The following is a 72,089-nucleotide window of genomic DNA, read 5'->3' on the forward strand; positions in this document are numbered from 1 at the left end:
AATTCGCACCATAAATATGTCGTATTAGAAATGAGATTGGTTGATCGAATTGCAAGGATGTATTTTTGTATATTTGTTAATATTGTTACATCAATATATTTTTGTATTTGTTGTGTATTATAAGCGTACTGGGAAATTAATTTTCTATTTGAAAAGAATGTATACAAAAATAATTGTAGATATGAATGTTATTTTCTTGAACATAAATTATTATTATTTTTAAAAAAGAAGAAGCCAAAGATAACAGTGGGCAATTATAGGAGTTTAGTTTTTTGTGGAGCATACATAACACTTTTACTAAAGAGATGTTATATTATTTGCCTATAAAGACATAATACCTATTTCAAAGAGATGTTATCTTTGCCTACACATGTAGTTAACAGTTGTAAGAGATAAGTGTTATCTTTGCTATATCAAAGATAACACCATCAACAGATGTTATATTTACTTTACATTACACTCACTTGGAAAACGCCTCAAAAGTGTTATGTAAAGCATTAATTAACAGTTATCTTTGTCCTTTCTTGTAGTAGTGCTTGTAAGTTTTAAGAAATGATTTCCAAAATAGGGATGAGAAATGAGAAATGAGAATGTAAAAGGAAAGTATGGGAAATGAAAATGAGAAATGAGCAATGAGGAAAGTGGAAATGGGAAACGAATAGAAACGGATATGATTATGGTTATATTGGCGATATGGGCCTAACTATATGCATATGCATATGTGTACTAGATTGGATCGGATCGTGCAAGCAGACCAAACTCCATAATTGGATTTAGGAGAGACTAGACCTTGAACTTACGGGTGAGCAAGTAGGCTACACTTTAAGGGAGACTGGACAATAAGGGAGACTAGACTCTTAACTTAAGGTACTAGCACCTAGACTTTGAACTTACGGGTGAGCAAGCAGGCTAGACAATTCGGAACATACATTAGACTAAGCGGACTAGATTTAAAATTGCTTATGGACTTATGGAATGCTAGACTTTGAACTTACGGGTGCGCAAGTAGGCTAGACATTAAGGAAGGCTGGACAATAACGGAGACCAAACTCTTAACTTAAGGCAAGCAGGCTAAGCAACTAGACTTTGAACTTACGGGTGAGCAAGCAGGCTAGACAACTAGACTTCGAAACTTACATTAAACTAAGCAGGCTAGACTCAAAAATTTCCTATGGGCTTAAGAAATGCTAGACCTTGAACACAAAAATTGCCTATGGTCTTAAGGAATGCTAGACTTTGAACTTACGGGTGAGCAAGCAGACTAGACACAACAATTGCCTATAGACTTAAGGAATGCTAGACTTTGAACTTACAGGTGAGCAAGTAGGCTAGACTTTAAGGGATGAACTTTTATAGTCCTAAGACTCGATTTTTATAGTCCGAAGACTGACTAGGGCTTACATGGAGATGCAAACTAGACCTTGGATATGAATTAACATATAGGTTTGACTTGAAGTAGGATTTGACTTAGAATGGAATAGACTGGGATTAGACTTGTGGGCATATAGACTAGAGATCATATAGATATGCAAATGGGTCTAGCTTTGACTTGAACTAGACTTATATGAGCCTAAGATCGACTCTAATGATAGTGAATGTATGGACCCAAATTAGACAGACCTAATATTAATGCAAAATGGACTCTAATGCATATGGGCCTAAAATGAACAAGTGAATTGGAGTGATTGGATTGAAATGTATTGGATTGAACGTGTTTAGACTGGGATCAGAATTTTCAAAATTAATTTTTGAAAGGAACCCTTTGTTTTATCTTTTGTTAGGAAAAGATGATGGATGAATTTCGAATTTTTTTTTTTTTGAATGTTGTGGTATGATGATTATTAGTAAATATTTTCGAAAAAGGTAGAATATAAGAAGGTGTAGGATTGATTTTGAAAGATGTATGTTTTTGGAATTGATGTATATGGTAAGGTTAGATTGACAGGGATAGAAGGGATGAAACGGGAAGAGGTAGACATGCATGAAACTCCTAACTCTACCATGACCACCTTTCCAGATGCACTTTTTAGGCCAAACTCGACCTTGCATGAAAGGACTATTTTTTCTTGAATTAGGTGAAACTCCTAAAATGACCACTTTTTTTAGCAAATGCAGACAGGCGAACATAGTATTGTACGTGGGATCGTCCATTACGACGACTAAATCGACGAAAAGAGTGTGACGCACAGACTATGTGTCGCGCAGCATTGCTGCGTGGCGCATAGCCGTGCGTGTTGCGCCTGGCGCACTACTCTGCGACACGTTATTCGAGAATTTAGGCGACGTATTGGGCAATTAACGATTTTGTTATTGTTCGTTAGACGCGATTTCAGGAACGACGCATAGTAATGACAATTTGACAATATAATAACAGGCAAAAATTGCAATTACAAGCAAATGTTATATAACATGGATGTAAAAGTTCCAGCCTAAAGTCTTCAATGTTCACCTATTGGTCAGGTTTAGGTTAAGGCTGAAAGGGTCCATGACTAAGAGATTGATCCCACGCTTCATACCCCTACTTAAAGAGATGGCATTGTGTAAGAGGCACTCTAGTCTCAAGTCAGGAACAAGAGATGCCATGGTTAGGTAGGTCTGCATATGATTAAGATCCAACACTATCGCTCAATAAGCTTTTTGGAAGGACAAAGCGCAAACCCCCCGGGGTGACCTCAAACATAGAACATGTGCTAATGAGGCAAGGTAGATTGTCCTTATGAATCGTTTTCTTCAAGTTTCACCCACACATTTAATTTTTTTTTTAAAAAAACCGCACCAATGAAGTCGCCAAATTGTAGGCGTGTTTTTATTTCGCCTACGCGGTGTGACCGCGTATTTGACTTGACTACCCTACTCCACTGTAAAAGTTTTATAGAAGATATGTTTTTGAAAGAAGGCACCAACAATTCTTTTAAGGAAGAATCATAAACGTAATTGGATATTGGAAAATAGTAGGGACAAATTAGGGACTTATCCAATGTAGATTTTCCCGTCATGACTCCATAGATGGTCAAAGTAAACCAAAGATTGAGTTCGGGAGTGAGGGTACAAATATGATCATAATGAACCACATTACCCACTGCTGGCCTCTACTAAATATTGATTCATTACAAATTTTATGCCAAATAATAATCCTATAATATTTTATACACCCTAAAAATATTTAGTCTAGGTTGGTTCAGGAAACACTTACAAAGACTATTTTTTAGTGATATGTTATTATGCAATCAATTTACGAGGAACCTATCAGGTTGTCCAAATCAATGTGATTAATGTGATAATAGTTCTTTAGGTCTGTATTAGCAAAAATAACAAGTGGGAAAAGCAATAACGCATGACAATTATATACTATGAATAAAATGATCAAGCAAGCATGATAATATAAAAAATAAATAGAAAGCAAGAAAAAGGTTTAGAATATACAGTAGAACAATTCAATATTAAAGATCAACATCAGGAAAGAAAACAGTTAGTAACTTCAATATAACAATAAAGAATTTATTTAAGGGCCCTCAGGATTGTACCGTGGCTTAGGTCTGCAAGATTCATAACATTCGGGACGAGCAATCATGAAACCTGAAAAAAAAAGGTCTGAATGTATGTAGATTGAATGTGTTTGTGTTTGAAAGTATTAGTTTTCTAGGGAGGTTTCGCAATTCGTAGAAAGGTATTCGTAAAATATTCATCGAGTGTTATGTGAAAAAAATTATCCTTAATTTGTACGGAAATCGATCCTATTTATAGGGAAAGCATTGTTGCACCTCACCGCGCCAGCTGCATCTGACACAGGATGACATGTCAGTGCATGACGCGGCATGCCCAAAAAAAGCGTACACGTGGTACCCGTTTTGAAAAAGATAAAAAAGAAAATTCGCATCTCACGCAGATTACTGCGCTCGATGCAGATCATTGCGCCAGACGCATGGCATAGTGTGTGGCACAGTGCCACATGTTAGGAAAGCTGCACCTGGCGCAAGGTTGTGTGCCAAGCACACAGTACTGCGCCAGGTGCACTAGCCTGGTTTTTGACACGCCTTTGCCAGCTTGTTTAGAATGTGTTTTAAAAGATTTTTCTTTATCCTTTAATTCCGGGAGAAAATCTGATTTCAACTATAAAAAAAATATATATTGAAAATATTTATTTATTAAAATAAATTAATTAATTATTGGTAAATAGTTAATTGGGATTTTCAAAGAATGGGGCCCAAAATAAAAAGAATTATCATGAATAATTAATTAGGCTTTAAAATAAGACTTTAACACTTTTCAAAATGGTTTTGAATGGCTTTTCAGACTGCTCTACCTTGGGTCGGACCAATTAAGACCACAGTATGTTTCATCATCGGATCCTTCAATGGGAAGACACGATTATGTGTCTACAATGAGGTAGGGGAAAGCCGTCTTTAGTTTTGCTTTATTGAGGTCTCTATAGTCAACACACGTCCTAACTCTACCATCCTTTTTAGGTACATCACAACATTAGCAATCCAGTCTGGATAATTAGCTACTTTTATAAAACTTACATTAAGTTGCTTAATGACTTCTTCTTTAATATTAAGATCTACATCTGGCTTCATTTTGCGTAACTTTTGTTTGACAGGTTTCATCCCTTTGATCAAGGGAAATTTATGTTGTGCGATTTCACGATCAATGCCTGGTATGTCCTGCTAGGACCATGCATATACGTCAATATATTCAACTAACCTTTTTGATTAATTGAGCACACTCGCATTCGCTTAAATTTAATGCAATTCTTACCTCCTTTGGTTCATTATCATCTGAAATATTATATTTTTCTGTTTCTTCGATGATTGGAATCTTATTTTCATGTTCTTCCACTACTTTAATTATTTCTTTTTCAGATCAATTATTGCAATCGGAAGGAGAAGGAGGAGAGGAAATAGAGATAGTGTACAAGTCATAAGCAAATGAGTTCATATAATTAAAATCAGAAATCATAGAATTGAAATGACTCGGTAGAAATTAAAGACTCTACTTGGACACTAGGACCAATAGACTTAGACATAGTCCCAACTGGGACACTAGACTCAACACACTCGGACTCAGACTCTGACTCAGATGACTCAGACTCTTCGAACAGCGGCCCTTCCTCGGTGGTGGAGATCATCTTCTTTCCTTCTTACGCGGCCAGCTTAATAATCTTCCTCCATCCTTGTATGGTGCCACTTGCGGGAGTGATTAACATAACAAGGTCGAAGGCCTCATTTTGTAGCATGACCTGGAGGTGAGCAGTGTCATTTGGGCATTCGACTCGTTCTTGAACGAATAGAAGTCCCAATGCCTTGTAGTCTAAATAGTATTAAGTGAACTGTTTGATTTTGGGATCATGAATCCCTTCTTCCAGAATATGACATTACGGAAATATTTCAAATCTGAGGTAGAAACTGCTGGTTCAGAGTGGGTTGATAGGGAGAAAAAGTGATACTATCCTTGTCCTTAGTATTGCGATATGCCATCCGTTGTGCAATAAGTTCTTTGAGCTCCTTCCTCGTGGGCTTGTATCCTAAGCCAAACAAATTTCCACTGATTTAGAATCAGAGACAGGGGGTGCTTTAGACCTTGTACTATCCAGTGACATGCCTGGGAAGTGTCGTTTCTTGCGCATGATGTAGTTGACTGCTAGATTGGAGAAGCAGTCTAAAGCAAATGGCGCTAATTCCTTTTCAATGAGGGTTACGTCTTCGGGAACGAATCGAAGATTTTCATCCTCTTCATCATGGTCTATGTCAATGAGAGGTTTATCGATTACTTGTACTTCTATTGTAGCTGCATCGAGCGTTATGGGAATGTCGTATGTAATCATCTTTACCTTTTAATGCAAGGAAGATGGAACTGCACCAAGCTCATGCAGCCATGGTCGTCCTAACAGCAAGTTGAATGAGGCCTTGATATCGATGACCAGGAAGATCGTACGCTTTTCTATAACCCCTGCAGAGATGTTTAGGGCTATAGTTCCCAAGGATTAATGACGAGAATTGTCGTATGCTCGGATGCCTTGATGAGAAGGACTGAAATCCTCATCTTTGAAGACTAGGTAATGCGCAGTTCGCAATGGACACACATTAATTGCGGATCCATAGCAATGTGTAACACCCCCAAAATCCATACACGTCTAATGCTACGTCGCATCGACTTTGGGAGTTTTACCGCCGCGATGGAACGCAAGGCATAAATAGAAATACGGTAACTCAAATTCATTGTCTCAAAACCAAATTGCAGCGGAATAGAAAATGTAAATACAACTCGGGAATCATAGATGACCCCTTTTTATTCAAACTCAAACCTTTTAACAACGTTCTATAAAATTCAGTGACACTCAATCCAAATGTTTAACTTCAAAACTACAGACTAGCCCCCGTATGCTTGATATCATGCAGCAGCACCAGCTCACCTAGTCTGCTCCCCATTGAAGCGTCAATGGTTCATCACAGGTCAACAAACACATAATAACACACAGAATCAGCTATGTTGAGTACGTAATGAACCATTGAAATTATATGAACACAAATGATGCACACATTACAAACTGATATATGAAACTACATTATCTCACATCCTTTAGTCTTTCTTTATTTGGCATCGAACGGGCACCGTCATCTTCCTAGAATCATACGAGCTACTGAATCCTTAATAGACAACTTAGTCTATTAGATGAAATGCAAATACGGTTTTGTTCCGTCTCACTCCCATCACCTTAGTATGCATACCCCCAAGATCGAACGGAACCTTCCGCCTACTTGAATTATCAAAATATAAGGACAATACTGTCGTCACAGTAGGCCTGCGTAGGAGTGTAGGACAAGTCCCACACTCCCCCCATTGTTCTATACTTTAGGGAATCCAACTACAAGTTATTGCCATAATCTTCTTTTACTACTAACTATTCTTTTTATAGCCTCAAAGAGTCATTTACATGCTCTCTTAATTACAAAACTCAATTTTATCTCTGGTAACACTCTCGTTACTCTATAGATCAGATTAATAATGCTGATGTTACACTACGATAGAACTTCGCATCTCAATGCAACATGTTTCAATGCAACATACTGATTTCACGTTATAAACGTCTAACCAAACAATCACAATCAAATGTTCCCTATCATGGTACTAGGTTCCAATAAAATGAACTGCAACCTAATCATGATACTAAAACTTGAAAGTAAACTGGTACGCGTACGTACCTTGTAGCCGAGAATTTTCGCTGACTTAATTGAACGAGCCGCTTATGAAGTTGGGACCTAAACCGTTAATACAAAGCTTTAGTGCTACGTCCTTGATAACACTAACAACTACTACGTACTAAGACCATAACGATCCAATGATCCGAATTAAACGATAGTTAAAATCTTATTCCAGAACTTTCGTTACACTTCTAATCTAGTGGATTTAACGTCTTTTCGAAGTCAAAGTTAGTGAGTAACTAAACTTAGTTAGTGTTATTAGTCCACTATTTTACCAATCCAAATGGGTCATAAGTCCAACATGTCTTATGTCCACAAGTTAAGTCATATGTCCAAAAAGGTAAGTCATATGTCCAAAAAGTAAGTTCCATGTGTCCCAAAAGTCAGGTTCCAAGAAACAGGTCACGCGTAATACGATAATAACTTTAAATAATAATAATAACACACTTTTCCTACTTTCATCTTATTCCAATTACAAACCTAACCAGAATTTTAACTTAAAAACAGAATAAAAACTTAACTAGTTAAACAATCTAATAATTTAATACACCACTTTACTTACTAATTACTAATTACTAAAATACAACTTATGTAATTACGAAAAACAGTAAATATAAAAATAACTAATAAACTGACATACTAAGTTAAGTACATAAATTATACCGCTGAAACTCGCCGGCGAAAGAATTCCGGCAACCGAAAACCACACCACACACGCGCACAACACAGAGACGTCACACCACAACCGTCCGGTTTCCGTCGCCCCAAACACGCTCGCGCGACTCAGAATCGTCGCGCCACCACACTTCGCACGACGCGGAACCACCCTCGCACAACTCCCTCGACGGAACCCGTACCTTTCTCGAACACCGCACAACACTCGCACAGAATCTCGACGGAACTCGCGCCAAAACTTCTCGAATAAACCTCCGAACCACTCTTTCGCAACCGACTCGCACCGAATCTCGACCCTCCTCGCCTGCGCACCCTCCGCGCACTCGAACCACGAACACCCTTCGCACCAACACGGCGAGGGAGACGAAGAACACAAGGAGAGAAATCCCGAAAGAGGGAGAACAGCGAGAGAGAAAGAGATCCGAGAGAGAGAGAAAGAAAACTCTGAGAGAGAGGGAGAGAGAGAAATCGGCTGAGGAGAGAGTGAGGAGAGAGAAAAGTCGGCTGGGAGAGGGAGAGAGATCAGAAGGGTTTAGGGTTTTTTTGATTTTTCCTCTCCTTTTCCTTTTTATACTCCCCTTCAACCCTAGGTTAAGTAAAAAATCGGTTTAACCTTTTTTTAAAACTCCGAAAATTTCCCAAACCTACTCGTATTATCAATAATTTATCCTATATATTTTGTAAATAAACTAAAATACCTTTTTATTAATTTCTTTATATTTTCTAAATAATACGAAAATAACTCCCAAAAAATACGGAGTATTACAGGCTTCCCCCCTTAAAAGAAGTTTCGTCCCGAAACTTTGAGGTAGCCCGTCTTAACGACGATATTTTGCACTTCTAAGTCCCAAATTTCACAAGCGTTTTCTAACGTTCACACAACAGATAAGCAGAATAAGCAGATAAGCAGTAATTACACATAACTAACATAATTAACATACTTTAGGGTGAAAGCGCGAAATTCTATCGCATTTTTCCCCCCTTAAAAGAAAAGTTACGTCCCCATAACTCACGTACCTCTTGGAAAAGCTCAGGGTACTTCAGACGCATTGCATCTTCGGCTTCCCATGTGGCTTCCTCGGTAGTTTGATTTCTCCACAACACTTTGACAATTCTGACGTCCTTATTCCTCGTACTCCGCACTTTCGGTCTAGGATCTGGACAGGTTTCTCCTCATAGGACAAAGTTTCGTCTATCTCGACGTTTTAGGTTCAAGGACATGTGACGCATCAGGTACGTATCTCCGGAGTTGGATACGTGAAACACGTTATGGACCCTTTCTAAGTCGTTGGGCAAATCCAGGCGATAAGCAACTTTCGTACCCTCGCCAGTATCTCATAGGGTCCTATGAACTTAGGGCTTAGCTTCCCCTTTTTCCCTAATCGCATCACTCCTTTCATTGGCGACACCTTAAGCAATACTTTTTCCCCAACTTCGTAATGTTCATCCCTTCGCTTCTGGTCCGCATAGGATTTTGCCTGTCCTGTGCAGCCTTAATCTTTTCTTGAATGACTCGCACTTGATCCACTGTCTCCTGAATCATCTCAGGTCCTAACACCACAGTCTCACTGATGTCGTTCCAACACAAAGGGCTACGACACTTTCTCCCATACAATGCTTCAAATGGTGCCATCTTAATACTAGCATGGTAGCTGTTGTTGTATGAGAATTCTATGAGGTCCAAATGGTCTTCCCATGATCCCTGGGTATTCTAAGGCACATGCTCGCAACATGTCCTCTAAGGTCTGAATAGTTCTTTCGGTTTGACCATCGGTAGCTGGGTGAAAGGCTGTACTCACAATAGCTCACTACCAAATGCTTCCTGGACCTTTTTCCAGAAATTCGAAGGAATCGAGAGTCTCATCTGATACTATACTTGTGGGTACTCCATGCAATCGAATGACATTTTTCACATAAGCCTTGGCTAAGGCTTCCATACTCCACGTATCTTCATAGGTATGAACCTTGCTGTCTTGGTTAGTCTCCACTATCACCCAATGGTATTATTGCCTCCCCGACTCCTAGGTAAGGCGACAACGAAGTCCATGGATATCGATCCCATTTCCATGTCGGAATGTCTAAGGGTTGAATCTTTCCTTGAGGTCTCTTGTGTTCACTTTTGACTTTCTGGCAGTTAGCTTTGGAAACAAACTCAGCTACTGCTCTCTTCATACCAGGCCACCAAAACATCTTCTTGAGGTCCTTATACAACTTATCTCCCCCTGGGTGGACGGAAATACGTCGTTATGACCCTCGCTCATTATCTTTGTTTCACTCTTCACACTTTTGTGGCACGCACCACCTACCCTTATATCGTATGCTTCCATCCTCATGGATTGCAAACCCCTCTGCTTTGCCCTCCTTAAGCTTTGCTTGACTCGCTCAAGCTTCACATCCCCAGGTTGACTCGCTCTTATCTCGTCTAGGAAGTTAGGTTCGATGGTTAGGGCACTCAGCAATCTTTCTACCTCCCCTTCATGAACAACTTCTATCTGAAGTCTAGAGAATTCCTCACAAAGTTTGTCGGCAACGACTAATGTATTCAGGCTATGGCTAGACTTGCGACTTAACGCATCAGCAACGACGTTGGCTTTACCCTCATGGTATGGATGTCTAAGTCATAGTCCTTGATGAGCTCTAACCATCTGCGTGTCTCATGTTAGGTCTTTCTGGGTGAAGATTATTTAAGGCTTTTGTGATCGTGAAGATCGGCAGGTTACCCCATAGAGGTAGTGTCTCCAGATTTTGAGTGCAAATACTATGGCGGCCAATTCTAGGTCATGTGTTGGGTAATTGACTTCATATGGCTTCAACTGTCGGGACGCATAAGCTATCACCTTCCCGTTTTGCATCAGGACACAACCCAATCCATTTTTGGACGCATCACTATACACATCATATCCTCGTTCCCGTTAGGCAAGGTTAGGACAGGGGCTGATGTTAACCTCTCTTTGAGCGTTTGAAAGGCCTTCTCACTGTCTTCATTCCAGGTAAACCTACAATCCTTCTTCATCAGGTTGGTCATAGGCTTTGCTATTTTGGAGAAGTCTTTCACAAATCTCCTATAGTAACCGGCTAAACCCAAGAAACTTCTTATATCCGTGACATTCTTTGGGTAGGCCATTCACTCACGGCTTTGATCTTCGCAGGATCTACTGATACACCCTCCTTGAGAAAAATGACCCAAAAATGACACTCTTTCCAACCAAAATTCACATTTCGAAAACTTCGCATAAGTTGGTTGTCCCTAAGTGCTGAAAATGACTCTCAAATGACCCTCATGTTCCTCCTTGTTCTTAGAATAGATCAGGATATCGTCTATGAATACCACGACGAATTTGTCGAGGTAGGGTCGAAAGATTCTATTCATAAGGTCCATGAAAACTGCAGGTGCATTGGTTAACCCAAAAGGCATTACCGTAAACTCATAGTGGCCATATCTGGTCCGAAAGGCAGTCTTAGGTATATCATGATCAACAATCCTCAACTGATGGTAACCAGACCTTAAGTCTATTTTGGAGAACATCCCCGCACCCTGAAGTTGGTCGAACAAGTCATCGATCCTAGGTAATGGGTACTTATTTTTCACAGTGACATTGTTCAACTCCCGGTAGTCTATACATAACCTCAAACTACCATCCTTCTTTTTCACAAATAAGACGGGTGCTCCCCATGGCGACATGCTAGGTCTAATATACCCTTTGTCTAGTAGTTCCTCTAACTGGTTCTTCAACTCATTCATTTCTGCCGGAGCCATTCGATATGGGGCTTTCGAAATGGGTCCAGTCCCAGGTACTAGGTCAACGGTGAACTCTACATCTCTCCTTGGAGGCATACCAGGTATTTCCTCAGGAAAGACATCCTGGAACTCTCGGACTATGGGCACATCTTCAGGCCTTAACGAATCATCCTCAACTCTTCTCACCGAACACATAAATAGGGGCCAACCCTTGTCTACATAGTTCTAAAGTTGTAAGCATTGATCACTTTAATCCGGTTCTCGAGGTATTCTCCTATATGACACTCTTTTCCCGAAGGGTCCTTAGTTCCACTTTCTGCGCATCGCAATCTATCTTAGCCATGTACTTCCCAAGCCAATCCATCCCCAGAATAATGTCTAAGTTCGATAAGTTAAACTCTATCAGATCAGAAGGAAAGTAACCCTCACCTATCTTTAATGGCACTTTTAGAAATCTTTTAGAACAGTTAACAGTCTCCCTAGATGGAATGACTATAGGCATAGAAATCGACTCAGACTCGACCAATGCTAAAGTTCTAACAGTTGATGGGCAATAAATGACAATGATGCTCCAGAATCAAATAATACTTTAACAGGAGTGGAGTTGATAGAAAATGTACCCGGACAACATCTCTACGAGCCTCTTCTTCTCTAGCCGTCATCATGTACAACTTCCCTTTGCCCTTATCTTGGGAATTAGTTGCATTGTTCCCATTAGAGACTTGGTTGCTGGTGTTGGTCGCGGGCTTGGAATATTAGAATTCCCATTGTAATTACTTCCCCCATTTCCATTCCCGTTTCCCTTCCCATTTCGGGACTTGTCCCCATAATTCCCCTTCTTTTGGCCATTGGGGTTCAGTTTGTTCTTCGAATAGCATTCATAGGCTCTATGTCTCATTTTCCCGCATTCTCGACATTCAACCTTGTTACCCTCACAGTCTTAACCCGGATGGTTGTTAGGGCACTTTCTACACCTATATACACGCTCAGGTCTACGGTTATTGGTGTTGTTATTGCGGTTGTTGTTGTTGGGATTAGAGTTGTTTTATTGGGTCCCTTACCAAAATTCCTTTGAGGGTTTTGATTGTTCTGGTTCCCATTATGCTTTTTCTCGAACTTCTGGCCCTTAGGGTTTGGGTTATCATTGCGTTTTTCACCAAGCTTACCCCCTTCCTCCCTCTTCCTAATAGCATAAAGGTGGGCAGCTTTGCCAAACACGTGATCTAGAGAGGTGAACGTATCTCCCCCCAGTCTACCCTGCAGGTCAAGGGTAAGTCCTAACTCGAAACGTGAGGCTTTAGCCTCCTCAGTAGGGGCAATCTCCGGGGCAAACCTCATTAGTTCAATGAATTTTCGGTAATACTCCTCCACAGACATGGTCCCTTGCTTAGCATCATAAACTCCTGGCTTTTGTTTCTTAAGATATGGAGGGTAGTATTGTCTCTTAGGGCCTTTTTGAAAGTCTCCCACCCGAAACCAGGTTGACTCAGAAGGTTGTCCTTAGCTTGGGTCCACCAGAAATGGGCATCCCCCTGCAGATAGTAGCTAGCTAAGGGCACGGTTTTCTCATCAGGCAGGATAGGGTGAAGAAAAGTTTGTCGAATTCCCCAACCCAGTTCTCTAACTCTTCAGGTCCCCCTTTTCCATTAGTACAGGTGGGTTTCTACGGGCCACTTTTTAGATAGATCCCATCCGGTTGTGACCTTAGGGTAAGTTGGCAGTGACTTGTACCAGGTCACGTATCGATTGCTCGATATTGAGAGAGGTTTCAGGGGTGCCTCCCGATCGAACCATTCTGCGCTGAAATTAACATAGTAGCTATTTCAGTGACTTACACATAATTTTTTTGTTTTAACTCATTCAACGAATACACATTTCACATATAAACATATATTGCGAACACTTTTAAGTCTATACTGACTTGCATTACAATCATCCAAAATAAGATGCCACAATTAACAATAAAAGATAACACTATGTACTATTATTGAAAATGGTAATGTAATGTTTGTAAAGAAATACCATATATATATATATATATATATATATATATATATATATATATATATATATATATATATATATATATATATTATAATAAATCAAGTAATGCTACTCCCTAATCGGCATGCAAGCCTTATTAACACTAAAATAAACAAATGAATAAAAACGACCAAAATAAAACAAAAGTCCTAATCCTACATATATGACCAAAAGAACTATGGACTAAGGCGGCGAGCTTCATCCTCTGATTCAGAATCCTCTATCCCCTCATTAATATCAATCTCTTCTGCATCAGGCTCGTCGTCCTCAATGAGTATATCCTCCAGTAGGGGTCCTTGGTCTTCCTCGGGGTCTTCTTCCTCGATGGGACCCTCTTCCTCAATGGGATCCTCTTCCTCAATGGGATCCTCCTCCTCAATGGGATCCTCCTCCTCAATGGGATCCTCTTCCTGAACAGGATTCTCTTCCTCAACAGGGTCTTCATTCTCAGCAGGGTCTTCTTCCTCAACTGGTATCTCCTCTAGTGGGGGTGGCTCGTCATCATCATCCCCCCCATCTAACCCTGGTGCAGGCTGAACCCCGTCCAACACTATAATAAAGGTCCTATTGTTTCTCTCATCATCCGAGACATAAGTGACGGTCCTAAGATTTTGAAAGTCATCGGCTATTAACTCGTCCTCAAATGGTTGGAATCTTGGCCTCTTTGCCACAGGTACTGATGGTGGTACAGGTATGACCCCTGGGTTCTCAGAACTCCCATCTACGGTCCTATTGCCCGAACTTTCCCCTTCAGATGAAGTAGAAGGGTTTTGACCTCTCGTTTCACGAACCCTCCACTCATTCTCGTAGTATTTGAGGTCAGTGAGGAAGTGTTTTTCAGAAGGAAGGTTTTGGTATCCGTAGGTATGCTTATTCCTATTGAAATACCCCTCTGTAGTCCACATATCTCCATACCTACGATGAACGAATCTATATGGCTCTATGTCTGGAACATATCGAAGCATGAAGTGTATCCTAGAGCCCTCAGATCGGTAACCACTGCTCCCCTTGCATAATTCTATAATCCATGGAAGACTTCATCTTAAAAAACCAAACATACCAGTCCTCCCCTACTTGTTTCATCAAATAGTTTGTACATCAATTTAGACCTATCCTTGTACACTCTCTTAATCTAGTCACATTTGAAGATTTCGAGAATCTTTCACAATTTCAATTACACAAAGAGCACATACAAGTTCAAGATACGAACAGAATTGCAATGAAACCATTCCTATGACTTAATGCACATGACATGATCTATATGCTCCTATCCCATACTACCCGTTTTGAAATCGTTTTTAAAACGTCTTTGAAAATAGGAGCTTCTGGCTCTGAATCCAGTTCTGTAACACCCCCAAAATCCATACACGTCTAATGCTACGTCGCATTGACTTTGGGAGTGTTACCGCCGCGATGGAACGCAAGGCATAAATAGAAATACGGTAACTCAAATTCATTGTCTCAAAACCAAATTGCAGTGGAATAGAAAATGTAAATACAACTCGGGAATCATAGATGACCCCTTTTTATTCAAACTCAAACCTTTTAACAACGTTCTATAAAATTCAGTGACACTCAATCCAAATGTTTAACTTCAAAACTACAGACTAGCCCCCGTATGCTTGATATCATGCAGCAGCACCAGCTCACCTAGTCTGCTCCCCATTGAAGCGTCAATGGTTCATCACAGGTCAACAAACACATAATAACACACAGAATCAGCTATGCTGAGTACGTAATGAACCATTGAAATTATATGAACACAAATGATGCACACATTACAAACTGATATATGAAACTACATTATCTCACATCCTTTAGTCTTTCTTTATTTGGCATCGAACGGGCACCGTCATCTTACTAGAATCATACGGGCTACTGAATCCTTAATAGACAACTTGGTCTATTAGATGAAATGCAAATACGGTTTTGTTCCGTCTCACACCCATCACCTTAGTATGCATACCCCCAAGATCGAACGGAACCTTCCGCCTACTTGAGTTATCAAAATATAAGGACAATACTGTCGTCACAGTAGGCCTGCGTAGGAGTGTAGGAAAAGTCCCACACTCCCCCCATTGTTCTATACTTGCAGGGAATCCAACTACAAGTTATTGCCATAATCTTCTTTTACTACTAACTATTCTTTTTATAGCCTCAAAGAGTCATTTACATGCTCTCTTAATTACAAAACTCAATCTTATCCTTGGTAACACTCTCGTTACTCTATAGATCAGATTAATAATGTTGATGTTACACTACGATAGAACTTCGCATCTCAATGCAACATGTTTCAATGCAACATACTGATTTCACTTTATAAACGTCTAACCAAACAATCACAATCAAATGTTCCCTATCATGGTACTAGGTTCCAATAAAATGAACTGCAACCTAATCATGATACTAAAACTTGAAAGTAAACTGGTATGCGTACGTACCTTGTAGCGGAGAATTTTCGCTGACTTAATTGAACGAGCCGCTTATGAAATTGGGACCTAAACCGTTAATACAAAGCTTTAGTGCTACGTCCTTGATAACACTAACAACTACTACGTACTAAGACCATAACGATCCAATGATCCGAATTAAATGATAGTTAAAATCTTATTCCAGAACTTTCGTTACACTTCTAATCTAGTGGATTTAACGTCTTTTCGAAGTCAAAGTTAGTGAGTAACTAAACTTAGTTAGTGTTATTAGTCCACTATTTTACCAATCCAAATGGGTCATAAGTCCAACATGTCTTATGTCCAGAAGTTAAGTCATATGTCCAAAAAGGTAAGTCATATGTCCAAAAAGTAAGTTTCATGTGTCCCAAAAGTCAGGTTCCAAGAAACAGGTCACGCGTAATACGATAATAACTTTAACTAATAATAATAACACACTTTTCCTACTTTCATCTTATTCCAATTACAAATCTAACCAGAATTTTAACTTAAAAACAGAATAAAACTTAACTATTTAAACAATCTAATAATTTAATACACCACTTTACTTACTAATTACTAATTACTAAAATACAACTTACGTAATTACGAAAAACAGTAAATATAAACATAACTAATAAACTGACATACTAAGTTAAGTACATAAATTATACCGCTGAAACTCGCCGGCGAAAGCATTCCGGCGACCGAAAACCACACCACACACGCGCACAACACCGAGACGTCACACCACAACCGTCCGGTTTCCGTCACCCCAAGCACGCTCGCGCGACTCAGAATCGTCGCGCCACCACACTTCGCACGACGCGGAACCACGCTCGCACAACTCCCTCGACGGAACCCGCACCTTTCTCGAACACCGCACAACACTCGCACAGAATCTCGATGGAACTCGCGCCAAAACTTCTCGAATAAACCTCCGAACCACGCTCGCACCGAATCTCGACCCTCCTCGCCTGCGCACCCTCCGCGCACTTGAACCACGAACACCCTTCGCACCAACACGGCGAGGGAGACGAAGAACACAAGGAGAGAAATCCCGAAAGAGGGAGAACAGCGAGAGTGAAAGAGATCCGAGAGAGAGAGAGAAAGAAAAATCTGAGAGAGAGGGAGAGAGAGAAATCGGCTAAGGATATAGTGAGGAGAGAGAAAAGTCGGCTGGGAGAGGGAGAGAGAAGGGTTTAGGGTTTTTCTGATTTTTCCTCTCCTTTTCCTTTTTATACTCCCCTTCAACCCTAGGTTAAGTAAAAAAATCAGTTTAACCTTTTTTTTAAAAACTCCGAAAATTTCCTAAACCTACTCGTATTATCAATAATTTACTCCTATTATTTTGTAAATAAACTAAAATACCTTTTTATTAATTTCTTTATATTTTCTTAATTAATACGATAATAACTCCCAAAAAATACGGAGTATTACACAATGTCATTGGGACATTCATACTCATGCATGCTACAGTAAGATGTAGAGGCTTGTTGTGCTAATTTCCTTCAAAAGGAAGGTCATTGTCAGTAAAGGAAATAATATTTACTTGGATTGGCTTATTAGCAGTCGAAAATTGATCAATCCTTCAAGGGGGGTGTCAGATCACACATTCATCTTTGTAAAAGAATTTCGTAATGTCTTACGATGCTCATGAGAAGAGGTTATCAATTGCCAAATGTTAATTTCGGCTTTTGTCTTCATGAGTTGTTTAATGAGAGTGTTCCCTTTGCGAAGAAGCTCTTCAGGAGATGCATACGATTAGGGAGGGTTGTCCTGGACTGGCGGATTTAGCCTTCCAGTTTGGGTAAGCACCCGTACTTCTTCCTCCTCATAGCTTTTATACTAATCCATCCCTAAGGTAATGTGATCAGTTTGAAGATTAACGATTTCATCATCGTCGTATAAGCCTAGGGGTGGAGGAACGCATGTTCCTCGAATCCAATTACTCTCTTCGGTGACATACTCGTCTTCATAGTCACTATTCCAGATACCACTGAAATCTGGTGATATTTCAGCAATAACGATAGTGGGGAAAGGACCCCCTATTGGTAAGATAAAGAATGATGGATCAGGATAATATTGATCCTCGGAGATTGTCAGAACTTTGGTTAACGGCCTACCTTGATTGTTTGGATTCTTCCTAGAAGGAGTATGTAACACCCCGATAATTCTCTCATTCCAAAAATACCTTTTCAATATAAAACATAGAGAATTACCTAAGCATTATCGCACGTGTTATAACGTATCGGCTTATTCAGAATTTTGCAGCAGATTACATGTATAACTAAACTTCATACTTTAGATATGATAAATAAACAAAGTACTTAAAAACCAAATACACTCTTAATGTCAACTTCAAACCAAACTTAATGATATGTTTCTACTAACAATAGATAAAACAATCTGTTACATAAGCTCTCCATTCCCAGATCCCCATGATGCAACATCTGCAAACTTGTAGATGTCAATGCTCTAAAGAATCTGCTCAGTAAAATAGGTCATCACAGGATCAATAAGGCAAAGCCATGATCAACATACACAAACAAAGCACGTAATCAGCATGCCTTTACTGAACTAAACTTTAACCATCTTTTTTATTACTTTAATGGAATAGTTATTGGACCGAGTTGTCTAACCAAAACATGCCTTTACCTACGAAGACGAAATACGGGTGCAACTCCGTATTTCAGAATGACCTGCAATATTGAGGAATCTTTGAAAATTAGGAACGGTGATCAATCCATTTTCAAGAAAAAGCCATGGCACGCTCACCATAAACCCCAACTCTTGATTATCCAACTTCATACGTGCACCATTCTAAAGTTTATTACTATCCAAATTAAACTTTGCGTGATTTACAATTTATTACTTGTTATGACACACAAGCAACACAGATATATATAATGAAATGTTCACAACTGAACTCCTTTTTATCTTAGGATTAAATAAGTGATCACACAACTTACAATCCAAGATTAATTCCTTTCTATTCCAACCTTTCTTATTTTTTGAACCTAGCCAACAACCAACTTACCTTCCAAAGGCATTACTTATCAACTTACCAAATAAGGCTCACAATCCTCATAAAGTAGTGAAAATAATAATATAAGGGAACACATGATTCAACATGATCCAACTCAAAAAAATATTAATTCCCCCATGTGAATTAATAAATAAAGTTCTCAACCAACATGTTTGCATCAATATTCTATACAAACATGATATTCAACTCATAATCAACATGTTTGCACACAGGCATAAAACACACTGGTCGAATAAATGCTATTTGTTGCGGTTAAAAAGTGCCTATTGCTGCGGTTTTGGGCGCGCAGCAATTAAGGGGGCAGCAATAGGTATTAAATATATTGCTGAGGTTTTAAACCGCAACAATATCTACAAATATTGCTGCGGTTTTTAGGCCAAACCGCAACAATATTATAATTTTTTATCTGGTTAACACGTAATATTGCTGCGGTTTGCCCAAAAACCGCAGCAATATTATTAATTAAAAATAATAAAAGTAATATTATTTCGGTTCTGGGCCAGAAACCGCAGCAATATTACTTTTTTGTTTTTTAATTAACAATATTGTTGCGGTTTTGGGCCAGAAACCGCATCAATATTGTTAATTAAAAAACAAAAAAAGCAATATTGCTGCGATTTCTGGCCCAGAACCGCAACAATATTACTTTTTTGTTTTTTTTTTAATTTCTTTTTTGTTACATAATAGTGATTGGGAAGCTATATATGCAACCTTGATGAAGCTATGCAGCAATATGCTATTAAATTTTCTGCATAAATTTCGGCAGAGCTCTGTTTGTAAATTGGATAAACCTATAATAGGGAATTAACCTGTACAACAAACAATAACATCTCCGAGATCCACCATCCAAGCAAATCCAAAATTCCATCAAACAACCACCATTATCTCCAACATCGATCATCCAATATTCAAGCCAACAACCAACATCATATTCAACCCAACAACCAACATCATATTCAACCCAACAACCAACATCATAAATACAGTTCCATAATAATCCAACAAAAATATTTAGCGAATCCAACGTATATATATATATATATATATATATATATATATATATATATATATATATATATATATATATATATATATCATGAAATCCAAATCACTACAATGTTGGTTGGTACAAGTTGCAATAATGTATATGTTCGTCTAAAGTTAGAAAAACATAGAAAATTAATATATAACTAACCTACGCAATGCACTCATCAATAAAGTATCTTGCCCACTTATTCTTCACCTCATTGATTTGATCCTCCGTATAAGGATCTTTGGTAAAGGTTTGATCAAACTGAAAATAATTTACCAAAGTTAGCATCAAATAGTTAAATATATTAAATATGAAATGAATAATTATATGAACTTACTTTGTCCATATCCCCCGAACCAAAATATGAAGCGAGTACGTCAAAGATGTATCGCATCACAAAATAACCGCACTCCGTGCCTCCTTGTTGTTGCGAGCACTTTATCAAAAGTTTTAAGAAAATGAGAAAATTTACCATATAATGAGAATAAAGTAAGATTTAAATTGAATCAAGCAATTCTATTATGTATACCTCAACATTTTTCCACAAAAGCTAGCTTTTCCCGACGAACTTTATGGCCGCTCATCTGAAACCTCCTAAAAGCACTAGATAATACAACATCAAATGATTTAGTCTTTAATTGTTGTATGTTAACATCTCAATTCATTTAAAGTATATCAAACGTATATCAACTTTCGCTATCATAGGCGTTCTAAGCTTTAACTTCCTCGGTTTGTGAAAGCTGGCAGAATCAAAGGTATAAATCATCTCGAGCAAGGGACATATGATAAGGAGCATCCAATGTTGGCTATTGCAAGATTGAACAACAATAATTACTTAAAAAATCACATATCATGCAACAATCAACATTTGTAGATATTAAGATAGAATATTACTCTTGAAAGATTGGCGCGAACATGATACTAGCATCTACATCGACGCGTCCAATCATAGCCTGCACAATGTACTGCATTACCTCCTCGGATGATGAATGCACCTCCGTAACGGTGCTTTGGGGACACATCCAACAAACACGTCCAATAGCATCCCCAAATCCATCCAAGTCCGACTGCGTAGCCCTAAAAATTGGCAAAAGTAAACTATATGTGAAAAATACAACTACTATATAATTAAATGTAAAAAAAATCATAACTTTGATTATTGTTACCTCATGTACACTTGGATAATAGAAATACTAATCATTTCTCCTCTCAAAAACTGACCAATATCCTCCTTGGTCAGAAAAGCGGTGCCATCATCTTTCGAATAATGGAACAAGGATCTCGGCAAGGTAACACCAACAGCATCATTGTCTGCAACGGCAAGGGCGAGCATATCTGCTAACTCCCTGCAGTCTTTAGTGAGGGAGTCCAAGAACGATCGATCGTCGATAACTGGAATAAACTGAGAAGCCGAACGATCGATCATCGATAATTAAACTGAGATGTACATGTAAAATCCATTCATAATAGAAATCACATATGAACTTACAAATTTCCTATACATGATACTACAACTTTTCCTTCCCAAAATCATGATACTACATCACATAACACATAGGTATGTACGTACCTTGTGTAAACAAATTGGTAGGCCACCTTTAATCACCTTAAAAATTGTCTACTGAGTAATCTCCGCCTAAAACAACCAATATAATTCAAAATCAATACTCCAAATAACTTCCAGCAACTTTAAAATACTTTAAATCCCCTTTAAAAATATATGAAAGTTTTTTTTACCATTAAAACTTCAATTACTTATTTTACCTAGCATAGTACTACGATACCAGTCACTAAAATCCATAAAACTTCATTATTAACAACCTTTCTAAAATTCCAGCAACTTATAAATTATTAAACCTCTCTTTAAACATACTTAAACATGCTTAATTCATAAGTAAAATCAATATCATAGTTTATAATATGCTACTATGATTTTCCAATCTTTACACCCTAAAAAATCATGATTTGCTGATTAAAAACTTAATCTAAATATAATAATCAAATCTGAAATTTTATCCTTTCAATACATAATTTATATAATCAAAGATTCATCATTAAAACAGTAGATTAAAGTTCTTAATCATAGTATTAAAACAAAACATAAAAACATAATCTTTAGTCAAAACTTGAGGAGGAAGAACAGAATTAAACCAACGAAACGAAGGAAACAATGGAGGAAAGGAAACGCCGACCCTAGGCGGCAGCAGCAGCAGCAGCGAATAGGCAGTGGTGGGGGTAGATTTTTGGTGTTTGTGACGTTTCTTGGTGGAGCAGAATGTGTTTCTTGAAGGAGAAGAATGTAAATTAGAAGAACACAAGAAAAACATGAATGGAGAAGAGAGAGAAAGAGGCATCGGTTGTGTGCAAGGGATGAGAGAGAAAATATTGTGTGGTAAAATAATTGGGTTTAAGGTATTTATAAGTAGGCTTTTCCTTTTGGGCTTAGAAAAAGGAAATTGGGTTAGAATAGAGTTTTATAATGAATAGGATTGATGGTGTAATACTCCTAAAATCAATAGAAATCATTTTCCTAATCCACTAAGAAATTGGGTTCTTCAAGCCCAATTAAACTTCTTTTCCAAATCCAAATAGTATTTCAAATATTTTTCAAAGCATGCCTAAACAAAAATATTTTAACTTCCTTAAATCCTTAAAATAATTTCTTTGACTTTCAAAATGGTCAACCTTCTTTAAATAAATAAATCATTTCAAACTAATTTATGTCTAGGTCATACTTAATCAACTCGAACCATCTTTTTTGCCTCATATTCAGGTCTTTTTGGGTGAAAATGTACTTCAAGCTCTTATGGTCGATAAATGTCTTACAAGTTGCTCCATAGAGGTAATGTATCCAAATTTTCAATGCAAACACTATGGCAACTAACTCTAGATCGTGGGTAGGGTAATTAGCCTCATAACGTTTCAACTGATGCGACGCATACACAATTACCTTCCCATTCTGTTGTAACACACATCTCAAACCATTCTTCTAAGCATCACTATACACCTCAAATCGCTCATTCCCATCAGGCAGGGTCTAAACAGGTCCGGAGGTTAAACGTTCCTTCAAAATCTGAAAGGCTTCTTCATACTTTTCACTCCACTGAAATTTGGATTCTTTCTTCATTAAGTTGGTCATGGGCCTCGCTATCTTTGAGAAATCTCTCACAAATCTCCTATAATAGCTAGCTAGACCTAGGAAACTTCTTATATCTGACACAGTCTTTGGAGTTGGCCACTCACTCACAACTTGAATCTTAGCAGGATCAACAAAGACTCCTTCCTTAGACACATAGTGGCCCAAAAATGCTACTTTCTCCAAATGGAACTCATACTTAGAGAACTTGGCATACAATTGGTTCTTCCTAAACGTCTCCAAAATAATCCTCAAGTGCTCATCATGCTCTACCTCATTCCTCGAATATATCAGTATGTCATCAATGAAAATCACCACAAACTTATCTACAAACTCATGGAAAATCCTATTCATTAAGTCCGTAAATATAGCAGGAGCATTGGTTAACCCAAATGGCATTACAGTGAGCTCATAGTGACCATAACGCGTTCTAAAGGCAGTCTTAGGTACATCCTTATCAGCTACCCTTAATTGGTGATACCCTGAACGCAAATCAATCTTCGAGAACACACTCGATCCATTCAACTGATCGAATAAGGGTGCGTTCTCTTCAATTTATTGGCCTTGAACTTATCTGAACTAAACTTATTAAACCTGAACTAAATTGATTAAAACTTATTAAACCTGATTGGACCTGATTCAACTTATTGGACCTGATTGGAACTTATTGGACCTGATTGAAACTTATTAGACCTTATTGGCCCTGATTGAAACTTATTAGACCTTATTGGACCTGATTGAAACTTATTAGACCTTATTGGACCTGATTGAAACTTATTTGACCTTATTAGACAAAAAACTTGACGAGTAATAACATACATATTACCCCTAACGTCAATACTACCCCTCAAAATTTATTATGAAGTAATGATTATTATAATCCGTCCTTTAAAAAATTAATTATTATTAATTATCTCTTATGATAAATAATTTAACAAAAAAAAAATTTACTGTTTATATATTTGCCTATACATAACTTTCACCACTAATATATCTAATAGTCTTGTTTTGATTTCATAAAGCACTAGTAGAAATCAAAAGTTGATTAACATTTATTGCTAACAAGTGAGAAATTGGCACATATGAAAAATTTATGACTAAAATAGTAGAACTCATTAATTTTTACTCCACTTTCATTTACTTGAAGGTAGTAGAATGCATTAACTCCTTATCTCTCACTCTACTTTCATCTCTCACTTGTCACTTGTATTAACTGCCCCTTCACACATTATGTATTATTATAAAGAAGGGAGAAAAAAAAAGAAAGAGAAAAAAAATCTCAAAGTTCCCCGTAGCCAAAAGAAAGCCTTCCTTCATTCATTATTTTCCTTTCTTCTCCTTTCTTACTTCTGTTCTTTTTTTTAGCTTTTCTCTAACACTCCATTAGAGCCACACACAGGAAATCACCAATCATAATCACCAATCGATTTTCACCCATCCACCTTCAACACCTCTCTGTTCTTTTTTGTGAATTTTTCGAAGAGAAAAATAGTGTTCTTGGGGGTTGTGGTTTCGTGTCGAGAACGATTCAAGGAGCGATTTTTTTTTGGGGTCCTTAATTGAGTAATATTACTCTATTACCTTCCCTAAGCAAGTAAGTTATAATCCTAAGGTTTAATTTCGTATTTTGATGATTTTTCAGAATTTGGAGTTTTGTTAAATTATGGTTCTTGAATAAATTAAATTGGGGGAAATCTATGATGTGCTAATTTTACATGAGTGGTTCTTATTTGATGCTTAACTTGATTTATCTAGCATATTTTTAAGTTTAATTCATAGAATTATTAGTTTTGAGATTTATTCAAAAATCCTTGTTATGTTGGATTGTTGTTAATTGCCTAGTTCGAATTATAGGCCCATTATTATAGTTATTGAGCAGAAATATTTGGCAGGAATCAGTGTGAAATTTATCGTAGTATAGTGAACTAGTTATGATAGTCAATTGTAGTGGTTTTATAGAAATGTTAATGTTGTTTTGATGGGTTGTTATGGTTGTGGGATGAACTGGAGTTGGATTAGTTGTAAATCATAATGATACTTTAACTTTTAATTAATGAATGAATAAGTTATGTTCTACTGTACTAGTAATGTGTTGTTGTTGTGGTGTGTTGTTGTTTTGGTGTGGTTGTGTGTTCTGTTGTTGTAGTGTGATGTTGTTGTGGTGTGGTTGTGTGTTTTGTTGTTGTTGTGGTGTGGTTGTTACAACGATAAATGGTTGGACCACAACATAGTATGATTTAAAGTCTAATTGCTTGATGTAATTGTTAGATTTTAACACTCAATATCAACTATTTGTAACTATAATAGAAGGGTATTGCAAGCCTTAGTTGCATTGTCAAAAGATATCATTCGGCCATATCAAAGTTTAAATGAAGTGTCAACAAAAATTGCCAACAATGATAAGTATTTGACTTTCTTTAAGGTAATAATCACTTCCCTTAACTTTTTCAATATTGTTATGAAGATGATCGTCATTGCTTTATGATTAGTGTCTCTACGTAGGATTGTATTAATGCTCTAGATGGCACCCACATAGATGCAATAGTGGGAGACAAAGCTGTACAACCATTCAGAGGTCGTAAAGGAAACAAAACGTTGAATGTGTTAGCTTCTTGTTCTTTTGATATGCTTTTCATGTACGTTTGTGTTAGATTCAAAGAAAGTGCACATGACACACCGATTTTGAGGCATTGTTTAAGCGATCCTAATATGGGATTCCACCACCCACCTCCAGGTATCATATTCTTGTTTTTAACTATTTGAAACATTATTTAACTATGATTATAAATTATCTTTTTTGCACTAACAAGAAAATATTATTTGGTTGACTCTGGATATCCAAATTCTACCGGGTATATGAGTCCTTATCAAGAGAAAGATTTGAGAGTTCATACTCCTGAATTTAAAATTGGTCCTCCACCAAGGGGAAAAGTTAGAGCATTTTAATTATCGACAATCTTCATTACGTGGTACTGTTGAAAGAATTTTTGGTGTACTAAAAAATAGATGGAAGATTCTAAGAATGATGTCGAAGATGGATGATGCGTACAAGTTGGCTATCATCTTGGCAACATGCATGCTACATAATTTTATTCGTTTACATGATATAGGGATTCCAGTTTTCCAAATAGTTGGAATCATGGAACCAAGAGCTGATTTAAATTTGACTGACAAGACGAGAACAAAGAATATGGAGATTACTCGGGCAAAAATTGCAGATGAAATATGGTTGGATGTTGGTGAAGAAAACGTATCGATTGAAGAGGATGATGTAGAAGATGAAGAAAGATACTCTGGTGATGATAATGAAGCAATCAATTGATAACATTTATATCTTTCATTGTTATTTGTAACAAAAATATGTTATCTCTGGTTATTTAAAGACGAATCGCAAAATATTATAATTATAATGATTATTATTGTTAACCTTATTTGACCATGATTATAATATTTTTTAATAATAATATAATCAGCTGATAGTAATATGAATAATTAAATAATAGATAATAATACAAGTATAATACTATACATTGTGGTACTTTAATAAAAATTTCTAATAATAACATAATCAGCTAATAGTAATATAAATAATAAAATCATAAACAATAATACAAATATTTAATAAAGTAATAGACAATAATACAAGTATATACTATATAATCATTGTGGTACTTTAATTAAAATTCTAATAATAACATAATCAACTAATAGTGATATGAATAATAAAATAATGGACAATAATACAAATTTTTATTGAACATTGACTATTTGGACCTTATTGGACCTGATTAGACCTGGTTGAAACTTACTGCACCTAATTAGAACTTATTAGACCTTATTAGACCTGATTGGAACTGATTGCACCTAATTGGAACTTATTGGACCTTATTAGACCTAATAGGAACTTATTGCCCTGATTGGACATGATTGCAACTTATCTGAACTTATTGGACCTGAAACTAATTTTTTAAGTTGAAGAGAACGCACCCTAAGTCATCTATTCTAGGCAAAGGATACTTATTCTTGAAATTTACATTTTTTAGTTCCCTATAGTCAATACACAGCCTCATGCTTCCATTCCTTTTTCTTCGCAAACAACACAGGAGCTCCCAAAGGTGATGCACTAGGCCTACTATAACCCTTATCCAGTAATTCTAGGTAGCTTTTGATTAGCATCACTTTCTCATAGTGTGAGAAATAGTTTTTGCTTTCCTGTTTTGATTCAATCACTCTTTCTTATTGATGGTAAAACGACCCCCTCCCGAATCCAATCATAGTGTTCTATGGGGTTTTGATTGCAAATCTTCGATGATTACTAAGGAGAATTGTGCTTTACGATGTCTGTAACCACGGTGTTATGAACTCGTTTATGAGAGTGATCCGATAAGGGTAATTTTTTATTACTGCTAGCAATAAATCACTCAGTGATCTGGTTTTAAAATTTCAAGTTGTGTATTAATTTTGCAGCTGGAAGAAGGAGAGAAGGACCTAATCATACATTAAGAATAAAAGTATTGTATGTATATGTAATTGACCCACCAAAAATTACTAGTAATCTTTTGATATTCAAAGTTACCAATACTATTAATTGTTAAAAACACAATTCATATGCCTCCTACGACTTTGTATGATTGCCTGTCAAGACTTACATGTGATGAAAGGATTTGAATTTTTTTTAGGATGTTAACAAATACAAAGTTTTCAAACCAATTATCTATGGTTCCTTACTGATATTGTGAGGCTCGACTTGCAAACCCCAGTTGCATGTATATTCTTTGACCATATATTTGGTTCTTTACCTATTGTACACTTCATATATGTTATATACCATCTAGACTCACAACCTTACGATATTTAGTGTGCAAAATTTCCTCTTGAGATTTTTGTCGCTACCATCTCATGCTAGTCATATGTTTGGTATCTTATTGTTGGTTTTTTTAACCTCAACGCTTTTACTGTAGCTCCCTTGAGGATTGGAGATCGAAGACTGATGCTTTTAGTGCATCACTCTTATGCTAATGGATGAAGTATACCTTAAGCTAGTTCTAATCTTAAAAATTGCTTTTCCTATAGTCGTGTTAAGTTCGAACATCTGAGTCTGATGCTTTTTACTAGATAAGACATGTTAATTGTTCTATGACGGTAAAACCAAGAATAAAATTATTATTGAAACTTGAATTTTCAACTATTTTTTGTGTTGAGGAATAATAAGTTGGTAATTTTTCAAGACTAACCGTGGAGCCTTTTTCTATTTCCCTTATGGGATATGCTATGCTATGCTCATTCTTTTATATTTCAAAAGACAAAAAAAGCTTTTGGAATAAGAAGTAAAAAAGTAAAAGTGAGACAAAAGTGCAATTACACTCTCAAGTGAGGGTGCAAACAACCAAACATGCATGTACAAAGATATTTAGTGTATGAAAGCTTATAATATCTCAACTGGTACACAAACATTCATATATCTGCATATTGTATTTGTCCAGATATGATTTCTTCAAAAAACCTTGAATAAACCTATTGAAGCAGGTAGTAAGATTACATAGTTTAGTAGGATTTTGGTGGTGGTGTTCCTTTTTAAAAAAAAAAATAATATTCTATAGAACTAATACGATCTTCCGAAATCAACTCTTAACTCTAACATACTTTAGGACATAACAATATCTTCCACTTTTGTGTTTCAACTATAATAACCTCTTTAATGCAATATGTATAACGTAGCTAACTCCTTTCATAAATTCCTAACGAGTTTCTTAGTAAACCATTCCCATATGCGGCACATGAATTTCATAAATTGGGTGAGTAAAACAACACTTCAAAAATAATGTTTGAAATAACCTTCCACGATACCACTTGTATATTCAAATACATATTTCATAAATCATAATGGGGAAGAGAACACGAATAGAGTTACCATCCTGGCGAATTCTCTGAACTTTTACAAGGGACATCTCCCTCTTCTGTTATGTACTACTTGTAAGACAGTTTAGGACATGTCCCCAGAATACTGAATTATAACAAGAGGTCACTCCTGACCAGCTTACAGAGGATTAATGCCCAACGAAATTAAAGAATCTGGTGGAGCTAACCAACTACTACCATCATATTTACTGAACTATATCAGAGAATGTGGAAACCAAAATCCCGACTCCATTTAAATTGAATAAACTATTACAACAACGTTCTGATTCTCAAACTCTATCCTATTAAATTCCTGTGGAAAACCCGATAGAGTTATCTTTGAAAATAGAACAACTCTAAAGCGAGAAATCATTTAACTTGTTCATAATTACACTAATTAATAATTTCATAATCGATATACTAATCAGAATTCTAAACTCTAAAGGGGCGTTTGGTTCATATAGTGGTATGGGTTTGGAATCAGGAATGAAATCATAGTGGTATAGGTTTGAAACTTGAATTGATACCTAATACCATGTATTTGGTTTTATTTGGGAATGAAATTTTTTCTTCTATTTAATACCTAGAGGTATTGGTATGAGCCAAACCCACCTCGCCCTTGGGTTTCTAAACCCCATACCTTAGGGGGTGTTTGGTTCACTAGTTTTAGGTATGAGGTATGGGTTTGAAATGAACAAAACCCATACCTAGTGTTTGTTTAACTTATTTCTAAATTTTAAACCCATACCTCAAATCCATAAGGTATGAGGTTTAGAAACCCATGGGGGAAGGTGGGTATGGCTCATACCTTACCTCTAGGTATCAAATAAAAAAAAAATTCATTCCTAAATGAAACCAAACACAAGGTATTAAGTATCAAGTTCCAAACCCATACCACCTTGGTTTCATTCCTGATTCCAAACCCATACCATAATATGAACCAAACGCCCCCTTATGGGTTTGAGGTATGGGTTTTAAATCTATCAAATTATTAAACAAACACTAGGTATGGGTTTTGCTCATTTTATACTCATACCTCATACCAAAATCATATAAACCAAACACTCCCTAAATAGTACAAAACTCAATTTAAAATGGAGATATGAGGAGTTAGTACTAAGAAGACAATACTGAAGGAAAGAGAAGCACGATCAGTAACTGAGTAGAGGTGGTTGCACCACCAACAACACTATCAGCGGCCACAATGACGGCGAGAGTAGCAACGAAGGAGAGAAAGACGCGGACAAGGGAAGGAATTTGGGGCAACAACACCATACAACTCAACCACGAACAGAGGGGGATAGAAAGAGAGTGGGATGCGTAGCTCCAACGAGCAGAAGTCGACGGTGAGGCAATGCGGCACGGTGCAAAACACAACACAGAGGACGAGAGAGAGAAATTAGGGCTTTTAGGGATTTTTCGTGGGTTTCCTTTTCAATTGAAGGAGCAATTCGAAATGAAATAGAAAATGACTTGATTTGAGGAAGACACGAAGAAGGAAGATGAACCCTGTCGCTAGGAGATGGAGACACGAAGACAAGGAGAAGATGAAGCAGGAGCTTTGGCTCCATAAGAAGGACGCACGAGGAGAGAGAAAATAAGTAAAGGAGTTTCTCTTCTTTCTTTCTTTTTTCTTTGGACTATAACACTAGATTCAAATAGACTTATTTCATCTAAACATAAGCGCAAAGTAAACTACCACTATAACTTAAGAGAGAAATTCACTTAGTAAATAACTCTCAAATATCATAATAGTTTTAATAACTATATGAGAACTCCAATTTGTTCAAACTCATTTCAGAAATATAATAGTATAATAAAACCATCAAAATAATTAGCTTGCTGTGCTTAAGCGCACATAGAAATATTATACGTATAATAAATATAATACAGCATTAATAAAAGAATAGAAGATCGTTAGTAAATATAATATTCATTCTTCAACTTAAATAAAATAAGAGTATTTAATATATATTTTGGCTAAAAATTATAATTAATAATAAATAAGACAGTTAGAAATTAGGGCTATTACATGAATATATAAAATACATAAGGTTTTTCATCACTATTATGGTAGTTTCTTTCCCTCACAAAAGCATAATCAAAATACATAACTCATAATTCAATATTTTCTAAAACTCTTCTTCCCCTCACAAAAGTATAATCAAAATACATAACTCATAATTCATATTTGCTGAAACTCTTCCTATTTCCCTCACAAAACATAATAATCAAAATACATAACTCATAATTCAATATTTTTTGAGCTCAAATTCATAGTTCTCGAGTCAAATATATCAAAACCTCATAACATAATCGCATTTGGTATTCCATATACAAACTCAAATTGTGCAACGAACATAGTATACTCGAGTTTCCAATAACTTAGTGTAAATGATCTTCGATAAAATCCATTTGATAAAAATTATGCAAATACGAATTTTAAAGAAAACGTAATCCAATTATATAAGCTTGTTGAAACCAAAACTCACCAAAACTCAACAAAACATAGCTTACTAAAAGACACAAGCCACGTGAAAAAAATTTATTTTATTTCGAACACTTGTGTTTGCTTTTAGCTAAAATTTCTATCCACGTGATTCAGATGGATTTTTTTTCTGATAGAATAATTGAGATAGAATTGTATGACTGCATCAGTTATTCATGTTCAAGAAGTAATATCTCTCATAATTTTTTTTATTATTGCCTTTGTTAAAATTTTTAAAGATTTGTTTCTTTTTTTAGGTGTTTTCTAGTTTATCAAACATGTAAACTTTGGTTTTCTAGTGGTCTTAAATTCCACGACTACCATTTTTATTCATAGTCATTATCATTTTATCCTATATTAAACATTAATGAAATATGTTTAGTAAATTTAAAATTATTGAATCCATTCGCGAGCTTTCGAGTCGAGCTTAAGGTAACTCACGCTTGGCTTGTTAGAGTTTTGAGCTGATGTCGGATTCGAATCGAGCGCTCTCGAGCCGAGCTTTGACTGCACCGAGCTCGAATAGTTTGTGAGCCACCCTGACTCATTCACACTTCTAAGGCTCCAACGAATGGTGAGAAAAAACTTGTTAAAGTTGATTGATTAATAATGATCTATACCTATATATTAAAAGCCGTGCGAAAACAAGAAACTGTGTCACGTGGCGCTCTCCCTAGGGAGTTTTAGTTCATGTAATCCATGTACAATAAAAAAATAAGAATTTGCATAGTATAGGGTTTGATACCGAGACCTCAAGTACATATATTAAAGTTTTAACCACTAGGCTAAGTTGTATTTAGTGTTATTATCATAAAGTATTATATTAATAAATGAAATTGTTTCTTACCCGGGGAATAGCCCGGGCCTAATAACTAGTCAATGTTAAATGGTGCAACTAGGGTGTTAATGAGCCGAACCGAGACCGAACCTGACTAGGCTTGGCTCGGCTCGGCTCGAAAACATTTTATTAGGCTCGGCTCGAGCTCGAAGCTCGTCGAGCCTAAAATATTGGGCTCGGCTCGAGCTCGAATCCAAAAATTATAGCTCGACTCGAGCTCGAGCTCGACAAGCTCGAAAAGCTCGAAATTCACTTTCAACCAAAGTTAGTATCATAAGCCCAAACATTTGATAATTCAAGGGCCCATTTTCTAAACAGTTGTTGTTAGCAAAGGCCAAACAAACAACTGCTGTAGGAAAATACTAGCTGAAGGATTTGCTTTTTAGAGCGTGAAAGCATTTTCCTCACGTTGAGCGATCTATGTGGGATGCATATTGCATCTGCCACATATTCTTCTTTTACAATGAAGTTGAACCTTTGCTACTTGCCTACTTCCTTTTCTATTTCTTATGCAGTTTACTCTTTCTTTTTCTATTTTTTTTTTCTTTTTCTATTTTCATTTCTAATATTTCTTTCCTTTTTCTTTTTTTCTGATTTTTATCCATTTTTTTTAAAAAAACTTAAAAGACTACATATTCATTTATTTTTATGTGCTCTAAATATTTAACAAGTGATTTTTTAATCATACATTTCTAACAATTAATTTATTTGCTCTCAAATAAATCCGATTACTCGACTACATTCACTTTTTATATACTAAATTTGACTAAGTACAAAAATTATTACGAGTATTTAAACTACTTGTTATTCTCTTTGTATACTATCTAATTATCAACTCCTTATACTTTTTTAGTTAATACTCCCTCCGTTTCCTAAAGATCTTCCCACTTTCCGTTTAAGGGTGTTTCCAAAAGATCTTCCCACTTTTGCTTTATTCCTTATTTGGCAAAACAAATTTCCCTATTTACCCTCTCATGTCACTATCATATGGTCCACCATTACATTATTAATTCAATTTTACTCCCTTTCTCTCTCCTAGTTTAACCCTTTTTTATTTGTTTATTTACCTTAACCCCTTTCTCTCTCCTACTTTACTCACACCATGCCCCACACAACTTGATTTTCCTTGGTATCTGTAGGAACAGTAAGTGGGAAGATCTTTAGGAAACGGAGGGAGTAAATAAGTAATTAAGAAATTAATAGGCAAAGTTGTGTGTTTGAGGTATTATAGTTAACTTTCCCCATTTTTTGAATAAAGTAAAAGTGCTACATATGTAAAAAAAGATAGATGGTGTGTGATGAAAAAATAATATAATGAAATCTAATAGCTGGCATGAACAATATAAACTTTGAGCTTAACTTGGTTCTCATTATTGATATGTGCGTTATCAAATTATTGTTTGATATCTAATTATACTTAATATGTTCTTATTAGATGGTTTGTTCAAGACCCTCAAACTTAAAATATTGGATCCACCTCAACCCCTAGTTGTCCCAAACCATGAAGCGAAAAAGTATACAAGTGGGAATTTAGCGTGCTATATCAACTTTGTTATTCAAATCAAAAATCACAACTTTGAAAATATTATGACTACTAACATGACAACTTTTAACCATGATTATTAAATAATATTTTTTCTTATATTAAACATTAATAAAATATTTTAGTAATGAAAAAATTATCAAGCCTTTCGCGAGCTTTCAAGCCGAGCTTAAGGTAGCTCAGGCTCGACTTGTTAAGTTCTCGAGCCGATCCCGAACTCGAGTCGAGCCCTCTCAAGCCAAGCTTTAACCGAGCCGAGCTCGAACAGTTTGCGAGCCACCCTGGCTCATTAACACCCCTAGGTGCAACTATTCTAAATTGGAGAAGTATAAAATTTAGGGATGGCAGTGGGGCGGGTCAAGTAGGAGACCCGCCCCATCCCGGCCCAAGTGGGGCAGGGATGTGTCTAGATTTGGTGGAGATGGGGCGGGGATGGGGATTAAAATCCTACTCGCAATGGTGTGGATTTTATGCTATCCCCGCCCGTCCCGCTCCACCACCGCCCGCCTCACATATATATCATGAAAATTCTACTTATATACTTATATTATTAATAATTTTATCTTGCAAAATATAAATATGTGGGATTGTGGGTATGACGCAGGTATGAAGTGGGTGCGGATACCTATGAGGGTGGTGGGGATGAAGTGGGTACAATGCGGGTATGAAGCGGGTGTGAGTACTCATGCGGGTGGTGTGGTGGGGATATGTATAAATAAATACTTGGTGGGGCGGGGATGGGTCTGGAATTTTCTCCCCCGCAATGGGTGGTGGGGAGGGGATGGGGATTGAAATTTTATGCGGGTGCGGGTGGCCCCGCCCCGCCCCGCCCAATTGCCATCCTATAATATGATAGTGAGAAACCCGGAGTTGGGCCTTTGCCAACAATTAACATGATGGATTGATGGTAGTACTTCCAAGTTCCGGGCATCCGGGCACTTCAAAGTTCAAAGTTCAAAGCTGAGCTCCCCCGTTGAATCTTGATGCAAAACTTCCTTCGTCTTTGCAACACAAAACCACATCAAAATCACTCATACTACTATCTTCTCATCTCTATTCTCGCTCCTTTTCCCAACATCTGCAATTCCAATCATCACAGATTTGAAGCTTTGAGGAGAGAGAGAAATGGCGGATCCCGCGAATACAGCGCTTGGAAAGATGTTAATGGAGCACATAACTCCCGTAGTTATGGTGCTTTCTACTCCTCATGTTGAAGAGAGCTGTCAGAAGAATGGTCTTAGCTTCGTTGATCTTCTCTCTCCGTTCTCCGATTTCGACAACATTGATGGTACATCATCCTCTCCTGCATTTGCTGAAATAATTAGCATTATGATGTGTACTTCTTGATTGCAATTAATTTATATGTTTTAGCGAAATGTTGATTGATTTTGGATACGTATTTAGATGTTGCAACTACTGAAGTAGGTCTATCGAACCTTATTACATGTCCAATTCACATATTTGGATGTTGTTCGTATTAATTTTTGATGTTGTTTCAATTAATATAAAGTATAAACTAGTATATTGAATCAAAATGTTGTATAGTGAACAAAAAAAAAATAGTACATGAAAATTTGGAAATTCAACATATGACCACTATCTATTAGCTATTCCATTAATTAGTAATGTGTGGAAGAGTAGTATGTGGTTTCGATCTTGACTGTGTGATTATGAAATTCTTATAATATTTCTCCAAGTCAATCGTTAGTATGACACTGAATTTTGGAACAATGACTACTTCACTGTTGTCGAAACAGCAAATTAAATGGGTAGCCTTGTCGATAAAAGGAGTAGTTCTTAGAAAAATCAAAAGTAGGAATACATTTCTATGTCCAAAGTTAGGGAGCGTTTGGTTCAGATAGAGAAATTAAAAGGGATTGGAATCAAGTAGAGGGGAGGAATAGTAACAATAATTGTTACTTCTATTGGGTGTTCAATAATGGAAAGGAATTACTTGTAAGGGAATGGAAATGATTTTTTTACCGCTCTAATTTAGAGGGTAACAATTTGAGGGTTTGGGTTACCGAAAAGTAAGGGCAATGGTTAACCTACTACCTAAACCAAACAAGAAGTAATGGATTCAAATTACTGAATACGTTTCTAGCCCCCTAAGAAGCTTAACCAAACAAGGCCTTAGAATCAATCGTATATGGATAGGTTAGGTAAGGTAAGATTTAATTAGTGATCTACAATGGTTGTTGGAGTATTATCGGGCAATAGGGTATCAAGCGACAGTTATATAGCTATTTCTTGGAATTTTCTGGAGAAACAAATGATTATAGGAACTAATGGATTACTTTTCTTGGCAATCTTATGTGTTTGAAACCTATGACAAATGAGTGTTATGAATAAGAATTGAGCATCATTACTCGAAGATGAGCTTCATCAAGGAGGTTTACTTAGACTTAAAACTCATTTACTATGGTGTTAAGGGTTTTAGTTATGGTCAGGGGCGGCTCAAAGATAGAAGAGGGTCTTGTTTTATATTTATAGTTGGACCCTTCGTTCATAGTTCAGAAGAGTTGTAAGATTGTTTGTAAATCTCCGGCAGTGGTCCAACCTTAGTCTATGAGAAATGCAACTAGTGGTCCCTTATTTGATCTTGGTGTGGAACCCGACGGCTAAGAAGAAAAATGAAAGCTTTAGAAGTCACTTTTTTTTTTGAAAGAGAAATTTCATTAATTGAAATTCAAATGACATATACAATAGATATCAAAGAAAACAAGATACAATTAAACAAGGTTAAATCAAATTCGTCTTTGAAGAAACTACAATGAACCACATCGAGCAATACAACGTAGTCGCATTTTATTTGTTGAATCTAGCAGCTATTGATGAGGAAGTCTATCATTCTGACATAATTTGGGAAGAGCATTGTTGATCAAGCCATGTTAACCGCATACGAGATTCCAATACCTTCATGTTGAGTCTTGAACTTCAACCAATGAGAACAATTTCTCATACCTAAAAACAAAAAAAATAAAACCATACTCACAACTCCGATAAGGGAGAAGAAGATCTCCACAACAGAGACTGAAAACCCCATAATAAGAAATCTCAAAGATTCTAATTTATTCAACAAAATAACAAAAAGAACTAAAAATTGAAAATAGAAGAAAAAAGGGGGCTTATCATGGATGAAATCATCCATGGCAGCTCCAAACTGATGAAGAAGGGGTAGGGGAGGTTAGGGCTTTAGAGAGAATAAAGAGAGATAGAAAGGGGGGCTTCGACTATCGATAATTCTCTGCAATACTTATAATTTTGTTGATGTTTGTAAGTCACTTGATTGGATTTTATATTTTAGTAATTTGAAACACCAAAAACAAATAAGATTTTCCAGAGCATCTTGGCGTGAAGAGGGTAACTCTATCTGGGGTTGATAGGGGTTGGCACACCATTGATTAATTTATTTCTATTTCTTTGAGGAGGCATTGAGAGGGAACTGTGCCAGATTAGTTCTACAAAAAAATGTAATTATTATGTAGTTTTGTTTGGGTTATAGCCGAGTCTAATGTCAATCAGTGTCATGGATCTTTTGGCATTTATTACGACAGAAAGGAGAAAAAAGCTTGTAAAGCAACTAGCTAATGTTGGTGTTCTTGTGTTCTTAGTGTCTTTGCTCTGGTGGAAAGTACATAATTACGTAAACACTTAATAGAGAATAGAACAGTCTATGCTTGCTAATCTAAAAACAGTTTTGCTCTGGTGGAAAGTACATAATTACGTAAACACTAAACAGGGAATAGAACAGTCTATGCTTGCTAATCTAAAAACAGTTATGTGGTTATGTAAATAAAATGCCTGAATTGATGGTCACATCATTATTTTCTGGCTTCTGAGCCTCATTTAAGAAATGTGTACAAGTAGATGTAGGGTTTTAATCGGGTTCACCTGAATTGTATACTTTGGAAGAGAAAAAAAAAAATAAAAAACATAAAATAAAACTAACCTGTGCTTTGTTTGTGTTTTTACTGTAGTAGCAAGTTAATAAAGTGGGTAAATATTCCATTTTTTAATTTTTACATGGAACTGCTTATTGACCTGCATTGAAATGTATTTATCTGTAGATAAGTTTACAAATTGATTGGTTGGTAAAGTGTTTGGTTTATGGCCTTTGAGCGTCATCTAACTAATCCTTATGACAATTGTATTATCTATCTCTATATTGTCTGGTTTGTTCAGTGCCTGTACGAACAGCAAGTGATCAGCCATACAGGATTAAGAAGTTCAAGTTGCGATTATTCAACACATTTGATATTCAGAAGCCAGAACTTGAGGTAATATATCATTTTATTCTATCAGGAAAATTTGGAGAGGGAGGAAAAGTCAATATTTTTTAGGTTCTAGGACAACTTTACTCTTAACAGTGTTGCAAATTGAACAACTATTGTTGGAACTGGTTATCTTTCTCTGTCAATTTTCTTAATTTAATCACTAGGAAATATTTTGTTACAAAACCTTGGAATGGTATGATATATTAGGAGGTTCTTGTATCATATGTATCTTTTTTCTGATGTGGAATTGGACTTGTTAAGTACTACCTCCACTTCTATTAAATCTACACGGTTTGCTTTTCACTAGAACCAAGGAAAAAGTGAAAAATAGGAGAGAGAGGAGAGGAATTGTAAAAAGTGGGGAGTAAAAAGTACAAAAAGTAAATAAAAAATAGAGGAGAGAGAAAAATTGGGTAGGTGGGGGGTTTTAAGTGGGTTAATTTATTTGGTGAGGGACCACATGGGGGACAAAAGTGGGGAATAACGATTGAGTATTTTACCTTATATAGATAAAGGAACAATGTAACTATTAGAAAGAAATGGTCCAAAAAAAGAAAGTGTGTAGATTAAAAAGGAACGGAGGTAGTACCTTTTTTGCTTTTGTTTGAGAGCATGGGTGTGACAGATTTAGAAATTTTCATTAGTTGTCCTTTTAATGTTTTTAAAAATAGGGGAAATTATTTGGTCTCAAGGGTATGAGTTCTGAATGTGCTGTTGTTCAACTAGACAGCAAAAACAAGGCTGAATAAAGTTGTTACTGAAGCTGGGGAAAAGGATGATTACCAAAATATTCCAGAGCTACATAAGAATGAAAATACTCTCTCAAGTAAGTTTGCACTTCTCTAGTATCTATTATTTGAAGTATGAAGATAAGGCTGTCACCTCAATATGTTGTAGATTCTAATTCTGGAGGCAAGCATCATTTCCTTTGCCTTACTGAAATTTGCTGTGGGTAACCTTTTTCTTGATTGAGAGTCTGGCAATAGATAATTCTTCTCTTGTATTTTCTGTTGTGCAACCTATATGGTATTATTGTACTTCCTCCATTTTCAAATTCATGCAACATTTGCATAGTAACCACTATTCATCTACAAACCTTATCCCATATGCTCTCACAAATGTAAAACAAAAATATAGGCAAGATTGATCTTATTTGCGTCTACTTCCATAATATCAGCTTTTATAATTTTTGTTTACTTATACATAACTAAGATATTAACAAAAAAGTGGTGTATTGGATAGTGTGGAGGCAGGAAATGTTGCATGTATGTAGAAACCGGGGAACTATGTCTGTTCGAGAGTTAAGAGTCTTTCACCTTTATGAAATTGCAATGTGTTTCTGCTATTATGCTTGGAAGCTTGGGCTGAGAAACTAAAATGTTTGGCTTTTTGCGTATCTATTTTTGCAGTCTTTATGAGATTTGGATGATAGATTATCTTTAGAGTCTTTCCTCTTTGCTAGAGTATTAATTTACAGTTGTTTCCCATCAATAATAATGATAAAACTTTTTTCTTACAGTTGTTTGATGACGGTAATTGGAAAATAGCTTATGTAAACTAATATCTTTCTGCAATCTTTGCAGTTACAGAGTCAGAATCGTTGCCATCATGGTTCCAGATATTTAATCAAGAGCTTATACAAGCCTCATCGTTTTCTGATCATGAAGCGTTTGACCATCCTGTTGCTTGTGAGCGTCTTGTTAATTTTTCACCTGCGCAAGCTCCAGACAGGCCTTTATCTGTTTGAGCATCCTTTTGAACACTTGCTAAAGTTTCATGCTATAATACCTAGTAATTAGATAACTCAAGAATAGTAATGAAGGACAAGAAAAGCACAATTAAAGTGAATTGAATTATGTTTCTACTTATGTTTAGATCTGTGTGCAGGTCTTTTGGTTGTTTCATCGCAGGATGATATGCCAATCAATAAATTTGTTGACCTTTGCAACCCAAATAAGTTGCCCTCACTTCTGAATGATGGTACAATGGACCCGAAGATTCTCAAACACTATGTAGTATTGCATGATAATCAAGACGGTTCTTCAGAGAAGTGGGTAGTTTTTCCTTTCTGGGCAAGTTTTTCTGATGTGTGCATTCTTATTTTCTCGATAAGATGTCTCTTTAGCACGTGAACATGCTTGGTTTGCTAAATTATTGTTTCTGATGATAGACTAAATCCAATATCAAGTTGATGGTTGCTCATGTCATCTCAAACAAAACAAAAATACATTTAACAATGTGATTGTTGTTGATATCTATATTGTCTGTGGAGGGACCTATCGTTGCTAAACAGGAGAAGTTATTCATGGAAACTTTACTGCTTGAGTATGTGTTACCGTCAACAGCGGAAGATAGAAAGAAAACTCTGTAAAAGCTCAGAGTTTGTGTCTTAACTTTTAAGTATACTGTTAGAAGCAGGAAATCTTTATTTGAACTATCCCATCTGTTCACCTATGATCATTCATTAGACATACTTTGTACTTTATCCTTAAATGATATTAAATGCAAAGAAAAACTTCTTTTTGTTGTGGCATATTTTCTTTGAAGAATCTATTCCGAAGTCCATGGTTCTTTCTGGATATGATTATTGCAAGAGAATGATTACTATATTGACTTCTTGATACTAAATATTGTTCTTCTCTGCCCTTAATCCTATTCCTTAGAAATGATTAGTGGCAATAGTCTTTTTAGTATTAGCGCTTGATGTTGGCTATTGTTGTATGTCTAGTTGTCTACCAATATATGCAGCATGAGCTAGAATCTTTGTGGATTAAGTAAGTTTTGCAGCTTTTCTGTGGAGCAACATTTTGTTTTCTGTCTCTAATCTGGGCAACTTGATAATTTTTTTTCTATCTACTAATACCAAAATTAGGTAGTTCTGTAGTACATGTTCTATATATGTGCTGTTCGGTGAAGGAGACATCCTATGCTCCAAATGGCTTTTCTTGTTAATATCAGTAAAGTGATTCTCATTCTATATAGGCTGCAGAGGGCCACAATACTGTGGCCCAACTTATGAATGCCATACATTAGGGTAGCTGACTTCATTTTTTTTCCCTTTCTGATGATTCATCTATGATGTTATGTCTATTGTGAATTGAAATGTAAAATTCAATATTGATTGAGTGCCTCCACTCCTGTTCCAGGGCATCAAAGATTTTGTCAGAGATGAAAAACACGTTTGGATCAAATGAATGTCAATTGCTGTGCATTAACTCTACACAGGATGGATCAGTAGAAAATCAAGTTAACCCATGGTCATTTTGTGTAAGTTTATCGGTAGAATCTATTATAAACTTTACCCATGGTTTTTGTGTATGTTTATAGTTAGCAATCTACTGTAGACTTTACCCATGTTCTTCCTAATTGATCCTTCACTTTCCTTATATTATCACATCTGTGCTTAGATTCTTCATCTAATTCTTCACTTGAGGCTTTCTTAACAAAAAAAATATTATTGACAAGTGGAACAGAACAGTGCATCTCATCTTTTATTGGGATATTCGTGCGATCATGGTCTAAATACCCTTGCTTGGATTAGATTACAACAAAGAAGGATCAATGAGGTGTTTGTTTATTGGGATATTCGTGCGTTCATATTTTGATTTTGTTACTGCAGAAATCAATCAAGGAACATTTCCTTAATACTGATGATGTTGATCAGGTGATAGCTTCTGTCACATTTTTTCTCCATCTTTTGGCTAAGATCTATCGACCTCCTCCTTAATTCTTCGTTGCATCTAACAGATAATGGCCCTCATGCAAGATTTAACTACTAAACACATAATTCCACACATGGAGCAAAAAATACGAGCCTTAAATCAGCAGGTTTATTGTTGGTTGAGTGATTCTCTCTGTCTCTCTTCTTCCTATTCTTTTCATTTTGTCTTTTCCTTTCCCCCATTTCTGGTTACTTCCTTTTATCAACCTCAATCAGGGCTTCCTTCAATATGTCAGCCTTTATTGTTTGCTTCTTTGATTATTGTCTTCTGTGTGTGCTCAGGTTTCTGCTACAAGGAAAGGTTTCAGGAACCAAATAAAAAATTTGTGGTGGAGAAAAGGGAAGGAAGATATACCAGATACCCCAGATGGTCCAGCGTATGCTAACTTGAAATCTTGCGTACATTGTGCATTTATTAATTGATCATTATCTTTTAATCTTGCAGTCTTCTCTGTTTGTTAAAGGTATACTTTCAGCTCCACTGAATCACAAATCAGAGTGTTGGGTGATTATGCCTTCATGCTCCGAGACTATGATCTTGCCTTGTCAAATTACCGGCTTATTTCCACGGATTATAAGCTTGACAAAGCTTGGAAACGTTATGCTGGCGCGCAGGTCTGTCCTTTTCAAATACCACTGTCATTATGGGGGGTCTCTGTAAACATCTTATACCAGTCATGGTATTTGAGGTGCTTGATGTGTTCCTTGTGTGCTTAATTGATTTGAGGAGAATCTGTTGTTAGTCACAAACTCTACTCCTAATGTCAAATACATCTCACACTGCACTGATACTTGTTACTATGGTTTACTTCTAGATTTACTGGAAGCTTCCTCTTTATTTCCGTGAAGTTCATATTCTCGTCCCCCCCCCCCCCCCGGTATTACACTGAAGAAGTTTATACTACACTCTTAATAGCTAATAGCTTTGGCCCAAAATGTCGGATACCATTTGTCTAGTTTTAACATACAACAACAGCGACAAAAATCTCGTATGGATTTTGCTATCTGGACTTAAGCAGCTTCATGTGTGTAGCTTTATTTACCCTTAAGTAGTCAAAGCTTGTAACCTGGTTTGGCATGCTTAGCTATTCTGTGGGTCTTGTTCTCTTGTGGCTACTGTTTATTATTACTATTTTCTGCTGTAGATGTATAAGTTGTGACTTTTGGTATGTAGAGTGGTTTACTTGCTTCCCTTTGTTGTGGATCTTTGGTTTTTTTTTTCTTGATAAGTAGTAAAGATATACTAGTATATTAAGTAGACAGCGGAGGGTTTTGTCACCCGTGTAGAAGAAACTCATGCCTATCATGAACCTTAAAAAGAAATTCAGAACCTTGATGGCGGGTAAACCCTAAAAAATCGATTTTTTTTTTCTCTCTCCTGGTGCACCACCAAATTATCAACAGAATCATCTTCCAAGCTTTCCTCATTCTCCTCTTACAAGCTACAAGAGAATCTTGGACAGAACAAGGTTAAATCCAGCTCATCCCAAACAAGGGTAATGATAAGTGCCAAAGGGGAAGAACAACAGAAGAGTAGAAGATGATTAAGAGATTCTTCCTCTTAAAACACATACTAGAATGACTTGACAGCCTATGATGCGAAAGTTCCTTCCCTTGAGAACATTCTCACTTTGGATCTTCTCTTTGGAAAATGATGCCCAAGCACAGAAGCAAGCTTGACGTGGAGCTTTCATCTTCCAAATATCCAAAGCAGGGAAGACCAAGGACCAAGCCTCCCAAGGATATTTTTTTTTCTTTGAGGGGAAAAGCAAGCTACATTAGTTAGAGGACAAATTGTCCATGAGTACATAGGGAGCCACCTCCAAAGGGGAGTGGTTTTCCCAAATCTGTTCAACACCAAAAGGTACTAGCCTTGCAGGATGGTGAGCAACAAAGTTTTCATCATGCTTAACATGTAACCAAACATGACAATGAAAGAAAGTACTAGAAGCTAAAATATCATGAAGAATGTTATCTAGATCAGAAAGGAAGACAGCACTCTTTGAGAGACGATTAACCACCACTTGATAATCCGACTCAAGGATTACATCATGCAAAACAAACCTGTTCCCAGCCGAATAGCCATAACTATTGCCTTTGCTTCAGCAATTTCTGTGCTCCAAAATACCTTCACTCATCTCGTTGCAGCAAACAAGACAGACCCAGTAGAGTCCCTGCCAACAACACCCATACCAATCCAACCAACCTCAGCGCAAGACGCATCAACATTTAGCTTAATCACACCTGTTGGTGGGGGGGGGGGGTCTGCCAAGTCTTGGAACTAGAGCTAGGAGATGGTACACTTTTACTTCCATGGATATTACTTTATATTAAGCATTTGGCACACTTTTTGTTGCACTAAATTCGGTGGATTGGCACCTCGTGCTGTGTGGCTTGCTAATTCTCTATGATAAACTTATTTTGATTTGTTTTTCTAATTGGTCAAGACTAGTAGAGATGTTTCAAAATTGACTAAGGAGTTAATCTGGCGTTGTCTATTTATTTTATTCTTTTGTCTTGTGATTAACATTTACATATAATCTGTTGTTTGCAGGAAATGATTGCATTGTCATACTTTATGCTGGACCAAGCAAGAAAGGAAGCTGAGTACTGCATGGAAAGTGCTTTTGCTACTTACTCAGTATGCATCTTTCGAATCTCTTGCAGATATTTTAGATTGTTCTAATTTAATATAGGCCAAGCGAATGTCACTTAAATAAATAAATAATTAAATTTGCTACTTTCTAAAGTCTATTATTAGCTGAGCTTGTGAATGTGGTTTTGTCAGTGGCTGATAGTGCTGTAACTAACTGTTGGCTTTCATTTGTGTGACAATGATGATGCTAAAATGCTACAGAAACTTGTGCTGCGAGGCGAGCATAATGCCATTCGTTGTGGGCTTTGGTGGGCTGAAATGCTGAAAGCAAGGGATCAGTACAAGCAAGCAGCCAGTGTTTACTTCCGTGTTTCTGGTGAGGTAATGCTCCTTTCCTTAACCTACTTGATTTATGAACATATCTTCAAGGTCTTACTTTCATCTACTTCCACAGGAACCATTGCAGTCAGCAGTAATGCTCGAGCAAGCATCTTATTGCTACTTGTTTTCAGTGCCACAAATGTTACGGAAGTATGGATTTCACCTCATTCTTTCTGGTGATTCATATAAAAAGTGTGATCAGGTATATCTACTAAACAAGGCTGCTAAGGAGGCTTATTATTATTTTCACTCTCTGGATGCTCTTGAGTTTGTAATGTCATGTATACTAGATGAAGCATGCTATTCGGATGTACAAAACTGCTCTTTCCGTATTCAGGGGGACTTCCTGGGGTCTAATTAGAGATCACATACATTTCCAACTTGGCAAGTAAGTAAAATGAATTGCATTAATTGGTGCACCTTGATACCTTATTGTTCACTAAGAACTAATGCTATCTTCACCTTTTGTCTGCTATATCAGGTGGTTTGCTCTACTTGGAATGTCTGATGTTGCAATTGAGCATATGCTTGAAATTCTGGCCTGTACCCATCAATCGAAGGCCGCACAGGAGCTATTCCTAGGAGATTTTATACAACTTGTACAGGTAATTTGTATTTTTAAGTATTAGAGATTGAATTATTATGATTCTTATTGCTAACCCTCAATGTGCTGTGTGTACAGTTTCAGTAGTTTACAGCGTTAATCTTTGTCCTCTCCAGATAGTCAACTTGCCAAATCCATGACATTTAATATGAAACTTGGGAATTATCTCCTAATGTGGTCTTTTCAATGCTTTGCTTAAAGCTCTTCCTGTTTGCACTGCAACAGACTGGTTTCCTTCTCTCAGTGGTGGAAATTCAGCAAGATGCAGGTCAAGCCTTGTATAGCTCCTCTGACATCTGTCTGGTCTAATGCAGAAAACTGGAAAAACATTCGAGGTTTGCAGACTGCGTTTGCCTGTTGTCAAAGTCCCTTCACTCAGAGTTGTCTTTGAAGACCAACGAACATATGCTTCACCTGCTGCTGTGAGTTTATAATTAACTTTGTGGTTCTGTGATAAGTTTATAATATGTCCCCTTCCTATATTGGTTTCTGGTTATACTAAATATAATGATATCCAAACATTTGACGTTCTTGCTTTGTCATATTCTAGGTTGGTGTAAGAGAGAGCATATGGAAGTCTTTGGAGGAAGACATGATTCCATCATTGTCGACTGCCAAATCTAACTGGTTGGAATTACATACAAAGCTTGTGCCGAAGAAATGCAAGCAATCAAACATTTGCGTAGCTGGAGGTATGAGCATGTCAGTTAATTGCTTGGTATAGTACCTGTAGCTGGCTTTGGTGGTTTGTTTTGGTTGTACTGCAAGAAAAACAAGAATCTGATCACGAGATTTTGAAGATTTGAAACACTTAATTATGATAAAAGAGCTTGCAGTAAATCGCAAAAAAACTATCTTTTGATTTTGGGATTTTCATGAACTTGTGGACTTTTTTGCTGTTTTATGTTTTTCCATTTCTTTGGTGAGCTAATCAGAAGATTCAGGTGAGGCATTTGTTTGGTGAATTTTCATGTAGGTTTTTCCAGTCAGCTCTGTAGTTTCTGCATTCATGCATTTCGTGGTTTGTATTTTCAGATGGTAGATATTTTAGTTAATGTATAATGTTGTTTGTAGTTAGGTTTCTGTTTGAATCATTAGTAATGAGCTAATGGCAGGTTCGAGATTAAAAGACCATATATTGATGTTTTCCCTAGTTTGTGTGCCATGTTTAGAAAGATGGGAAACAAAGATCACTTCGTACTTGAACCGTAGAGTGCAGGTTTTATGTGTGTAATTTTATATTTTTTTTGGGGGGGGGGTTGATGAGAATAGTGCAATAGATATCTCTGAGTCTCTGACTACTGTTTTGGAGCAATTTCATGTGAAGTATGAAATATGTTCGTCTTGACTTTTGAGGGAGTGAAAACATGGGAAGTTGTTTTGGCGAAATGTTTTTGCTATTATAGTTTGGTGGTTGTGGTTGAAGGTGCACAATTTATTTTTCTATGGATAAGGGGAAGGCAGAAGAGAGGAAGATGAGAAGGAGAGAGTTGGAAGTGGAAAAGAGATACCATCTAGTGACGGAGTGGGGAATGAAGAGAGGGAGGAAGTATTAGTTCAGGGGCACAATTTATAAGAAGTGCCTGGGAGAGAAGGCAAGGTGAAAGATAGAGGCGGAGGAGATGCGCCATCTGGTGAGGTGTGAGGGAGGAAGAGAGGGAGGGAGTGTTAGTTCAGCAGGTCAAAACAACCTAGAGGGGCCTGTAAAACTGGAAAGCCAAGATACCTGAGAAAACTAAGGGTTTTATGTGGATAGCATGCTTGAATATGTCTAACAAGGAATGATCTGCAGCAAGGAGACATATTCAGCGCTTGCTCAGTACATGTATCTTATGCTTTGGTAAAGCTGGTTTTAGGGTCATATTCTTACAGTCTGGTCTGCTTCCTTTAGGAGGAACTTATTATTGGAGTTTGTAATGATGGTATCGCATGGTTATCTTAGCAGGCTCTCTTGGAACATCTGCTATTCCGTTCTGGTACTTTCCGGGGGGGGGGGGGTGGATAACAGGAGGAATTCGTTATGGTGGTCTGCTTGCATGGCTATCTTTTGTGGGATAGAGACGTGGAATTCTGTTTCATACTTTTCTAAGCATTTTATTCTATGAGTGTATAGAGAGAAGTTATTACTCAAAATAAAAGTGTAACATCTAACTTGAAACTTCCTCAAATAGGAAGTGTAACATGTAAAAGAAAACGGAGGAAGTACTTGATCTCACAAACTATCCTTCTTAAAGAACAAAAAGTAATAAAATTGTACCTTCTCTTATTGTGTTTGAAATGTTACACACAAAATTTTATTTTAATGCTTAATTAGCACTTGCAGTACAGGTATATGTTATATCAGTTGGTAGCCTTTGTACAAGCAATGATGAGTCACTAGTGGTTAGGTGTCAAAGTAACTGTTTAGATGTTTGGTACAGAACCAGCTTTTTGTTTAAGATTTTTGTAGGTAATAATAGCGGTAACCTAGCTTTTCATTGAAACATTCTGTTACCTAACCTTCTAGTACAGTTACTTCAACTTCTATCAACTCTTTAAGCTGTTGCTTTATTGAACACTACTTTTCAATTTTATTAGCTTTTTGATTGGGGCACATATTTCAAGTGGCGACACTCCCAAAACGCAGTTAAAAATAAGCTTGCAATCTTTTTGCAATCTTCAGTTCCGTTTTCTCACTGCTCTAACTAATTTCTAAACATATTCCCTCTTTATCTCTGGGCCTCCCTTCTCAAGAACTGCCTGTATTGATTTGAGTTTCCATTCCGCTTATGCCCTTCCGTCCCTTCTGGCACTCCCAAAACACACTCTTTAAAACAAACACTCATTTCTCTGGATGCCTTTCCTTCTCTCTAGTTATTACACTTTCTGATACCCGTTTCTCACTCTAATTAATTTCTAAACAAGTTCCCTCTTTTTTCCTGAGCCTTCCCTCTTAAGCATTTATCAGCCAATTTCAGTTTTCTTTTTCATTTATGTCGTTCTGATCCTCCTATTTATTAGAGTTAACTTTCTCAATCTAGTTATCTTTTTAGTTATTATAGTTATATGTAAAGGGATATACATTTATGCACTTTGAAGAGAGAGCACCCTGATCTCATGAATATGATCTGATGTACATTCCAATGTGTTATTTTGTGATGCTTTCTATTTCTTTTATGCTTGAGTTTCACTTGGTTTGTTTGTTTAGCTGGTATGGTTACCTGTCTGTGTCGGCTTTTACTAGTTAGCATTAGCTATCTATAAAGATATCTGGTAAATTTAGCTGCTGGTAAGTATTAACTTGTAAAATTGACCAAAAGTTTCATATTAGCTGTAAAGGTTTTCTAAAATTCTGTTTCATTTTGGCTCATTAGCCAGATTTCTAGTCAGTTGTAAAACCATTTACCTCACATATTCTTTGGCTTTTGATCAAACCAGTAGGATAAAAGCTAGAAGCTGGGTGAAAGGCATTTGACAAATGAGATCTTAAGTATTGAGAGAGTAGCTATATACAGAAATTAAATGAACTAGTCTCTTCAACCATCACAAAAACTGTGAAGTTTGCATAAGGAGATCCTTTTTCGAATACAGTTAAGTAACCTGTCCTAAATTCGACAACCTAGGAAAAGAAATAGTCGAATAATAATAAGGGACGTCGTTAGTGGAAAAAGTCCTGAATTTTAAAGTTTCATGTCATTCTTTAGAACTTATCGATGACCAGAGTTGAATCCTTGACAAGAACAGATGAGTTGCCGGTACCCACCACATCCTTCTCTCCTCCACGAGATCTCATGGACAAATATGAATATCCACTGTAAACCTAGGTTTTTGTGAGTGCCAAAGAGGGTCTCTGCCTAAGATACCTAGGCAAGTGTAGTCTTGCAGGAACCATCTCTATGAGAAATGATGGCAAGAGAATGAACCTGGTGGTAGTTAAATAGTCTGTTAGCCGGTTTAAATATATAACTCATAATAATATCAAGAGAGTTTATATGATTAAAATTACACATTTATGACCCTATCACTGTGGTTTCATTTATTTATATGTACCTCTAAACTTTAACATGAATCACAATGTTAGCCAAAACATAACATGATTTTAACTTCCTTAGGTTAGATTGAGAAAGAGTGATAAAGATTCTGGGGAGACCACATCATTTTTGGGGAGTAGATTGTGAGTTACGTTAAAGGTGTGAGGTACATGGTGAATAAATGTAATCAGTAGAGTAAATTGTTAAAGTTCAGGGGTGTTTAGTAAAATTTCCCATACTATAATGATGTCATGAAAAAAAGGTTGGTAATTTAGAACAGCAGCCCTAGAATAGTACAGGACTGAAATGGGGTGTGACTTGTGAGGAAGAAGTCTGTTGCTGTATAAGCCAGGATAGAAAGGACAATTCTCCAGAGTCCTGACTACTTGTGAAAAGCCTGTGAGTACAGTTGATAAGAGGGTAAATGCCACTTCGATTTGAACATATCCTGTCCTGGCAGTGGGGACAGTGATACTTCCTGCTTTAATTGTTGTTGGCTCTTGGTGTAGATTGTGGCAATGACCTAGTGAGGTCGCCTTCCTACATTGAGGGAGCTCTAGGTGGGATATTTTTCGTATATCTCCCTTTTTTGGTCGATGTTATATGGGTAACAGAACAGTATAATTAGAAATGGAGATTGCTAGGTGCCTAGATCGCTGATTTAAGTTTGTGCAATAGGTAAATTCTAGCTGTTCTTATACTTACTCATTTCTTCTTGCAGAGGCGATAAAGATTGACATAGGGTTCAAAAACCCACTTCAAATTCCAATTTCAATCTCAAATGTTTCTCTGATATGCAAATACTTCGCTACAAGTGACGAAATGGAAAGAAGTAAGGAAATATCTTATACTTCTGATCTTTGCAGAACTCCATTTCATTGTGTAGCTTGACTTAGTTGACTTTTGTCGTTCGCTACAGATGATATTGGGTGTTCCACAAATTTACAAAATGACGAACAGCTTAGAAAATTAATTGCTGGACGGTATGCTTGTGCTGCTTTATTTCATAGTTTATTAGTGATCTACATGTGTAGATGCTTATGATTGACTTACTGTGGAAGCGGCTTTTGCTTCGAGTTGCAGTGATGAAAACACAGACAAAGATCTCTTCACATTGTCTGAAGTTGACTTTTCTCTCAATGGGGGTGAAACGCTACTTGTAAGTTCTACATTGTAAAACTTTTATCCTGATGAGCTCTAGGAATTGGATGTCTTGTTGCTTTTCTGTTGGCTAAATAATGTAGCCTGCAGCATCTTCTTGGTAAGGCCTGGACTTATGGGATTGATGTGGTTCTTTCGAGTCAAATTAATCCACTGTTTGAATTGATGTTGCTGAACTATTCAATGGAATTTCAGTTGGTGAATCGAACTTCTGTGGTCGCTGTTATACATCGCATGTAAAAGTTTAATTGATGTATACATTAAAGAAGCTCTTGCTGTTGTCTCTAATTTTCACTTTTCATTTTGTATGCATGTTTTTAGGTACATTTGACTGTTACCCCTAAGGTCGAAGGGATGCTGAAGTTGGTTGGGGTTAGGTGGAAATTGTCTGGTTCTGTTGTTGGATTTCAAATTTTTGGGACTGATCAAGAGAAGAAGAAGATTGTGAATAGGACGAAAGCTAAGCAATCTTATGGTATGGAACTGACATTCTTGGTTATAAAGGTGCTTACATTCTGGCTCTTCTGTCTCCCTTTTACTTGCTTGTCTTTTTGTTTTAGTATGCTGATATATTTTTTTAGCCTCTGCCGAGGCTTGAAGGTTCCATTCGACCCCTGCCTAAAAAATCATATCTTGGGGAGTTGCAGCGTCTTGTTTTGGAATTGAATAACCACTCTAATGTTCCTGTGAAGGTATTCATTTGCACTATCTGTACTTAGACAAGTATGTAACTGGCTTTTTGACCTGTTGATGGTATATCTAATTATAGCCTTTTCAGTCTTAGAAAATAATCAAATTTGGTGAGCATTCTAATTGTACATTTTGTGGCACTGTTCACATCTCCTTCATCCTTTTTTCTGTTAGAATATTTCTATGCAAAATGGTCAATAAAATAGATAGAGATGGGATCTAGATTCTAATTTTCCTGTATGGAAGATATTTTTGTAGAAGTATGAGGAATTTTTTTGATTGACTTAACTTAGTGGAAGTTAAATTGCATTTACGGTTGTCAATATTTTAGTTACATTATAAGAAAATCTGTGTTATTTAGTGTTCTGCTTTAACAAAGGCAAAATCCTAGTAAGTAGAGAGTCTACTGCTATGAACTAGGATATAAAAGCAAGAATCACAGAACAAATGAAGATTAGTAACCCAGATAATAGCTGCTTTGATTGAACCAGTACGAAGCGATCAAATACAGCTTTCAACCTTCCGAGAGCGCTTTCTCTCCCAAGTGTCTTTCGTCTCAGTGTTCTAGAAACTCTATTACATCTTTCTTTCCTCATTTATTCCCTTAACAAAGTGGGTTTCTCTCTCCCTAACAGCTTCTGACAGATTTCATTCCCACCATTCTTACAATGAAACCCTGTTTACATAAAGGATAATAAATCAAAGTACATTATCTTCAGCCACTGACTTCATTGCCCTTATTACCTCTCCTGGAATAAGTGAACCTGATAGGAGGTCTATGTGGGTTTATTGCAGTTATCTTATATCTCATTCAGAGTTGCCTGTAATGTGTAAGGTTCATATGTTTCCCGCTGAATGCTAGGATTTATACTCCTTCCTTTTCATATTAGATTGTGTGAGGTCCCATTTACGGCTGTCTCAATTACTTTCCATAAACTCTTTGAAAATTAAGCTTTTCCTTGTTCTCTCTTCGACCCCACACTTTCTCTTTAGTTTTCTCTCCAAAATCCAACCCCACACATTCTCTGGAAATTTGTCTCTCTATCCACTAATCACTATCCTTTAGATTTGTACCAAATCCAACTATACAATCTAATACTGATATATACTATTAATGAATTATTATAATGACCAAGACTCTTGTTTAATCTACATGTATGAGCAGAGTCTAAACTAAGATTTCATGACATGTTATGCAACTATTAACTCGTATCTCAGTTTGTCATGAACGGTTCAAAAATCTTTTACTTTTGTTATATTCACTTTCAATAAAGATTGGTGGTACGTGGGGTTGATGGATCCTAACTTTGGATTTGCTCACTTACTAGTGGACTCTCACCAACTGTGGTTTAGAGTGTTGTAGTGAGGATTCCATAAATTATGTGCAAAGAGTGAATAGTTCTAATTTGCCAAAGGTATGATGCATGTAAGCTGTAAAATCTATCATCAGAATCTTCCATTCCAAATTTGCTTATAAGGTTTTAAATTGTTGCATATTGTAACTATTGTTTCTGTTTGATGGGAAAAAATGCTATACGTTTAGCCAGTGTCATATGCCAAGAATGACATTTATTCTTACTGCTTGGTTTTCTTATGAAACAAAATAAAGAAAAAAGATGGAATACTCTATTCTGTCTATGTGCTTGCATTATACACCTTTATTGTACCTATATGTGAGCTTCGTCTGAGGCTGGTACCTTGCAGAATCTGAAAGTGAAGATCAGTCATCCCAGATTTCTTGCTCTTGGAAGTGAGGAAGCTTTGACTTTGGAGTTTCCTGCTTGTCTTCTGAAAGATAATTCTGAAAAGCATGGTCATGCAAATCGGAGTGATGAAATGGCTTCCATTTTCCAATTCCCTGAGGTCTGTGAAAGCAGTTCCCTTTGTTTCAATGTCTGATAAATAAGTAATGTGAGCTATATATATTGATATGTTGGCTGTCTTATAGGAATTTGTTATTCAAGGAGAAGAACCACTCTTGTGGCCTATTTGGTTTAGAGCTGCTTTACCAGGAACGATTTCCTTGCACATGACAATTTATTATGAGATGGGTGATGTATTAAGCATCATGCGATATCGGACCCTTCGTATGTGTCATATTTTCGAGGTATGTGTTTACACTGCCTTTTATAGCTTTTGGCCTAGTCCACAAATTAAAATATTCTGCTTTCTTCTGATAAGTTATCTTTTAGCGTAGAGCATGGTAAGGGAAGCTAAAACTATGCAGCACTGTCATTGTGATTGCGAAAAAATGTTGCAGATTTAGATTCTGGATCAGTCACTTCGATATATGACATGCAAAAGGAATGTTTTTGTGAGATATTTGATTTAGCCATTACAATGCCAGTTTGAAACATTTCTAGTCCTGATCCTGGTCCCTACTAACTCTTTTGCGAATGGACATTTCCTGGATTTGTTCTCTGCATGCAGTGGTGCTTCATTGTCACTTATTCTCAATTGTTAATTTGGTGGGGCCAAGTTTTTAGTGTCTATTATATGTAAAAATATAGTGATACTTTTTAATTCTACCAAAAGGGAGAAGTTCTGCCTGATTTGTCTGCCTTTCAAAAGTAAAACTATTGATGCAGCACCATATTTGTTTGGTTTAGCACATGATAACAATTTTGTGCCTGAAGAAAAAATGACTAAGTAAAGAGATTTTTGTATAATAGGTCTTGCCATCGCTGGATGTGTCTTTCCAAGTCAGCCGTTGCCCATCAAGATTGCGGGAATTTCTTGTGCACATGGATGTTGTAAACAAGACTAGTTCACAGAGTTTCGAGATTCATCAGCTGTCATGTTTAGGAGATGAGTGGGACATCACAATGCTCAAACCTGTGAACATCCCTTCTCCTTTAATGGCAGGCCAAGCATTGTCTTGCTTTTTTAAGCTTCAGGTCAGTTATCAACTTCTGGTTTTTGCTATATAACTTCATCTTGTCTGCTCCTGCTCCAGCTTTACTCAAAAAACCCCTTTTCCCATTTCAATGTACAGCAACAATGCTTGCCCACCTTAATATAATTTTGTCGTGTCTGGTGATCTATTGTATATTTTGTATATTGTCTTCTCGATTTTGAAGCTGTAATTCTTTTGGGGTTTGTTTGTTTTGCTGTTTTGGGCTGTCTCTATTCTAAAGATTTAGTTGTGTTTTGAAAATTTGTATTTCTAATGAGACATCAAGACCAAAGAGTGCTTTGATGCTGATAATCCAGGTATCTAGAGGGGAAAGGGAATAGCTAATGGTTAGGTCCAGTCAATTGGGTGATTGGGTCCACAAACCCCTGAACCTGGAAAGTTTGCCTTCTCAGGCTTTAACTCGGAAGTGCCTGCCGGCAAGTGGAAGTCGTGCCACTGAGGCATGTGACTTTCGAAAGTAACCATATGCTAGTTGGTTCTTAAATTGATCTGCTTGTCAACTTTCTGTCAGAGAAGTTAGTTTATGAGAACTAAATAATTTTAGCATGCGCTTTTTGATATTTATTATGATTTGTCATCTCTTTGATGATTGCTTCCTGGCTGTCTGCTGAGAATTGCTAGTATCATAAGGGATTCCCTGCAGTTGTGGCTCGTGTAAATATGTGCATTTGTACTGTCTAAGGATTCTAGTAAAGACAGCAAATGTAAAGAATAATAGGAGTTAAAAACAAATTATGTCCTCTTTTTAACTGATTCTGTCTGTTTTCAGAATGGCAAGAAAGCAACCATTTCAGAAGATGAAGTCATTTCTCATTGTGGTAGCAGAGGAAGCCATGTAAGGTTGGGTGCTCAGGTTCAAAATGAAGATGTGTTCGATACATCTTGCTCACCTATAGCTGAGTTTCATCGTCATGAAAGAGCGCATGAAGAAAAAGTTAAGCAGGTTAAGTTTCCTTCCATAGCTAATTACAATTGTATTTTCATTTGACTTGTTGCTTAAGGGATTTATCGGTCACCACTCACCGCACTCACCAACAACTTGAGCCAATATATTTGTCTATCTCAGAGAAGTTGATCCGACTTACCCTCCTGACCGTGTGAACTTTGGAAGAGGAAATTCGCTTTGTTTTCAAGGGTAGTTAAGATCTGAGACCACTGTGTTATATGTTTTGTCCTTCTGTTCCTTTAAATTTTGCTATTACTCCCCAAGGATATAAAACAGGAAAGAAAAGCAGTTATGTGATGTTTGACATTATTATACGTTACCTGACTTTATCTTCTCCCCCCCCCCCCCCCATCTTCTTTCAAGGGTGATGAGTTGATGACTAGGGAATTGTGTCATATAGTTTTCTCCCCTTTATATTCTCTTGGAGTTTGGACCATCTAAGATCACAATATTTTTTATCTTTTTTTTACTGGTGGGAGGTCAATTATGGGATATTATGTTACATCCTTGACCATTATGGCCTGACTTGTCCGCATATAGATGCTACCACTTGTGACATTGAAAAAACCTCGACTCCGTTGTAACTTTGCAAATCTTTTCGAACTTCATATAAAGGATTTATCGTCTTTATCATTATAGAGGCAAGTTGCGACATCTAACAAGTACCAATGAATGTATTAGCAGCTGCTCTTGCTCAACTACAGCCAGAACAATGCTTAGTACTACCATACTACTTCCTAATACCTCCACAACACTTCCTAGTACGACCATAATGTTATGCATTAAAAAGCTTTCATTGTACCACCAATATACCATGCAGGACGACCTTTTTTTTTCAAATGTTATACCAAAACACTTCCTGTGACCACCAGAAACCTTCATTGTTCTGCCAAAGCACTTCTTAGTACAATTAGGCATCTTAATAGTATTACCTACCAATGTGTATTCGTTCATGCAACTTATTTAACCAATACTACTAGAAGACTTCCCAAGTTCCCAGTATCATTACAAAGTTTCATAATTTTACCAGGACATTTCCTACAAGAGACCTTCATAGACTTCCTAGTTTCTAATTCCATTAGAAATTTCTATAAAGTTTATTATATTATTACATAATAAGTGTTGAATGATATAACTACTGTATCTTTAACTTCCCTCGCCCTCTAACCAAACCTAGGTTGCAACTTTCGTACAGGCGTTGGAATAATCTTGTATAGTCTCACATTCTTATTTTTCTTATAGAATGACCAATTTACTGCTTAAAAGTGTTTTGTTTCAAAAGTTACCAAATTGTTTAAAATCACCTAAAATAATATTTGAGTTGATTTTTTTTTTCAAATGAAGGCCATCTAAAAAAAACTTTCATCTAAATATAGCTCGACTTAGTGTAATATCTCTGTAAAACTACTGCTTCTCTGATGTTTGCAATTTACTTCATAATTTCACTTCTGATGGATTTTGTTGCACATATTATGATTTAGAATATTTGTTTTGGATTGAGATTTAGATGCAAAGTAATTAAATTATTGCATTTTTGTTGCTGTATATAATTTGACATACTGGACTTCTGCCTCATCAGCAGAAATATGCAGAAACGGTGGACTTTGTCTTATGGTCTCATCCTCATAATAGTTATACGAGTACCGAGTCTGCAGATTGTTCTCGCCTTTTCTCTCATCATGCTTGCCTTTGCAGGTGAGGTTTGAGCTGAGATTTAATATCCCTTTTGTATAACTTATGGTTTCCCATGCAGTGGCTTATTAATGCGACTTCCTTTTCTATAGTGTTGCAAGTAATGGTCCTCTTTGTTGGATGATGAATGGGCCCAGAATGATTCACCATGATTTTGATACGTCTTTCTGTGAAATAAATTTGAGGATAAGTATCTACAACTCTCTCAATAATGCAGTGTCTGTGCATATTGATCCAAATGATTCTGGCCCAAGCACCAGCCAATCAAGTAGTTCTGCTGGAGTTTCTTCTGAAAACCGAGCTGGATGGCATGATGTTAACTTGGCTGGTGAAGCTAAAGTCACCTCCACTTCCCCCGAAAACACTAAACCTGGCCACCAAAAGCCAGGAGAGAGTGTATCCCCGTTTATTTGGTGTGGATCAAGTTCAACCAGAGTTAAATTGGCACCACTGTCCATGACTGAAGTTCCTATTCAGATTTGCGTATTTGCACCTGGCACTTATGATATATCCAATTATCAATTGCGCTGGGAATTGTTGCAATCCGATGGCGAAGCTTATAAAGCAGACTTAAAGCAGTCTTCTGGGATCTATCCAGGGCAATCCTTCTATCTCACTGTGCTGCAGTTGACATAAATGATATGCGAGAACACTATTTTGCTTCAATGATTTCTTAAGTGAAGTACTCTTTGGCTTGTTAATCTATTCATTGGTATAAAATTGGGAATAGGAATTCTTAAAGGCAAATGATTTTATTTATATAATCTCAGGCTCGCATTCTTTTTGGGTGAGCTCATGTTTTAATCTCGGGTTGGATGTTAAGTAGAATTCCGCAATCATCTGGACAATAATGATTGGAATGCTGATGGATTTATGTTCTGTCACATCAAAATTCCCATGTTTAATAGAACAACTCTAAAAAGCAATTTGTTTGCAAGCTATTAAGGATAGGCAATTGTACCTTTAATGCTCAACCCTGGAAATGGGGTTAAGAACTTAAGATAAAAGATGAGTAGAGGGAGGACGGGGTGTCAATTGAGAAAATTGTTCCAATTGACAGCTTAAATTGATAGTTTTTAATATATCTAATCAGTTTTTAGTCCCAGGTGATGTTACTATAATTTTTGTCCTGTTTCATCTTTTAATTTCAAGAATTATTTTCTTGCCAAAGTGACTTTCAGTAAGATACATGTACTCCTTTTCATTCTTGTCGATGGTTTCTATATGGTAAACATGTGTACGCATGTCTTTAAAACTCAGTAGATTTCATAGATTTTTACCTGAACACAATGTATCATTTATATTGACTTCCTTTTGGAAACATTATACATATGCCTTTCTTGAGCCCTCAACTATATTAGCACTACATGTAATGGCGTTGAGACTTGAGAGTGAAACTTATAACTTTCATAACTACATTTATCGTTTGCTTAGAAATTCATTTATATATCCTTAAAGATACTTTTATACTTATTCACGATTACGTTTATACTTGTTCATAAATACGTTGATTTTTTCCTTTAAACTTCTATAGAAATACGGTTGCATATACCATAGTCATTTTTCAAGAATTATCTCAAGATATCACATACCATTCTCAATTTATAACACAAATAATAATCTTAAACTCATCATAAAACATAGCATAACTCTAAGGAAGGAGAGGGTTAAACCACATGTCCAGAAATTCGATGGATGTTTCCCCACTTTTCATATTCTACTTGCAAAGCTTTTAGGTCATGACCCTACACAAAGGAGCAACATCCTCTTCGGAGTAATACCAGTTCTATACACGTAATGAGCAATACCCGCTTTTATGAATGTTGTTCCTCACTGTTCACTCAACTGCTTCCCCTTGTAAAATGAAACCTTTCTTATGCAAGATACTTATACTCAAATACTTTTCTTGAATACTTATCCATAACCAACTATTTTGCTATTTAACTAGGAACAATACAAGAGGAAGGGGGGGGGTTTGAGTTGTATGTGTAGAAATAAACTTAACTTTTTGCGGAATTTTAAACTTAAATAAAGAAACAACCTAAAGGAACACAAGGAATTTTTACGAGGAAAAATTGCTTTATGAGGACTGAGGGCCTAACTTGGTAAGTTGATTTTTATACCTATGAAAAGTCGGTTGGTTGTTGACTTGGTTCAACAAATAAAGGAAGGTTATGGATTAAATATTGGAATTAATCTTGGGTTGTTAGGTTGATGATCACCTCATCTAATCCTAAGATAAAAATAGAAGTTTATGATTGTTTGATGATTATATTATTTTTCCTATTTGTGAGCCATAACAAGTGAATAAATTATTAATCATGTAAAGTGAAATGTGAATAACAGTAGCTTTAGACTTGTGCACGTTTGAAGTGTTGGACAAGTATGAGTTGGAATACATGGTGTTAGCCCATGACTTTTCTTGGGACCGGATTAATAACCGTATCCTATTTTTATTTTAAAGGTTCCTCGATATCGTAGGTCAGGGAGTACGGAGTCACGCCCATACTTCGTCTTCTAGATTGAAGACTGGTTTTGGTTTAGACAACTCGTTCCATTGATTATTCCATCTAAATTAATTAATCTATTAGTTGTGGAGTTTAGTTTAGTAAAAATAGTCTGCAATGTTATTATATTATTATTTATCCTTGCTTAATATTTATTAGTATCATGTTAGGATTTTTTATTTATTTATTTATTTATTTATTATGTAGTACTTAGCTTTGCTAATTACATGCTTTGTGTGTATGTGTTGATCATGGTTATGCTTTATTGATCCTGTGATGACTCATTTGGTGAATAGTCTCTAGGGATCAATAGTGCATCGTCCATTACAGGTTTAAAGATGATGCATCATGGGTTCGGGATTGGAGAGCTTGGGTTGACTTTTCATTTTGTTTAACTTTATGCTTTTTCATAGTTGACTTTAACTATTGTGTGTTGACTTTGACTATTGTTCATTTGACTTTTAGAGTTGACTTTTTGGTTGATCTAAGTTTCAATGTTTATTTATTATGTTTTCCACCGCAAATTTTTTTGAATAAGTCGATACGTTATCACACGGCCGATAATACTTTGATAATTTTCTAAGTTTTATATTGGAAAGGTATTTTGGAAAATAGAGAATTGTTGGGGTGTTACAGTTTAGGGAACATACTAGATCATTTTAATTATTGCTTTTATTAATTTCCTACATTTATTGCGTTTAAATGCTTGCTTCTAAGTTTGTTTGTGGTTAATTGATTCATGTATGTGTTCACTATTAATTGAAAATATTAGTAAACTTAGATTGCCAAATATGACTTTTGTTGGTTTGACTTTTAGAGTTGACTTTTTGGTTAATCTAAGTTTCATTTCTAATGTTTATTTATTATGTTTTCCACCCCCAAAAAATAAGCCGATACGTCATCACACGGGCGATAATACTTTGATACTTTTCTAAGTTCTATATTGAAAAGATATTTTGGAAAATAGAGAATTGTTGGGGTGTTACAATTTAGGGGACATACTAGATCATTTGAATTATTGCTTTTATTAATTTCTTGCATTTATTGTGTTTAAATACTTGCTTCTAAGTTTGTTTGTGGTTAATTGATTCATGTGGACACTAGTAATTGACCATATTAGTAAACTTAGATTGCCAAAAGTAATATTGAGTTTTAATTGCTTTTCCAAACAGCACTTATAAAGCCTTAGATCATGAGTAATAGGTTCTGCCAAAGTAGGGTGTTGCTCATATTTCCGGGGATAGTAGGGTAGGTTTTTAAAATTCACGTGTTAATGTTTGGTTTATCTCAACAAAATCTTCAAAAGACAAAGTTTTGGATTTTGAACCTAAGAGATAGGAGTAGCCAAGGAATTGTTAACATGTCTGCCAAGAATTATAATTAGTTACAATTAGAAAAGTGTTTACTTACCTCAACTTCTATATATTGAAGGAAGGGCTAAAGTCCGTTTGATTGTAGTGGGAGGGGATCTTGGTTATTTCTTTATTCAATAAGGGACTTCATTTTGAATAAAGGATAGTAGTTAATTAAAATTTGTTTAGTTGCTGCTTTTGATAGATAACGATTCTGGGTTTCGTTCTCGAGACCAAACTCGAAGTGGGTAGTACCCATGGCTTGTCATTGTTACCTCACTCACTGTTTTTGTCTATCTATTTCTCTCTCTAAACTGAAACCATAAAATATGGCCATTAAAAGTAACAGTTTTAGATATATTGAAGGGGGTAGATCAAGAGTTCTTCTGAAAGTAGAAGCGTTTCAGTCATAAAAATCATCGAATCAGAAATTATTTTTAGGTGTTTGAGATAGAAACAAATAGAATTTCATATTTAGTTGCAGATTTATGGTTTCAGCATAGATTTTGTAGGTTACATGCGGTTTTTTGCTCTTGCCTTTTACTTTTTATTTTCTTTGTAGATAGAAGCAGTTTTTATTTTAGGGGAATATAGAAGTAGTTTCATTCTACGTGATAATTTTACTTAATTTTGTATTTTTTTTTTCCTCTTTTTCTTATTCTATTGGATGTAATTTGCTTAATTTATTGGGGGTTAAATAGGATTTTTATATTTTGATATCCTACCCCTCTTGACATATAGAATAGAGATCATAACTATGGAAAAGACGAAATTACCAACAAAAGTGGAGCCCCTCACCCTCTACTACCTATTATTATTATCTTTGGTTATGTTTTTATAGTAAGTACTTCATTATTGCATAGCAACATTAATTATGGTTTTTTGGGGGGAGGGTGTTGTGAAACAGTCTTTGACTAGGCTATATTGTCTTGGGGTAAGGCTGCATTTTCGTGGATCTTAAGAACTTTGCTTATGGGGGATCCATATTCAATGGTTGTTGTATAGGATCTATATTGTGTTTAGTTGCGATGCAAAGATATTTTTTTTTGAATTTTTGATATGGATTTTGATTATGTAGTTTTAATCTACACGGACCATCATCTGTTGACGCTTAAGGGTTTTTTTCTCTTCTTTATTTCTTTTTGAATTGTGGTTTGCACGTCTTGTTTCGAGAGAATGAGTGTTGTCTCTTCAAAGCATTTCCTATTTGAAAATTGAGTTCAATTCCCTGAGTGCTGTATTGCCACATAAGACATCTAGTAGAAGTTATAATTCAAAAGGTGTAGATGATCAGCAATTTGTCGTTTTAAAAGATACTGCTAGTATTTTTGTGCATTGTTATCATACGATTGGCGAGCTTTAGTCGTCTTACTTATTATGATGGTTGCATGAAATTTTTAGAGCTTGCTAAATGGACTCTTGTTGAAGGAAAAACACGATGTCCATGTAATAATTGCAAGTTAAATAAATGGTTTAAGCTGGAAAAAGTAGGAGGCCATATTTTATTGTTTGGTTTTTACAAGAACTATAGAAATTAGATTTTTCATTTTAACCATCAAGTGGATAACAACTTAGAGTTCCCTAGTGATCAAGCAAAAGTAGTAGGTCGAGATGATATTGATGGGTTACTAAAAGCAGCTTTTAGGAATGGTAGTCCACAACCCTAACGAACCCCGTTATTTAGTGAGCTAGATTCTGATGACGAAGATCTAAATGAAATGCATGAAGAGGTAAATTTTCAATACGATGTAGATGATGAATGGGCATCAACCAACACCAACATAGAAGATGCGAAGTATAAAAGACTCAAGGAAGCTTCTAACGAGAGTCTATATGAGGGATGTACTACTTTTTCAAAGCTATCATTTCTATTACACTTATTTCACCTTAAGTGTATGAACCACTGGTCTGGTGAATCATTTAACAAGTTGCTTGAACTTCTATTAGACGCATTTCATCATATTATGGAGTTTCCGTCGTCTTATTATGAAAGCATGAAGATAATAAAAGATCTAGGATTAGGTTATGAGAAAATCCAAGCATGTCCAAATGATTGTATGTTATATTGGGGGGAATACGCAGACAAAAGTTAGTGTCATATCTGTCACATATCAAGGTGGCAAAATCTGAAAGGCAAGGAGAGTGATGCAAATGAGAAAAGTAATGAAACGTGTAAGAAGGGGGTGAAAGAATATGTCCTTACACATTCCGGCAATTACTAAATATAAATAGTAATGTTATTATGAAGATAATAAAGTTAATTATTTTAGTAATTGTATTTTCTTGCTAGAGAATAAATATGATTAATTTGACAATATTGATTGGGCCTATAACTAAAATAGATTAATCCTATGAGGTCACACAGTTTAGCACAAGTTAGACAAAGTAATTCAAATCCAGTTAGGATTAGGATTGGGCCAGTCCAAAGGGGAACAGGAGGAGAATTAGTTCTCCTAACTAGCCTATGACTCTTCTATTATATATAGGATATAAGATTAGGGTTTAGGTGATCAATTGATGAATCAGTTTCTTTTCACTAGAGAGAGAAAGTGAAACCCTAGATCTATTCCCTCTAAAACCGGCGCCTATACCATCAAAAGTAAGAGACTTTATACTCTTCCGTTCCAGCAAACGTTGGTGTTCAACTGGTTCTCGTGGACTGATTAGAGGAGCAACACTTGGGGGTCTTGGATCTTCAAAGCTTGCATACAACAGGGAAATCACGCTACAAAAGTTTAGTACTTGATCCCTATTGAATGATTCATGTATTTTGATTATGTTTGCAATCCTATGATAGATGTTAGGAAATTGTTTCCTGAAATGCCGCTATTTGCATCTATAAATTCCTACAGTGGTATCAGTTTTGCCTACTTCATAATATTCACATGATCATGTTATTGTATGCAAAGTTATTATTTTTATTCAATTAGGGGAGGATTTATTTATGGCTTGAATTTGCATAATTAATATTTGATATTAATTATTTGGAAATTATGAATAATTGATTGATTTGTAATTTTTGCTCAAATAATTTTATAAAGATTCAAAAATTTAATACCATGGTCGAAATAAACTGTTTAATTCACTCTAAAATTTTCTAAATTTTATAAGAATATATGTTAGATTTAAAATTATTTAATGTTTAATTTGATTAATCATTGAAATAATTTATTAACAATTAAAGATTTGATTTTTAATTTGTTAAATAAATTTAATATTCATCACCCACATAGATCTAAAATATTATGATAGCTGGAAATAATTTTTGGATTTTTTCAGTACATTTTTGAAATTTAATCATATTATTAATGAATTATGGTTAAACTTTATGTTTAATTTGACTATTCATAAATTTTAAAGATAACAATTAAAATATTAGATTTTATTTGTTATGATAATTCCGTAGATCACACTAAAAATTATTTTTGATTATTTTTGGAATTTAATTGTTAATTTTATGAATTTTTTGGATATAATTTTTTTTTGCCTTATCTTGAATCTTTGATAGATTTAATGTTTAATGGAGATTATTCATTCAATTATAATCTCAATAACCTTTAAAATTTGTTGATGGACTCAAAATTTCTACCATAATTTTTCGGATTTTATAACCTAATTATCTCCTAAATCTTTTATTAATTGTTAAATAAAGATTACTATACTTTAAATTGTAATTGTTACAAAAATTAAAGAAAGGGCAACCATGGCTGGGTGGACCACCGGAGAGGGTGGTGCGACGGTGTTGGCGGCGAAAGCATCGGAATCTGGCGGAAGAAGTGGCGGCGGAGCAGGGCGGCGCGCGTACGACATGTGAACCCTTCCCTCCTCGCGCGTACGAGCGTTGCTGGCAAGCGTCGCTGGCGGGCGTACGACGTAGTCCGGTAATGCCGGCGATGGGTGACGCAATCCAGAGAGTGGCCGACGAATTCTGGCAAGGGTGCCAGCGTGTGATGAGGTGGGTGTGTGTGATGTGGTGGTTGGTGTTCCAGCGAGCCTCTCGTGAAATTCGTTTCACGATGCTGCAATATTTTTTGGGTTCTCGGTTGGCTGTTGACTGGTATCCTTGTGCTGCTGTTGAACGATCAACCAGTCAAAAGGTAAAAGTCAACATTAAAAAAAATTGTTTTAAAGAAAGTCTGATTTTCCAAGGTTGAGCATAAATCCCAAAAGTTTCCTATATTGAAAATTTGTGAATAATAATGATTATTGCCATATTTAAATAAGTAATTTAATGAAAATAATAAAGTTTCCTGAATAATTTCTTGTTTAATTTGTTAAGTTTTATAATTATTATGAAAAGTTTTATTTGCTTATTAATTGTTAATAAGTAAATAGTTTGTGTTTATTTTATTTTGATATTATAAATGCGTGGATGTTTAATATAATATGTGTGATATTATATTTTGCATATTATGACTAGTATGACCCAAATTAAGATAGTAAATACTATATGTGAATCGTTATATTTGAGTATAAATCAAATACGATATGCGAATCGTTTGTATTTTTGTAACTTTAACTTTTCGATATTGATTTAATTCAAATTTTGTAATCAAAGCATGAGGATCCAAGGAGTTTCAAGGATGGTGATCCATGGAGATTCAAGGGAGGATTCACGAATATTAGTTATTTTCCTAAGTATAGGGGCCATACTAGATCATTTTAATTATATCTTTTATAATTTTATTGCATTTATTTTGTTTAAATGCTTGCTTCTAAGTTTGTTTGTGGTTAATTGATTCATGTGTTCACTATTAATTGACCATATTACTAAACTTAGGTCCCCAAAAGTAATATTGAGTTTTAATTGCTTTTCCAAACAACACCTATAAAGCCTTAGATAATGAGTGATAGGTTCTTGCAAAGTTGGGTGTTGCTCATATTTCCGGAGATAATATGGTAGGTTTTTGAAACTTACATGTTAATGTTTGGTTTAACTCAACAAAATCATCAAAAGATAATATTTTGGGTTTTGAAGCTAAGAGATAGGAGTAAACAAGAAGTTGTTAACCTGTCTACCGAGAATTATAATTAGTTATAATTAGTAAAGTGTTTACTTACCTCAACTACTATAAATTAAAGGTAGGGCCAGAGTCCGTTTGATTGTAATGGGAGGAGATCTTGGTTATTTCTTTATTCAATAGGGGACTTTCATTTTGAATAAAGGGTAGTAGTTAATTAAAGTTTGTTTAATTGCCGCTTTCTTGATAAACATTGATTGAATCCTGCTTTATTTTGTTGTAGTAATTATGTCTAGTAACAACAACATGAACACCAAAAATTCTATTTGTAATTTGCGCTTCTTTGTTTCGAAGGACAAAGTGAATGTTGAACGTTTCACTAAAAGTGAAAGGTATCTGAAGGATCAAAAGAAAGGGGTTTCTAGTTCAGATATATATGTTATAGAAGTTAACTTAGCAACTTCTGCTTCTTGGGTATTCGACACCGCTTGTGGTTCACACATTATTTGTAATATGCAAGGCCTCACAAGAAGTAGAACATTGGGAAAAAGAGAAGTAGATCTTCGCGTTGGCAATGGAGCACATGTTGCTACATTGGCAGTGGGAGTATAGTCTACTTTTACCTTCTGGATTAGTTCTAGAACTTAATAATTGTTAGTATGTTCCTGCTATCACAAAGTGATTCCTGTTTTGGATTCCGAAGATTATTATTCATTTACAATAAAGAATAATTGTTTTTCTGCGTATTTGAATGATATGTTCTATGTCTCCGATAAGTTATCAAATGGTTTAAATATGCTAGACTTAGAAACCCAAATATATAACATTGACAACAATAAACATAAAGCGAATGATTCAAACCCTACATACCCATGGCATTGTCGATTAGGCCACATAAGCTCAAAGTGTATTGAGAAGCTTCATAAAGATGTAATTCACAAATAATCATTTGATTTCGAATCATTTGATACTTATGAGTTTTGCTTGATAGGGAAAATGACAAAGTCACCTTTCACAAGTTCAAGTGAAAAGGGCCAATGAGCTTTTAGCCTTCATACATACGGATGTGTGAGGACCTATGAGTAATATGGCTAGGGGAGGGCACAATTACTTCATTACTTTTACTGAAGATGCAAGCAGATTTGGATTTGTTTACCTCATGCGGCATAAGTCGAAATCCTTTGGAAAATTCAAGGAATTCCAGTATGAAGTACAAAACCAACTTGGGAAGAAATCAAGGCACCACGATCCGATCGTGGTGGTGAGTATTTATCTCAAGAATTTGGTGATCATTTGAAGAATTGTGGAATACTTTCGCAATGGACTCCATCAGGAACACCGTAGTTAAATGGCGTTTCTGAAAGAAGGAATCGAACTCTACTTGATATGGTTCGATACATGATCATTCTTGCTGAGCTTTCTATTTCATTTTGAGGATTTGCGCTTGAAACAGTGACATTCACACCTTAACAGAGCACTATCTAAAGAAGTTGCAAAGACACCATATGAAATGTGGACTAGAAACGTTCCAAAATTGTCTTTTCTAAGGATATGGGGTAGTGAAGCTTATGTAAAACGTTTACTTTCTGATAAGTTTTCATCCAAATTCGATAAATGTCTCTTTCTGGGTTACCCAAAAGAGACTAAGGGATACTACTTCTACAACCAAAGCGAAAACAAAGTATTTGTTGCTCGTAATGGTGTCTTTCTGGAAAAGGAGTTTATTTCCAGAAAAACAAGTGGGAGAAATGTATATCTCGAAGAAATTTGAGATGAGCAATAAATGGATGAGGTTAACACCTAATTAGAGGCGGCCCGGCATGAAATACTCAGGAGGCGGTGTCACTACTACCGTCCCACTTGGATGAGCAATAAATGAAAATACTCGATATGAGCAATAAATGGATGAGGTTAACACCTCCTACCGTCCCACTTGGAGATACTCCATGCGAAGTCACTCAACCTAGTGAGGTAGAAACTTCTTCTATTGTTCCCCAACTTAGGTCTAGTACAACCATCTTTCCGTTAAAGAGATATATTGATTTCCTTTTGACTGAAAGTTCTAGAATAACAATTTTAGAATCAGAAGAACCTTCTAGCTACAAAGATGCTTTGGATAGACAAGACTCCGAAAGATGGATTGAGGCCATGAAATCTGAAATGGATTCCATGTCTGAAAATCAAGTATGGGACTTGGTTGATTTGCATGATGGGGTAAAACCCATTGGATGCAAATGGATTTTCAAGTTGAAAATAGACAAGGATGGAAACATTAGTGTTTTCAAAGCAAGGTTGGTTGTGAAGGGTTTCAAGCAAATTCATGGTATTGACTGTGATGAAACCTTCTCACCAGTAGCCATGCTAAAGTCCATTAGGATAATCCTTGCAATTTTTGCCTTTCATGACTATGAAATACGACAGATGGATGTCAAAACCGCTTTCTTGAATGAGTTCTTGAAAGAGGATGTGTACATGACACAACCTCAAGGTTTTGAAGATCTAGAAAATCCAGGGAGGGTATGCAAGCTTAAGAATTCCATTTATGGACTAAAGCAAGCATCAAGGAGTTGGAACCTTAGATTTGATGAGGCAGTCAAGAAATTTAGCTTTCTTAGAAATGAAGAGGAATCTTGTGTATACAAGAAGTTAAGTGGGAGTAGTATTACTTTTCTAGTCTTGTATGTAGATGACATACTTCTCATAGGAAATGATAAAAGCATGCTTGAGTTAGTCACGGAATGGCTTACAAATTGTTTCTCTATGAAAGATCTAGGAGAGGCAGAGCACATATGAGAATAAAGATCTACAGAGATAGATCTAAAAGGCTGATTGGGCTTAGTCAAGAGACTTATATTGATAAGGTTCTTGCAAGGTTCAAGCTGGAAAACTCCAAAAGAGATTTCATTCCCATGTAACACGGCATAACACTTGGCAAGACTCGGTGTCCTTCGAGTCCTGATGAGGTCAAGCGTATGAGTAATGTTCCCTATGCTTCTGCAGTAGGATCCATTATGTATGCCATGATATGCACTCGACCAGACGTTGCATATGCTTTGAGTATATGCAGCAGATACCAGTTAAATCCAGGAGATGCGCACTAGATTGCAGTGAAAAATATCCTTAAGTACTTGCGAAGGACTAAGGATAATTTTTTGGTTTATGGTGGAGATGGAGAGTTGGTTGTTACTGGATACACCGATGCGAGCTTCTAGAGTGACAAAGATGATTTCCAATCTCAATCTGGTTTCATATTTTGTCTCAATGGAGGAGCTGTGAGCTGGAAGAGCTCTAAGCAGAGCACCATCGCAGATTCTACAATAGAGGCTGAGTATATTGCAACAACTGATGCATCAAAGGAAGCTGTTTTGATCCATAAGTTCATTGTTGAGCTTGGTGTAGTTCGTAGCATTGAGATTGGCATTTAGTTGTATTGTGACAATAATGTTGCCAATACGCAGTCTAAGGAACCTAGATCGTACCAAAGGTCCAAACATGTGCTCAGGAAATTCCATCTTATTCGAGAAATCGTTGGTAGAGAGGATGTGAAAGTAAGCAAGGTTCATACTAAGGATAACGTAGCAGATCCTCTAACTAAACCGCTTGCTCAAGCTAAGCATGGGTGTCTGGTCGGTCCTAAATGTACCTTAAAATACCGCAAGTGTATGGGTCAATTAAAGTAAATATAGGGTAAGCAAGATATCGTTTCCCACAAGAAGGTATAATAAACTACCATATTAAGAGACACTAATATTATTTAGACGATCCGGAAATAGTGAACGATGGTGATAAACTAAATGTAACGCCCCGACCTCTAAGCATCTTTATTAGGTTAATTAATCTTGATTATTAGCAGCGGAAGTCATAGCCTTTGGTCGGTGCATTACTGCCGTACTTTTCATTAGGAAAATACAAGGCAACATACTTACATATACATATAATAATATGGAAACTTAAACGTACTAGATTATATTAAGGTAAAACAGAGTTAATGTTAATTAAACTAACTAACTACTTAAGTTACAAAAGCTATAAATGTTTGAGTTATTTAAAAAATATTTCCTCACTGCTAAGCCATTGCGTCATCCCCATCGGTACCTAAAACAGAAAAACAAAACGTCATGAGTCGAGGCTCAGTAACATACTACTCTAACAACGTAAATTCATTTCAACTAATTTTATTTGAAAACAGAGAGAAGAGAATATTGCAAACATCATTTCATAAACATATAACTTGATATTAGAAATCCAACCATTTTGAGATATTATCCTTTAGAATCTTACATCATTTTTAATGGTAACTTGGCAAGTACAATACCATAACATCATAATCATTAAATCGAAAGGCGGCCACAACAAAGGTGACACTTGCGGTGCCCATAACATTAATCCGAAAGGCGGTCACAACAAAGGTAACACTTGCGTTGCCCATAACATATACATATCCGAAAGGCGTTCGCAACAAAGGTGACACTTGCGGTGCCTATAAAGTACTGCCAAGAACCGTCTTTCACTTTTATTTATCATGTTTCGTTATTTTTATATTTATGTGATAAAACATCTCTTAAGGATCATGAAAACCAATTTATCATCATAAACATCATTTAGCAAAACATTTCATATCCCGCAATCCATAAACACATATCATCAAAATATTATGTAAAAGCGTCATAAAACGTAGTTGGAAGGGGAGTGCGGGTGTTAGGAGTAGACGTTACCTCGAATCGCGATTATTATACTTGATAGCCGGGAGGAGGCTTGTAATATCCCTTTTCCTTTCTAATCTATTCAAGGATTAATAAAAGACGACTTATTAATATTTTAATCTAGATTTAAACTCTACAATCCATTTCCATCATCTGCCTATGAATTACTAGAGAGTTTATGAAACCTTATTATCACCATTTATTACTAAAACTATAATTCTTGAATTTAGTAACTTGAATACTAACTTATGTAAAACTATTTAATTAACTACTTATAAGATTCATGGAAAATCATGTTTAATGACTTGAAGGTATGATTATAGAACTTTCATATTTTAATTAGACTTTTAATAGTAAAGTGATATTTAACTCATTGTTAAACTCTGACTTGTATTAGTGATATTTCCTACTAGTTAGTGTCCATGAATAAGTGACTTACTTAATTGAAATCTTAAAAGTGATACTCATTTTATTAAGCTAAAAAGTGGGACTATAATTATAGATTAAGCTTACTAACATTATACTTAAACATCCAAGTGTACTTAATTAGTATTACTTTATAATATATAAACTTAAGTTATAACTATATGAGCATGAAACTACAACTTAATTAACCAAAGATACCCTTTATATATTAAAGGTGTAATATTAATGATTATGTCATAATCTATATTATACTATAATTAGGTTGCATGATTATTTCATAAAGTAAAGCAACTTTATAACATTAAGTCAATTAACTAAGTTCAAACAACTTGATTTATTAATCATACCAAATTTCTATATTTGAACTTGAAAGATTAAAAGTACACTTATACTTAACTAAGTTTACTACATACAATGTAGATTTTAAAGTTACAAAAACAAGATTATAAATCTAATTAGTTTAGTTAATTAGCCCAACACACTAATGGGCCGTGGAGGAAGAAGGGGGATGGTGGCGCGCGTCTGGTCGGCACCGGCGAGGAGGCAGGCGGGTGGTGGTTGCCGGAAAACAGGGAGATTGGGTGGTATTGCTGGAAATTTTCTGATTTCTGGGTGGAGATGAATAGTGAAATCAGCATACTATTTATAGTAATTTTAGGAACAAGGCTCAATTAAAATAATGGTGGATTAATGGTGAAGTGTACTTGGGGAGCAAGGAGTTCTAGAAGCCTTGGGGAGCAAGGTCATGGAGCTTGAGGAAGAAGATGGGTTGTGTGGATGGTGAATTTCCTTTTTTGGAAATTTTCTATTACAAAAATAGTAACTTTTCCTACTTTCTTTTAATGTATTACAAATCTAACTTAGCTTATTTTATTAAATACTTGATTTTATTTTATTTCAAATATATTAGAGAAGTGATTAAATAAATAAATTAATTTTAAACAATTTATTTAAGCTAATTATTAATGTCAAACAACTTTGAATTTCCGGGATATTACACTAAATATTTAAAAATAAGAACTAAACCAATTGTAGCACTAAAAGGGTAGAATAATAGGTATAACCAAATATG

The 72,089-nt window shown here is 36.0% G+C and overlaps 1 protein-coding gene across 3 annotated transcripts; it reads left to right on the top strand.

The window, feature by feature from the left end:
- Positions 1 to 34,949: 34,949 nt before the first annotated feature.
- On the top strand, positions 34,950 to 57,872 carry LOC104893393 (uncharacterized). 3 transcript variants are annotated; one of them, XM_010679495.4, is made up of 28 exons: positions 34,950 to 35,361; positions 38,259 to 38,353; positions 39,077 to 39,176; positions 39,934 to 40,038; positions 40,238 to 40,400; positions 41,497 to 41,617; positions 41,970 to 42,014; positions 42,098 to 42,178; positions 42,354 to 42,448; positions 42,536 to 42,686; positions 44,626 to 44,712; positions 44,929 to 45,048; positions 45,122 to 45,250; positions 45,339 to 45,436; positions 45,530 to 45,653; positions 45,967 to 46,074; positions 46,203 to 46,344; positions 50,384 to 50,494; positions 50,582 to 50,645; positions 50,746 to 50,821; positions 51,145 to 51,327; positions 51,405 to 51,515; positions 53,218 to 53,376; positions 53,462 to 53,620; positions 54,186 to 54,410; positions 55,200 to 55,373; positions 56,956 to 57,071; positions 57,161 to 57,872. In XM_010679495.4, exons 1-28 carry the CDS (start codon positions 35,199 to 35,201, stop codon positions 57,702 to 57,704), a joined length of 3,849 nt encoding a protein of 1,282 aa, XP_010677797.1. In that variant the 5' UTR covers positions 34,950 to 35,198; the 3' UTR covers positions 57,705 to 57,872. The 3 variants fall into 3 exon arrangements, with proteins under 3 accessions (XP_010677797.1, XP_057251063.1, XP_057251064.1); XM_057395080.1 differs by having other exon boundaries at positions 56,959 to 57,071; XM_057395081.1 differs by having other exon boundaries at positions 35,342 to 35,361; positions 39,081 to 39,176.
- Positions 57,873 to 72,089: the final 14,217 nt, after the last annotated feature.

The sequence above is a fragment of the Beta vulgaris genome, chromosome 5, assembly GCF_026745355.1.
Source record: "Beta vulgaris subsp. vulgaris cultivar EL10 chromosome 5, EL10.2, whole genome shotgun sequence".
Classification (NCBI taxonomy): Eukaryota; Viridiplantae; Streptophyta; class Magnoliopsida; order Caryophyllales; family Amaranthaceae; genus Beta; species Beta vulgaris.

Excerpts from the sequence above, each read along its gene's own strand:
- LOC104893393 (XM_010679495.4), top strand. The coding sequence starts at position 35,199 with ATGGCGGATCCCGCGAATACAGCGCTTGGAAAGATGTTAATGGAGCAC. Across the intron at positions 42,179-42,353 it reads TACGAGCCTTAAATCAGCAG|GTTTCTGCTACAAGGAAAGG; the intron begins GTTTATTGTTGG and ends GTGTGTGCTCAG. Across the intron at positions 53,621-54,185 it reads GTATGTGTCATATTTTCGAG|GTCTTGCCATCGCTGGATGT; the intron begins GTATGTGTTTAC and ends TTTGTATAATAG.